Source organism: Myotis nattereri (genome assembly GCF_964212035.1).
Source record: "Myotis nattereri genome assembly, chromosome: 5".
Classification (NCBI taxonomy): domain Eukaryota; kingdom Metazoa; phylum Chordata; class Mammalia; order Chiroptera; family Vespertilionidae; genus Myotis; species Myotis nattereri.
In genome coordinates this window covers 21,271,446-21,343,534 of record NC_138080.1, presented here as the reverse complement: position 1 = coordinate 21,343,534, position 72,089 = coordinate 21,271,446, and the positions used below count along the sequence as shown (strand labels likewise).

The 72,089-nt window shown below is 41.0% G+C and overlaps 5 protein-coding genes across 6 annotated transcripts; all 5 read left to right on the top strand.

The window, feature by feature from the left end:
• Positions 1-3,815: 3,815 nt before the first annotated feature.
• LOC308519431 (olfactory receptor 7A17-like) lies at positions 3,816-4,784 on the top strand (the record flags this gene model as incomplete). Its single annotated transcript, XM_081091418.1, has 1 exon — positions 3,816-4,784. The coding sequence occupies one exon, from the start codon at positions 3,816-3,818 to the stop codon at positions 4,782-4,784; it is 969 nt and encodes a 322-aa protein (XP_080947544.1).
• Positions 4,785-14,894: 10,110 nt separating this feature from the next.
• Positions 14,895-28,209, top strand: LOC308519432 (olfactory receptor 7A17-like; the record flags this gene model as incomplete). Of its 2 annotated transcripts, XM_081091420.1 has the most annotated exons (2): positions 14,895-15,802; positions 28,164-28,209. In XM_081091420.1, 2 exons carry the CDS (start codon positions 14,895-14,897, stop codon positions 28,207-28,209), a joined length of 954 nt encoding a protein of 317 aa, XP_080947546.1. The 2 variants fall into 2 exon arrangements, with proteins under 2 accessions (XP_080947546.1, XP_080947545.1); XM_081091419.1 differs by lacking the exon at positions 14,895-15,802 and having other exon boundaries at positions 26,599-28,209.
• Positions 28,210-40,133: 11,924 nt separating this feature from the next.
• On the top strand, positions 40,134-41,081 carry LOC308519366 (olfactory receptor 7A5-like; the record flags this gene model as incomplete). Its single annotated transcript, XM_081091330.1, has 1 exon — positions 40,134-41,081. One exon carries the CDS (start codon positions 40,134-40,136, stop codon positions 41,079-41,081), a length of 948 nt encoding a protein of 315 aa, XP_080947456.1.
• An 8,341-nt stretch (positions 41,082-49,422) lies between these two features.
• On the top strand, positions 49,423-50,427 carry LOC308519441 (olfactory receptor 7A5-like; the record flags this gene model as incomplete). The annotated part of the gene is made up of 1 exon (XM_081091427.1): positions 49,423-50,427. Exon 1 carries the CDS (start codon positions 49,474-49,476, stop codon positions 50,425-50,427), a length of 954 nt encoding a protein of 317 aa, XP_080947553.1. The 5' UTR covers positions 49,423-49,473.
• Positions 50,428-64,940: 14,513 nt separating this feature from the next.
• Positions 64,941-65,888, top strand: LOC308519364 (putative olfactory receptor 7A2; the record flags this gene model as incomplete). The annotated part of the gene is made up of 1 exon (XM_081091328.1): positions 64,941-65,888. The coding sequence occupies one exon, from the start codon at positions 64,941-64,943 to the stop codon at positions 65,886-65,888; it is 948 nt and encodes a 315-aa protein (XP_080947454.1).
• Between the last annotated feature and the right edge of the window lie 6,201 nt (positions 65,889-72,089).

Here is a 72,089-nt window from a genome sequence, read left to right as displayed (position 1 = left end):
CAGTATCTCTCATAAGGAGCATTACTTTCCAATTATTTATTTCCTGGGAGGCTGAATATATATTTTAATTTATAGCCATTTACTTTCTACATTGCAAATTGTCTTTGGAAGCATATTGTTTTTTGTTTGTTTTATTGAATTTATTGGGGTGACATTGTGCAAGTACTTTGTTTTTATGTATTGGGATCTCAATGTTTTTATTGGGTTTTATTGCATTCTTTCAAAAAAGAAATCACATTTTTTCACCAAGTTTTCTCTTTTCCATTTAATTTTTGTATGTATGTAAAGATGCATTTATGGCATTATGTGAGGGTTTATAAATTTTGTATGCTCAAATCTATCCGTTGGTCACATTGTGTTCCCTCATTGCTTTTAAACATTGAAAGCTCTTCTGCATCCTTAGTAGTAATGAATCATTTTGGCATCTGATTACACAACTACTTTTTGTTATTTCTACCATTTTTTGTTTTGTGATTAGAACTATTTTCTGAAATAGCAATCATCTTCTGTGATGTTTTGAAAACAGTCTTTTATATTCAACTGAAGATCACCTATATCTTTTTCATAAGTATGATGAGTCCATTTATGTTTATATAGGATGAAATTATAACTTTAGATACTGTTTCCTCCACTGTGTTTTAAAGAATATATTTTCCTAGTCTTTTATCTCCTTTTACCCATTTCATCTTGAATTATAGGCAGATTATTATGATTTTCTTTCAGCTGTGAATGTTATAGTTTTATTCAATTTTATTTGCTTTTTATTCAATTTTCAATTGTATTCAATTAAGCTTGGATTAGAGATGAAATATTATGATTTTCTTTCAGCTGTTCATATTATATTTTTATTCAATTTTATTTGAACTCACTATACATAACATAGGTTTATTTTCCCTACCAATATTTATTTCATTAATTATCTTTTTCTTAAAATTTGTTTCTATGCAAATGACACCTTTGTGAAAACATATAAATGAACAAAGGAGGTGAAGTCCCTGCTCATTTGACCTTACATTAAGTCAGCGGTTCTCAACCTGTGGGTCGCGAACAATGAAAATACATCCTACATATCAGAGGGCATTACATTACGATTCATAACAGTAGCAAAATTACAGTTATGAAGTAGCAATGAAAATACTTTTATGGTTGGGGGTCACCACAACATGAGGAACTGTATTAAAGGGTCGCAGCATTAGGAAGGTTGAGAACCACTGCATTAAGTGGAGAAGGCCGGGTGCAGTGAAGTAAATGTGTGTATGGCACAATGTCTTCAGTTATAAACATATGAAGAAAGGGGATAGATTACCTGGCTTGTGTAGGATTTTATAAAGTATGATTTGGGGAGGACTTTGTGGACCAGAACAAGGTCTAGAATGTAACCATTGGGTATGTCACAAAAGAGATAATATCCTGAAGTTCAAGAACAACAAAGGAATGATGCCACAAAGGAAAGTAAGAGAAGGGCCAGCCTCAGCCACTATTGGGTCAGATGAAAACATGAAATAGATGCAGGAATAACAATCAGATCAGGAGGTGAGGGGGATGCAATGATGAGGCCAGCGGAGCAATAAAGGTCCAGTCAGCGTGTGGTCTCTTGAGCCCTAGGTAACTTCAGCACCCACACTGGCTGCCTCTTCTCTCTAAACGGGCTCTCTGCCAGGTTCTTCACTCATTGTTTTCCTCTCCTTTGCAGGAACTGTTATCCTTTTAAAACTATATTTTCCTTTACAGCATTATTCCAATTTTTAACATGTCTCATAGTATATGCCTTTTCCATTGTGATCAGGCATGTGGGCACATGCAAACACACAAATACACATGAATGTACACACAGAGATAAACGAGAATTATCACCAGTGACACCCATATATATACTAACAGGAAAGAACCATGGCAAACTTTTGTAGCTATTGACCAAATATGTAGATCACATTAGGGGGATGGACATTGCTGCCCTCTCTATTTGGGTGAGAATATTAACATTTAGAATGGATTGGTTGTCTCTCCAAATTCAAACAGCTAATATGTGGCAGATCCAAGATTCAAAATTCAGTTACATACCCCAGCCAGTGTGGCTCAGGCTCGATCCCCAGTAGGGGGCATGCAAGAGGCAGCCAATCAATGGTTCTTTCTCATCATTGGTATTTCTATCTCTCTCTCCCTTCCTCTCTGAAATCAATAAAAATATACTTTTTAAAAATATATTACATAGAAACAAAATTAATAAAGTGCAATGAACAACTTTAGGACAAGGGATTCCCTGTGACTTGAAATTTCACATCAGCAGAAAGGCCACCTCATTTGCCCACATTCTCTGACACCATCTCTCATGGCTCCACTCTTGCTCATCCTCCCCCCGACCTCCCCTCACCATGCTGGCTCCATTTTGAACCTTGAATATCTGAAACAAGTGTCACCCTCATGGACTTTGCACTGGTTCTTTCACCTGCAAGGCATATGCTTCATAAAAAAAAAAACAAACACAAAACAAAACTGTATGTCTCCTGCTTTCTCTTCCTTGCGCTCCCTGTTCAAATGTTATCTTGTTCTTAGGTTTCCCTGGACTCACAGTAATTACACCCACATCACTTTCATACATGCTTTTTGTTCCCTCGTAGCATTGTAACTGTAGCATTTCCACCATATTAGTTATGCCCATTTATGTGAAAATCAATATTTTTATTCCTAGTCATGACCACCAGCACTTGATATAGGCAATGATACACAAATTTCAGAATTTCTTTTTCTGGGATTTTCAGAGGACACAGAACTGCAGCCCCTCATATTTGGGCTTTTCCTCTCCATGTACCTGATGACTGTGTTCAGAAACCTGCTCGTCATCCTGGCCGTCAGCTCAGACTCCCACCTCCACACGCCCATGTACCTCTTCCTCTGCAACCTGTCCTTGGTAGACATCTCTGTCACCTCCACCACCGTCTGGATGCTGTGGAACATCCAGACACAGAGCAAAGTCATAACCCATGTCTTGAATATCTGAAACCAATGTTATCCTCAGAACCTTTGTTCTGGCTCTTTTCTCAAACAGTTTTCTAAATAACCTCATATCTCCCACTCTGACTTCCTTAAGTTCTCTTTTCAAATGCTGCCTTGTTTGCAGGTCTTCCTGAACTATCAGTAAAAAATAACACTCATCCCTTTTCTTTTAAACCTACTCTTTTTTAGGTCACCTGACACCATCTAACATTATATGATATTTATTTTCCATATATTCTTTCACCACCATTATATTCTAGTGAGTTTGCTTGTCAGCATCCTACACCTTTTTCCTAGAGATGGTCAGTACTCAACATATATTCCTCCGGGACATGAAAGCATTTCTCATGAAAACTGTGAACTACATGACCTCCTTGGGGAAAATAGTCTGAATGTACTTAAACTCCTAAATCAGAGATGTCACAGGGGATGCCTTAAAGCAGCGGTTCTCAACCTGTGGGTCCCGACCCCTTTGGGGGTCAAACGACCCTTTCACAGGGGTCGCCTAAATACATCCTGCATATCAGATATTTACATTACAATTCATAACAGTAGCAAAATTACAGTTATAAAGTAGCAGTGAAAATAATTTTATGGTTGGGGGTCACCACAACATGAGGAACTGTATTAAAGGGTCGCGGCATTAGGAAGGTGAGAACCACTGCCTTAAAGGGTATGATTTGTACTATATATATATATATATATATATACTGATTACATTACCACAAAATATATATTGTAGCATTTCAATGGTAAGTAACGCCCATTTACATAAAAATTAATTATCCTATTTTTTCATTCTTAGTCATCACCTCTACCACATGGGACCAGGCAATGACACAGGTAGTTCAGAATTTCTTCTTCTGGGATTATCAGAGGAACCAGCACTGCAGCCCCTCATATTTGGACTTTTCCTCTCCATGTACCTGATCACTGTGTTGGGAAACCTGCTCATCATCCTGGCTGTCAGCTCAGACTCCCACCTCCACACGCCCATGTACTTCTTCCTCTCCAACCTGTCCTTGGTAGACATCTGTTTCACCTCCACCACCGTCCCAAAGATGCTGGTGAACATCCAGACACAGAGAAAAGTCATCACCTATGAAGGCTGCATCACACAGATGTATTTTCTCACACTCTTTGGAGGTTGGGACAACTTCCTTCTAAGTGTGATGGCCTATGACAGGTATGTGGCCATCTGCCACCCACTGCACTACACAGTCATCATGAACCCCCGGCTCTGTGGACTGCTGGTTCTGGTGTCCTGGATCATGAGTGTTTTGAATTCCTTGTTACATAGCTTACTGATGTCGACACTGTCCTTCCCTGAGGAACTGGAAATCCCCCACTTTTTCTGTGAAATTAAGCAGATGATCAAACTTGCCTGTTCTGACACCTTTCTTAATGACACAATGATGTATTTTACAACTGGGCTGTTGGCTGGTGGTCCCCTGGCTGGGATCCTTTACTCTTACTCTAAAATAGTGTCCTCCATATGTAGAATGTCATCAGTTCAGGGGAAGTATAAAGCATTTTCTACCTGTGCGTCTCACCTCTCAGTAGTCTCCTTATTTTATTGTACAGTCCTAGCAGTGTACCTCAGCTCTGCTGCTACCCGCACCTCACAGTCAAGTGCAATCACCTCAGTGATGTACACCGTGGTCACACCTATGCTGAACCCATTCATCTACAGTCTCAGGAACAAAGACATAAAGATGGCTCTGAGTAGCTTCTTGAGGATGGCAGGTATAAAAGGGACAATTGTTTTGGGGCTGAAAAAGTGCCCTTGATTGCATGACTCAACACCTTCAAACCAGAAACCGTGATTGATTATGTGGAAGAGAACTGGATCCTTCTGTTTATTACCTGGCATGTCCATTTTTTGTATTCAACTCCTCTATATAAATAATTCACTTTATTAAGCTTTTGGTATAACATATAGACAGTTTTCTGTTTTTACCATTTTTATACAATCTCAAAGTTTTTCTCCACCTTGCATCAGAAATATTTGGAAATTTCCATATATTTCATGGGACAACTTGGATTTCTCTAAAATTATTTCATCTCATGTGACATATATTATGCTAAGCTATTTTCCTCTGGTTTTCCTGAAAAAAAAAAAAATCAGGGTTGTATTACTCATATGGATAAAACTACATGTGGCATCTAAGGACATTTATTTAATTTTATTGTACAGAAAAATATGAAACCAGTTTTCACTTTGTATCTGTCATTCATTTTTACATCACTATCTCTTCCTAATAATGTAGATTTTAAATGTTGTTCCATATAAGTCTCAGCCTATTGATAAAAAAGATGTTCATGATAAATGCCTGGGGCACTCACAGGGGCCTGGAATTTTTGTGACACTGACCTGAGCCAATGTTGTGGCTGGACCAGCCCTTGTGGTTCTTATTATGCTTGCAGCATGCACCCAAGCAGCAACCTTCAGAGAACCTGGTAAAAGCAAGGTTCATTGTTCACAAATCCTGCTCACACACCCTGCCTGAAGTCCACACAGGAGGTCATGGGAGGGGGTGGGGAGTGGAAGGAAAGAGGAGAATGAGGAGGAGGAAGAGAAAGAGGGAGGAGAAGGAAGAAGAGAGAAGGTGGCGGGGTAGGAGAGAGAGAACACAGCTGTGGTCTCTGCATCTATTACAGTCCAAGGGCAGGATGCATAGAGTCTCAAAGTTTCACTCTTTCTTGGTGAATTTAACACTGAAGAGCAGGTGTTAGCGTGTGGAAAGTGAAAAGGAGAGTTGCTCCTGAGGTCAGTTATCTATGTTATCCAGGGCTTTCCATAAGGAGAACTTCACGGGCCAGTTGGCCTGGGTGCTTATCTCATAGCTGTGTCACAGAGGTGGCCATATGTTTATTCAGCATGGCTATCTTTCAAATGAATGCCTTGGAAATTAAGAGTTCAGTGTCAGGCAATTACACTACAAACATGCTACTATGCTTTATAACTGGTCTCCTGGCTTTATGGTGCTATTCAGCTCAGTGTCCCCAATTCCTACTATAAACACTGACAAAAATTGACTATCAAATATATATCTACTAGTGAAGTCTACATAGAAAGGCCAGTTTTCATCAGTTAATCTAATATGGCTTTAATGTCAGAGATGACCTGAAATATGAGGAAGCAAAATCGTTAAGCACTAATTTTGTTACGATGCAAAGTATTGCTTTTTCATGCTGTACTCATCAAAGTATGGAAGATTGATGTTCATGTATAAGGGGCTTTTTGCATTAGGGTCAGTGATTGGTTAGTGTATTTTTTCCTTGAATTATATTTTCTTTTCTGCTTGAAAATTCCAGTGCTGTCTACAATTATGACTCCTCCATAGCTCCAAGCAAAATGCTTCTCCCTTTCTAAATTTTGTCATGTGGACGGAAAAAGCACCACACACGAAAACGGAAAGGCTCAGGGAGTGGGGGGTGGGGAGGGCTGCATAGGAGCCTTAAAAACTCAGAAACCTAATGCAACCACATAAGATGTTCTGAAATTAAAACTTCCTAACTAGAAGCAGGTTGTAGCAGGCAGTCATCTCCTAGGTTAGAATCTCCCATGACAAAAGTCAATCTTTGCCTTAATGAAGATATCTATTGTCCTTTTTTATTGTTGACAGTATTACAGGTGTCCCCCATTCTCCTCTTTGCCCCCTCTACTCAGCACCCTCCCCACCCCAGGTCTTTACCACATTATTGTCGGTGTCCATGTGTTATGCAAATGTACATAGATGTTCTTTGGTTAATTCCTTCCTGTCCCCCCCAACCCCATTTCCTCTGCCATGTGTCAGTCTGTTCCATGTATCCATGTCTCTGGACCTGTTTTGTTAATCAGTTTTTTTTTGCTCATTATATTCCACATATAAGTCGGGTTATGCAATATTTTTTTTCTGACTGGCTTATTTCACTTAGCATCATAATTTCCAGGTCCATCCATGCTGTCACAAAGGGCAAGAGATAGTTCTTTTTCACAGCTACTTAGTATTCCATTGTGTAAATGTAAACTACAGCTTTTTCTTTTTCTTTTTTTTAAATATATTTTATTGATTTTTCACAGAGAGGAAGGGAAAGGGATAGAGAGTTAGAAACATCGATGAGAGAGAAACATCAATCAGCTGCCTCCTGCACGCCTCCCACTGGGGATGTGCCTGCAACCAAGGTACATGCCCTTGACCAGAATCGAACCCAGGACTCTTTAGTCCACAGGCTGACGCTCTATCCACTGAGCCAACACAGTTAGGGCTACAGCTTTTTCATTCACTCATTTACTCATGGGCCCTTGGGTTATTTCCAGACCTTAGCTATTGTAAATAATGCTGTTATGAACATAGGGGTGCATATATTCTTCCTGATTTGGTGTTTGGGGATTCTTAGGCTATATTCCCAGAAGTGGGATCTCTGGGTCAAACAGCGGTTTGATTTTTTTTTTTTTTTTGAGGAAATTCCATACTATTTTCCACAATCGCTGCAACAGTGTGCATTCTAACAAGTAGTGTACTAGTGTTCCTTTTTTTCCACATCCGTGCCAGCACTTGTTGTTTGTTGATTTGTTGATGGTGGCCATTCTGGCAGGTGCAAAGTGATACCTCATTGTAGTTTTAATTTGCATCTCTCTGATGATTAGTGACCTTGAGCATTTTTTCATATGTCTATTGGCCATCTGTGGGTTCTCTTTGGAGAAGTGTCTACTCAGGTCTTTTGCCCAATTTTAATTGGATTATTTATTTTCCTGGTGCTGAGTTGTATAAGTTCTTTATATATTTTGGAAATTAACCCCTGACCAGATGGATCATTGGCAAATAAGTTCTCCCATACAGTCGGTTCCCATTTTATCTTGTTGATGGTTTCCTTGGCTGTGCAGAGCTTTTGGGTTTGATGCAGTCCCATTTGTTGATTTTTTCCCTTTGTTTCCCTTGCCCTAGGAGATGTGTCAGCAAAAATACTGCTACATGAGATGTCTGAGATATTACTGCCTATGTTTTCTTCTAGAATTTTTATGGTTTCGTGGCTTACAATTAAGTCTTTCATCCATTTTGAGTTTATTCCTCTGTATGATGTAAGTTGGTGGTCTAATTTCATTTTTTCTTTTACCTATCCAATTTTCCCAAACCCATTTATTGAGGAAACTGTCTTGCTGCATTACATGCTCTTGACTCCTTTGACAAATATTAATTGACCATATGGTGTGGGTTGATTTCTGGGGTCTCTGTTCTGTTCCATTAATCTATATGCCTTTTTTGTGCCAGTACCATGCTGTTTCAATTACAGTGGCTTTGTAGTATAGTTTGGTATCTGGTATTGTGACCACTCCAACTTTGTTCTTCTTTCTCAAGATTGCTGAGGATATTCAGAGTCTTTTTTTTGGTTCTATATGAATTTTTGGAGTGTTCTAGATCTGTGAAATATGCTCTTGGTATTTTAAGAGGGATTGCATTGAATCTATGGATTGCGTTGGATAGTATGGACATTTTCTTTTTTTAAAAATATATTTTATTGATTTTTTACATAGAGGAAGCAAGAGGGATAGAGAGTTAGAAACATCGATGAGAGAGAAACATCGATCAGCTGCCTCCTGCTCACCTCCTACTGGGGATGTGCCCGCAACCAAAGTACATGCCCTTGACTGGAGTTGAACCTGGGACCCTTCAGTCTGCAGGCCGCCGCTCTATCCACTGAGCCAAACTGGTTAGAGCATAGTATGGACATTTTAATGATGTAAATTCTTCTAATCCATGAACACAGTACATGCTTCCATTTGTTTGTATCTTCCTCTATTTCTCTCTGCACTGTCCTATGGTTTTCTGAGTACAGACCTTTTGCCTCCTTAGTTAAGTTTATTCCTAGGCACCTTATTTTTGTTGTTGTTGCAGTGTAAATTGGATTGTTTTTAGTTTCTCTTTCTTAAAGTTCATTATTGGAGTATAAGAATGACACTGATTTCTGGATGTTAATTTTGTATCCTGCTACTTTGCCTAATTCATTTATTGAATTTCATAGTTGTTCGGTGGAGGCTTTAAGGTTGTCTATGTACAATGTCATGTAAAATTGAAGATGTCATGGGAAAATTGGAGAGATACATGCAAAAAAATGAAACTAGACTACCAACTTACACCATACACAAGAATAAACGCAAAATGCATAAAAGACTTAATTGTAAGGTGTGAAACCATAGAAATCTGAGAAGAAAATATAGGCAGCAAAATCTTAGACCTCTCACATAGCAGAATTTTCACAAATACATCTCCTAAGGCAAGAGAAACAAAGGGAAAAAATAAACAAGTAGGATTACATCAAACTAAAAAGCTTCTGCACAGCAAAAACAAACAAACAACATCCTCAAAATGCAAAGGGAGCCCACTGCAGGAGAGAACATATTTGCCAAAAATACATTTGGTAGGTGTCAATGGTAACTCAATGACACTTCCATACAACAGGTATTGGCAGGGATGTGGGAAAAAGCTAATCCTGGTGCACTGCTGGTGGTAATGCAGACTGGTACAGCCACTATGGAAAACAGTATGGAATTTTCTCAAAAAATTAAAAAACAGTATGGAATTTTCTCAAAAAATTAAAAATCCAACTGCTATTTGACCTCATGGTCCCATGTCTAGGAATATATCCTAAGGATACTGAAACACCAATCAGAAAAATTATATGCACCCCCATGTTCATAGCAGGACACTTTAAAAGAGTTAAGATCTGGAAATAGCCCATGTGCCCATTAGTAGATAAATAGATTTTTTCAAAAGCTGTGGAATACTATGCAGCTTTTAAAAAGAAGGATATCTTACCTTTTGAGACAGCATAAAGGGACCTGGAGAATATTATGCTAAGTGAAATAAGCCAGTCAGAGAAAAACAAGTTTCACATGATCTCACTTATTTGTGGAATCTAATGAACAAAATAAACCAACCAAAAAATAGGTCCAGAGACACGGAAGCATGGCACAGACTGATGGATCTCACAGGGAAGAGGGGAGGAGGGGAGGGCAGAGAAAAACCAAAAAACTTATATGCTTATATGCATATATGCATAATCTATGGACATAGACAATAATGTGGTGAAGGCCGGGGTAGGGGGTTGATGGTGGGAAGGGGACAATGAGGAATTGGCAGACATCTGTAATACTTTCAACAATAAAGATAAAAGATAAAAAATAGAATAAAATAGTGATTTTTTTTAAAAGATGTCTGTAGGGGCGTGTTACTTCTGGAGTCTTCAGGGGAGAATCCGTTTCCTCTCCTACTCCAGTTCTCATGCCACATAGCCCTTTCTCCATCTTTAAAGCCAGCTGTGTAGCATCTTTAGTCTCCCTCTGATTCCAACAATTCTTCCTTCCTCTTCCAAATGTTAGAACCACCATGATTTCATTAGTCCCACCTACAGTATTATGGCCAAGCTTATCTTAAAGTCAGCTGATTAGCGCAACTATTCAATCCTCTACTCTAATCCTATCTAGCAATGAAAAGCAACTTATTACAACTCTCTGGGAATTATGATTTGGATATCTTTGGAAGCTTGGCTTACTGTGAAAATCTTTTCAATAATGTATTCCATGGTGTCACACAAGGGCCCTTATGTAAAAAAATCAAAAAAGGTTTTTTCAGAAGAATATCTTATGATGTCATTTATAAATCCTTATCAAAAATAATTGAACAATGAATTTATAACAGCTTCTAGAATGAGTGGATAGACTATACATTCAAAATTACATGCAAAATGACCTTTGGTTCTAAAAACCTAGAACAATCTACACCTGACTCTAACACAGCCACACCTTTCTACTCAAAGTGTGGTCCACAGACCAGCACCTACAGCATCAACACCACTTGGTACCTTGTTTGATTCAAAGAATTTCTGGGCCCACAAAGACCTGCTTTTGAACTATAATCCTGGTGACTTATGTGCACATTGAAGTTGGAGAAGTGCTGGTCTAGACTAGATTTTCTCACCTTCTCATGTTGGCAAGTAGAGCAGGATAATTATTGGTGTTGGGTATTATGGGTGTTCAGAAGCCTTCCTCAAAGACATTGCCAAATATTTCCAGGGGCAAAATCATCTCAGGTAGAGAGAGAACCACTGACCCAGAGTTTGAAAATTGGAAGCAACTTGACAGATTCCAATCAAGGCCCATCCTTTGTTTAGCTCATAACTTTGAGCAAATCACTAAACTCCTTCAAACTCAATTTCTGCAAGGGGGGATAAAATTCATAATAGAATGGGTATTTTGAAAAATTAAATCAGGCAAAGTCTATAAGGTACTAAGCTCAGAATATATGGGACACAACTTCCAAAATGTATGTCATACTTAACAAATATTTTCTAATGAGGTACTAAATGACAGCTCTTCACTTGTGAAATAAGTACAAAACTCCTTATTATTTTGACAAATGTGTCAGGAAGACAAAGAGTGTGAAGCTCAGGATTCCATATCAAAGGAACACAGTCCATTTGTTGGAGAGGAGAGTAGCAATTCTCTAGAGACATCAGGGCTGTGTCCCCACCACAGATCAGTGCTTGAGGATCACAGGGACTTGGTCCTGATGAGTTCCATAATCTCAGACATTGAAGAAAAGGTTCAATCAGTGTTGGAATAAGGTAGTAAGAGGTTAGATCTCTGGAAAGCATGTAAGATCAACTCAAGGCATCATAAAAGCTGAACTCACTTGATTTTTAACCTGGTCTCTTGGGATCAGAGAATCATTAGGAAAAATTTCCTTTCTGTTTATTCCAGAGATCCACAGGGAAATCATGTGCTTAGATGTTGGAACAACACAAGGGAAAAGTGCCTGATGAGCAGGTATAGAGAGAGCTGTAAATGTCTCCCCTGTGCATTCCTCAGCTTGTACAACGCTGGGGGACAGGACATGGTTTCTGCTTTTGATTCCTAAGCTGGCTCAGGAACTGATGATTCACTCTTTCCTGCTGTCGCATGTGGGGCAGAGCTTCAGTCTCCATCATCAACCATTCAGGGAGCCATTCAGACTTCCACATGGAGACCTTCCTCTCAGAGACCCCATACAGGTGAGTCTGGGAGCCCAGCAGGTACATCAGGAGAGGGTCACAGAGGATGGAACCTGTCAGCTTTTACCTGAGTCACTATGACCCTAATCAGCCTATCCCAGAGACCCTATATCTCCGTTTGTATTCTTGGTTAAGTAAAGTAACTAACTTATACTCAATTTACTTAATATGTTAGTGTGTATGTATCTCTTTGAATCTGCAATGTATGGCCCATAGTTGACAATTGGGTGGTGGGAAAGGGAGTCCAGTTTGATGACACAGTAGAATGAGTGAAATGCATAAAATGGCTCTGGTGAAATGAAAACATATGGAAGAGCTTTGCTGTTCAGGGAAAAGGAGCTAGAGTATTAGGTGTGGAGGACAATGCAGTGAAGTGAGAGTGTTTGTATTACATTTCTAAGACGGGTGTATTTGAAATTGCTTTGTGTTCTTTGAAAAGATTCAGGCTAATGAATGTAGATATGAGTAGCTTGAAACAGCAGTTAGTGAGACATACATTGCAGTGTCCTCTCACGCTGGTATTCACATGAAAAATATTTAATAAATCTAAAAAGGAATACTAAATAGTTCTACTTCATTACTTGTGAGGCTGCATATATTTGGGGGGTTTGTACTCTTTTACTTTCTATATTGCACAGTTAGTGGAAATTCCTGTCCCACACTCACCCTTATCCTTCAGTGGTCATTTTTCCATACTTTGAATGAGAAATTCTGCCCTGCACTTGGGGAATATAAATTGAGGACTGACCATCTTCTAGCCAAGGAGTGTAGTGTGCTGAGAGCCAATACTTTTTACAGTTCAGTGATAGAGAAATTAAGGCCACACATTGTAGCTTAAGTCTTAATGACACAAAGGCATCATAGTTCACAACAGTTTACATCTGTATAATGAGGACTTCACTGTTCCGGCTAATGGGTTGGAATATCTCTAAATAGTTTTAAAATTTCTCCTTTACTTCATGTGGGTTTTCAAAGTAAAATGCCCTTACCAAGGAACCTAATGAATAGAGAGAATTAAACTCAGTTTTGTCCAACATATTTTGCTGAGTAAATTATTCCATGAGATTTCTATTGCTGCTATAAAATATTCCTGCAGTCGTTGTTGAAAGTTTATATATACGGGCCTAGGTGCCAGAAGCCTGAAATGAGTCTCATATCAAGATGTGTGCAGGACTGGGCTCCTGCAGGGGTGGGCAAACTTTTTGACTCAAGGGCCACAATGGGTTCTTAAACTGGACCAGAGGGCCGGAACAAAATCATGGATGGAGTGTTTGTGTGAACTAATATAAATTCAAAGTAAACATCATTACATAAAAGGGTATGGTCTTTTTTTTTGTTTTGTTTTTTTTGTTGTTAGTTTTATTAATTTCAAATGGGCCGGATCTGGCCCACAGGCCGTAGTTTGCCCACGGCTGTTCTAGAGGCTCAGGGGAGAATCTGTTTTCTTCTCAATTCCAGTTTGCATTGCTGACCACCTGCATTCCGTGACTCAGGGCCCTTCCTCCTTCATCAAAACCAATAGTGTACATTTTAATCTTTCCTCCCTTTTGCATCTAGGGGGCAATTGTGTTTAGCTTAGTTCCACCTGGATGATCCGGGCTCATCTTCTATTTTAAAGTCAGTCAATCATTGTCCTAGCTGGCTAGGCTCAGTGGATAGAGGGTAGGCCTACAGGGTGAAGGGTTCCCGTTCAATTCCGGTCAAGAGTACATGCCTGGCATGTGCTGGAGAGTGGGAGTGCAGGGGAGAGGTCAATGGGGGGAAAGGAGACATATGTAATACTTTAAACAATTAAGAATTAAAGAAAAAGGAAAAAAAGAGCCCATGTCCGGGTTGCCAGTTGAATCTCAAGTGGAGGCATGCAGGAGGCAGCTGATGAGTGATTCTCTCTCATCATTGATGTTTCTAGCTCTCTCTCCCTCTCCCTTCCTCTCTGAAACCAATACAAATATATATTTTAAAAATAAAATAAATAAAGTCAGCTAATTAACAATCCTGTTCCATCTGCTACCCTAATTTTCCTTGCTATAAAAAATAACATATTTAAAACTATTGGGGATTAGGATGTGGACATCTTTTAGAGGTTCTTATTCTACCTGCTACAAATCACTTTTTAGTATTATTTTGTGTCACTCAAGGGCCCTTATACAAAGAAAACAAGTATTTAATCAGAGCCTCTAGAATGAGTAACTCTTCCTTTAAAACTCCATGCAAAGACAATACTTGGGTCATAAGACCTAGAACTACATGCAGCTAACTCTGACACAGAACCACAGCCTTTCTATTCTGAGAGTGGTCCTCAGGCCAGGACATGCAGCATCACACCACCAGGGAGCTCGTTGGAAATGCAGACTCTGAGGCCTCCAGACCTGCTGCATCAAATTCTGCATTTGAGCCAGAATCCTGGGGACTTCATGGGAACATTGAAATTGGAGAAGTGCTGATCTAAACTAGGCGTTCTCACCTTTTACCATTGACTAACATTTATATATTTCTATTATTTGCTTCTATATTCTTTCCTCCAGATTGAATTGTAGGGACTTTGTTCCTCAGCACCCTCTAGGTACAGCCCAGACAGTGCTGAAACCATGGTCAGCACTCAATTCATATTCCTGAAATGCATGAAAAATTTCCCATTAAAACTGTAGTATACCTGACATCTTAGGGAAAAAGCAGATTGGGACAAAAATAGCTATTCTGAAATGACACAGGAAAGTCCTTGATGGAACCAAATCCAGACCAAAATGTTGAAACTTATTTCTTGACTGCAGGAGACACACTGTAGCATTAGAGCCATGTGAGCAATACTAGACTGTATGAAAAGTCCTCATGCTCTTTTCTTCTTTCTTGGAAGTCACTCCCACCTCATGGAACCAGGGAATCTTACAGGAGCATCAGAATTTATTCTTCTGGGTTTTTCAGTGGAACCAGAACTGCAGCCCCTCATATTTGGGCTTTTCCTCTCCATGTACCTGATCACTGTGTTGGGAAACCTGCTCATCATCCTGGCCGTCAGCTCACACTCCCACCTCCACACTCCCATGTACTTCTTCCTCTCCAACCTGTCCTTGGTAGACATCTGTTTCACCTCCACCACCATCCCAAAGATGCTATGGAACATTCAGACACAGAGCAAAGTCATCACCTATGAAGGCTGTATCACCCAGATGTATTTTTTCATATTATTTGGGGGACTGGACAACTTCCTCCTGACTGTGATGGCCTATGACCGGTTTGTGGCCATCTGTCATCCCCTGCACTACACAGTCATCATGAACCCCCGGCTCTGTGGACTGCTGGTTCTGGTGTCCTGGATCACAAGTGCCCTACATTCCTTGTTAGAAAGCTTAATGGTGTTGCGACTAACTTTCTGTACTGACTTGGAAATCCCCCACTTTTTCTGTGAACTCAATCAGATGGTCCAACTCGCCTGTTCTGACACCTTTCTTAATACCATGGTGATATATTTTGTAGCTGTGCTCCTGGGTGGTGGTCCCCTTGCTGGGATACTTTACTCATATTCTAAGATAGTGTCCTCCATACGTGCAATCCCATCAGCTAAGGGGAAGTATAAGGCATTTTCTAACTGTGCGTCTCACCTCTCAGTTGTCTCCTTATTTTATGGAACAAGCCTAGGAGTGTATCTCAGCTCTGCGGCTGCCCACAGCTCACACTCAAGTGCAGCAGCCTCAGTGTTGTACAGTGTGGTCACACCCATGCTGAACCCCTTCATCTACAGTCTCAGGAACAAAGACATAAAAGGGGCCCTGAAACAGTTCTTTGAGATGGCAGCCATAAAAAAACAGCTGTGCTGAGTCTGAAAAAGTGCACTTAATTTCATGGCTTCAAGAGTGAAAACCAGATATTAAGATGTTTAATCAGATAGTGTTTGTACAACTTGCTTCTTTTATTTATTTCCTGGAATTTCCATTTATTTGAGTTCAACTTCTCTACACAATTTAAGTAACCATTTTCTTACACTTTCTGCTACGTCTATTATACAGACAGTTATTCCCTCTCTCCTTTGTTCTAACCTAACAGCTGTTTCCAACCTTGATCAGAATGCAAATTCTAGTTTGTTTCATGGACAACATGGATTTCTGAAGATTAATTTATTCTCAAATGACACACATCATTGTTAGTCCAATCAAAGCCTCTCCATCTCTGGATCAGTCCTTGTTCATCAGTTTATGTTGTTCATTATATTCCACAAATAAGTGAGATCTTGTGGTATTTATCCGCTCTCCAGTTCCATCAATGCTGTGGCAAATGGTAAGAGTTCCTTTTTCTTCTTCCTCTTCTTAAAGAATACCTTTCAGCATTTCATATAATGCTGGTTTGGTGGTGATGAACTCCTTTAGCTTTTCCTTATCTGTGAAGCTCTTTATCTGACCTTCAATTCTGAATGATAACTTTGCTGGATAAAGTAATCTTGGTTGTAGGTTCTTGGTATCCATCACTTTGAATATTTCTTGCCACTCTCTTCTGGCCTGCATGGTTTCTGTTGAGAAATCAGCTGACTGTCGGATGGGTACTCCCTTGTAGGTAAGTGACTGTCTTTCTCTTGCTGCTTTTAAGATTCTCTCCTTATCTTTTGCTCTTGGCATTTTAATTATGATGTGTCTTGGTGTGGTCCTCTTTGGATTCCTTTTGTTTGGGGTTCTCTGCGCTTCTTGGACTTGTAGGTCCATTTCTTTCACCAGGTGAGGGAAGTTTTCTGTCATTATTTCTTCAAAAAGGTTTTCAATATCTTGCCCTCTCTCTCCTTCTGGTACCCCTATAATTCTGATGTTGGTACGCTTGAAGTTGTCCCAGAGGTTCCTTACACTATCTTCATACTTTTTGAATCTCTTTTCTTTTTTCTTTTTCGGTTGGGTATTTTTTGTTTCTTTGTATTTCAAATCTTTGACTTGATTCTTGGGATCCTCTTGTCTGCTGTTGGATCTCTGTAAATTATTCTTTATTTCAGTCAGTGTATGCTTAATTTCTAGTTGGTCCTTTTTCATGTCTTCCATGGTCTCACCATACTCCTTGAGGGATTCATTAAATTTATCGGCGGTTTCCATAAAATTCTTGAAAAACCTTATAACCGTGGCCTTGAACTCTATATCCAGTCGTCTGTCCTCCTCCGTTTCTGACAATTGTGACCTGTTTCTCTGTCTCCGCATTTTGGCTGCTTCCCTGTGTTGATAGAGTGTCCCTGCGCGCCAGGTGTCCTGTAGGGCCCAGTAGCTCAGCCTCCCCAGTTACCTGGGGTGGACACTCTTAGTGCACTCTTGGTGCCTTGGTTGATGTAGGATCACTGGGAGAAATTGACCTCCAGGCCAATTGGCTGTGGGAAGCAGCTGTGTCTGAAGTGGGAGAATGGTCCCCCTCTGACCACTGGGTACAGTGGCTCCTGGATCTAAGGAGGTGCTAATTCAGCCCCTGCCTGAGGCCTCACAGCCGGGCCACGAAGAGGCTCAACTGTGAAGCAATGCAAGCCGCTGCGGGGCCTTAGGCCTTCTCTTGGAAGTTCTGGGTCTGGCTGGCCCGGCTGCAGTTAGGTAATTATCAGGTTGCAAAGGGCCGGGGCATTCACATGCAAAAGCCTCTGCTGCAGCCTGGGTGGGGCGGGGTCTCAGGGAGTCAAAAGGCCGGAGAAAGAAGCAATGGCTGATTCTCCGCACTCGGAGTCGCGCATCTCAGTGTCCCGGTAATGGCTGCAAGCACCTCTGAGGGAAATCCGCCCTCAAGTTCGCCCGCTGCCGCCTGAGAAAGCAGCCTCTCCCGGTATGTGTCCTGGGTCCCCAGAGACTTCCCAGAACCGGAGATCAGAGCAGTCGGTAGCTTGTGATTCAAAAAGACAGCCATGTCCTCAGGTGCCACCCTCTTTCCGCGCGCGCGAGCCGCCGCCATACCTCTGCACTCAGCCTCCGCAGCTCCTCTGGCTCTCAGCGTGCTTTTCTTTTCTTCTAGTTGTAGAAATTACACTCAGCCAGCCTTCCTGTTGTTTTGGACGATGTTTGCTCCATCCTTTGGGGTAATTTTCAATTGCTGTGGGAGGTGACTATTTCCCGGTGTTTATCTATGCCGCCATCTTAGTTTCTCCTTTTTTTTTTTTTTTTTTTTTAATATATTTTATTGATTTTTCACAGAGAGGAAGGGAGAGAGATAGAGAGTTAGAAACATCGATGAGAGAGAAACATCGATCAGCTGCCTCCTGCACATCTCCTACTGGGGATGTGCCCGCAACCCAGGTACATGCCCTTGACCGGAATCGAACCTGGGACCTTTCAGTCCGCAGGCCAACGCTCTATCCACTGAGCCAAACCGGTTTCGGCAGTTTCTCCTTTTAAATATATTTTTATTAAAATATATTTTATTAAAAAATATTTTTATTTCAGAGAGGAAGGGAGAGGGAGAGAGAGAAAGAAACATTAATGATGAGAGAGAATTGTTGATCAGCTGCCTCCTGCATGGCCCTACTGAGGATTGAGCCCACAACCCAGGCAGGTGCCCTGGACAAGAATTGAACCCAGGACTCTTCAGTCCACAGGACTATGCTATATCCACTGAGCCAAACCAGCCAGGGCTCTTTCTCATTCTTTATACATCAGTACTTTCACTGCTCTTCCTGATAATGTTGACTTTATCCTTGTTCCTCATAAGTCTCAGCCTGTTGATGGTAATGCTATAGGCTGAAAATGCCTGATCCCTAGTCTTGGGTCCTCCTACTGGTTCCTCAGACCACAGTCAATGTTGTGGCTGGACCGGCACTTGGGGTCCTTATTAAAATTGCAACAATCATGAAGCATCTGTGAAATCACAAGGTTTATTACTCAAGGTCCTGGAGGATACACAGCATCCTAAGGGCCACATCAGAAGGTCTCAGAACGGGGGAAGGGAGGAATAAGAGGGAGAAGGAGAGAGAGAGAGAGAGAGAGAGAGAGAGAGAGAGAGAGAGAGAATAGTTTGAGTTGGGAGGAGAGACCTGAGTGCTTCTCTAGTAGCCTTGTCATGAAGCTGGCAATAGGATTCTTTGAGATAGATGTCTTTGAAACAGATGCCTCATGCATCAAAAGTATAATGTCAGGTATTTACACTAGTATCTTGCTACTAGGCTTTATAACTAATCTGCTAGTTTTATTATCTTATTCAACTCAGTGTCCAGAATACCTACAATAATACCTGGGAACATTGATTGTCAAGTACATATGTCCCAGTGGCTTCTGTATGGATATGAGGCAGGAGAAAAAGAAACCAAAGCCCCACTTCTGGGCCTGATCAAACAGAAAACAGTTTATGGCAGGAAACCCCCTGCAGTGGTTAGAGGTCACAACAACAAGGACTGACCAGAACCAGATCATTCCAAGATGGGAGAAAATTGGCAAAAGACCGACCCTGAAGCTCATTATACCATCATTACAATGAAAACTGACACCACAAATAGAAAGGTGGCCAAGAGGGAAAAACTCCATGACACTTCCAGAACAACCCTGTTAGGAACAAGGCTCCCTTCCACCCAAAAGGCAGAGTCAGAATTTGGTGCCACAGTGCTTGGAGACCACCCCCCACCCTTCCACCTTGAACACACATAAAATCCCAGGAACTAACTGACCACCTGCGCAACTCACTCTCGAGTTGATCCGCTCATATGGGTACGTTTTTTCTATAGTGTCACCCATGCCTGTGCCTCTTTCTCTGTCTCTACCTGAATAAAACTTGCTTTATTCTCACTTTGATTCATCCTTGAAAACTTTCCTGGATGAGTCAAGGATCTGAAAGTCACCTGACACTCGAAAGTTCCAGATTGTGCTGGGGCAGGGCCCGCCCCCAGCACAGAAGTGGTCCAGTAGCACATACATACATGAGAGGTACAGAGACAAAGGGGAAATGAGGTATATGTGACATTCTGAGCTAACGATGAGGTATTGGAGATACTACCCTTTCCCCATTGTATACTCTTGGCTCCTTCTTCCTAAATTAATGACTATATGTGCATGGGTTTATTTCTGGGTTCTCTGTTCTGTTTCATTGATCTATGAGTCTTTTTTAATGCCTGTGCTGTACTGCTTTAATTACTATAGGTTTTTATGTATTTTGAAACCTGTGAGCATGATGCTTCTAGGTTAGTTTTGCTTTCTCAAGGTTGCTTTGGCTATTCAGGATCTTTTGTAGTTCCCTACAAGTATAAGAATTGTGTGTTCTATTTCTGTGGAAAAAATGACATTGGAATTTTTACAGAGATTGTATTGAATCTATGGATTGCTTTGAGTATTTTTTCCTTCAATCTAGTAAATTTGAATATCTAATTTGCTTTAATAACTGATTCATGAATCAGACAGCATCCCACCTAACAAGTAAGAGAAATTTCTGAAAGGTTGTACAAAAGTAGGTTTTTACAGAAAAAAAAGAATAGCATAAGGGAGCTCTTAATAACAGAAAAGAAGAAATTTGGGGGTGGGGCCTTGACATCTTTTGTTTGGGAGAGGAGAACAAGAGGCTTTTCTCATGCAGATTCCTTCTTCCTTCTACAGGGATGGAGAGGGCCCATGTGACAGATTACCTTACTGGTGCTTGACCAAAAGATTCCAGGAAAAGATTCCTGGTTGATTAGAATTGTATTTCTGGGAGATGTAGACACTTCCATTAGATCCAGTATTAAATCTGGGTTTGGCATCCTGCACTTTTAGCATGAATGATGCCAATATTAATTCTTCCAATCAGTGACCACAATATACCTTTCCATTATTGCATCTTCTTCAGTAACATTCAGCAATATGTTATAGTTTTCAGTGTACAGGTCTTTCACTTCCAAGGTTATGTTTACTTTTAGTATTGTATCCTTTTTGATGCAGTTGTAAGTGGGATTATTTTCTAAATTTCTCTCTCTGACAGTTTGTTATTAGACACCACAGATTTCTGTAAATTAATTTTGTATCCCACAATGTTAGTGAATTCATTTATTGGTTCTAATAAATTGTTTTTATTTTAAATAACTTATTGGAGTGAGTGAATGAAATGAACTGAACATATTTAAAATGCCAACTTTTCTGAATTAAAGGAGCCATACAGAAATTAAGAGTACATGTAATCACCCAGATCATCTGCTTCCTTATTTCTGGTTGTGATATGAGATGATAAACCTAATTCAGTAAATTTTGTTAATAAATAAAATATTTAGAAATACTTGGTGAGTCTAAGAATTCCTTCACAGGTAAGAAGTATATGTATGTGTACATGTGTGTACATTGTATCTGAATTTTTTCTAATAAACACACACCCATATATGTACAACACAGACTCGTTAAAATTTTCATCTTTCATGTTGAAAGAGAACTTGAAAAAAATTGGATGGAATAGAAGCTAAAAGAGTAAATGGTTAAATTAAAGTGAAATTAAAAGAAAGACATGTAGACACAAAGATTGAAAGTAGAATTGTTGAGGAAGATGGCGGCAGAGTAGGTGGAAGTTGCTCTCTTCTCCTCCCAGCCCTGAACTGGAATCACAACAAAATTATACAACAATCAACCTGAAGATCCAACAGAAAACAGTTGAACAGAATCATTACAACCAAATATTTGTAGAAGAAGCCACATCGAGACCAATGCCATCTTTCCTGGGGCAAACACTCCCCTCCAATCTGCAACACCCTAGAGGACTGCACTAGCCCCACACTCCAGGTCCCCCTGTCATCCTGTCTGAGCTCACAACCCACAAAGGACTGTGTTGTCAGAGCCTGTACTAGGAATGGGGAGGCAGTGACCTTATTTCTAGAAACTCATTTCAATGCAAAAGACAATTACTTGAATTTGCATAACACCCTTACCCTGTTTATTGTGCTTTCCCTGGTAACCTCCCATATCTGACTCCCCTCCCTCAACACCTTTTTCTGTCTTCAGTTAATGATGGTGGTTAAGGTGGTATTTTCAGGAGTTAATTCGTTTTCCTAGATCTCTCCCACATATATAGGAGGCATACATGTTATTAAACTTTTGTTTGTTTTTGTCCTGTCAATCTGTCTTTTATTACAAAGATGTGTAAGCCAAGAACCCAGAAGGACTCAGGTTAAATTATTTTCCTCCCCTAAAGAACAACAGGCTGTACCATATAGCCTAGGCCCTAGGGGAGTAGAAGGCTATACCATCTAGGTTTGCATAAGTGCACTCTCTGATTCACACTCAATGACAACATCGCCTGTGGATGCATTTCTCAGAACATATCCCTGTTTGCTAAGCAGTGCATGACTGTACATCTTTCATTCAAAATCTTAAGCAAACACAATTTTTGCTGAAGATGGCCTACAACTTCTTACCCCTTACTCTACAACAGGACCAAAACTTGCTACTCAAAGAGTGGTCTTCAGACCAGGACCTGCAAAACCAGCATTTTCCTGGGACTTATGAGAAATGCAGATGCCCTGGGCCCACCAGCACCTGCTGAATCACTATCTGTGCTTGAACTAGAATCAGGGGTGATTCATATTGATAAAGACTAACAGCAATTGAAGCAAACATAACCAGTCAGGAGAGCCTATGGGAGGGGATAGCACTAATGGAGTTTCTCACACTGTATGTAATCGTCAGAGCCCTACAGGAAGAACGCTATGTTTATAACACTCCATGGTTCTAACTTCCCCTTCCCTCTTCCTTTCCCCTCCATAAGTACCCCTCCATCTTGGCACACAGGCCAGAGTGTGCATGTGGCTTGGCATGGGTTGCAATACTTTCTTTTTCCAGAATAAATCCTTTTGCTGATGAAACACCTAGTCAATGTTATTTTTTTAAGTCAATAATATGCACTGTGAAGTTGGAGCTCATCTAGACTAGGAATTTTTACCTTCTAAATATGACATAACTATTTGTGTTGGGTATTGCAAGTATTAAGCAGCCTATCTTCAGATATTCCCTCATTGGGAACCACTGCACAGTTTGAGAACTGAAAGCATCATGACAGATTGTAATCAACACCGTACTCTGATTATAATGTTGGGTTGGTCACTAAACTTCCTCAATCACACTTCAGCAATGGAGAATGAAGGTCATAATTTTAGCACTTCAGAGAAAGGCTTTTATAAAATATAAATCAAATAATGCGTATAAGGTACTAACCTCAGATTGTATAGCATGAAATTTTATAATTATGTCTCGTAATTAACAAAGGTCTTATAATGTGGGACTAAATAGCAGCTCTTATCTTCTGATGTAAGTATGAAATTTCTCATTGATTTGAAAAATGTGTCATGAAAGCAAGGAGGGTGGTGCCCAAGCTTTACATCAAAGACACAGCAGTCCTCTCCCTTGTTGAAGAGAGAAAGCAATTTTCTGTAGTTATCGTGGCTTGTGCCTCACGACAGGTCAGTACTTTGAAAATCCAAGTTCCTAGTCAAGCCAGTTTCCTCAGTCTTGGACTTTTGAGAAAATGTAATTCAAAGTTGTATAAGGTGCTGGGAGATGAGACCTCAAGAGGATCATGGAGAAGGAGTAACAAAAACAGGATTCACTTAACTTCTAACCTGGTCCCTTGGGAACAAAGAATCGGCAGGAACATTTTCCATTCTGTTCAGACCAGTGTGTCCACAGGGAAACCGGGTGCTCAGAGGTGGGAGCAACAATGCAAACAGCATCTAATGAGCAGATAAAGGAGGAGTAATATCTCCTCTGCAGCAGACTCCCAACATGTGCAACGTTAGGCTGGAACAGAACGTATTTGTTTCTTTTGGAGTCTGACTCTGAGACTAATGCTTGACTCCTTCCTGCTCTTTTGTCTGAGAACAGAGCTTCCGTCTCCAACATTAACCATCCAGGGAGCAATTCAGACTTCTACAAGGAGTCCTTCCTTTCAGAGACCCATCCAGGTGAGTCTGAGAGTGCAGCAGATGCTGTGGGAAGATTCAAGAAGTGCATCCCAGAATGTCTCCCTGAGGTAACCTGAGAGCCTAACCAGGCCAGCTCAGAGCTGAGAGACGACCACATCTGTGTGCTAGGTGGGCGAATATATAGTTAATATATTTAGTATGCTAAATTAGTTTTCTCTTAAAAACATTGCTGTTTGGCATAAAAGTCCTTTATATATGTATAGATAGAGTTAGGGAAATGGATGAAAATGTATTAATTTTGTGTGGTCAAACTATCAGTCTGTCATATGTGTCTTCTCCCATTAATTTTAAACATAAACATTCTACATTTTTCACCTTGGCGGAAAAATTCTTTTGCATTCAATTAATGATCTTTTCTATCCATTTTCTAAGCATGATCTATTTATGTTTACATAAGTATAAATTATAACTGTAGATACTACTTTCTCCACTGCCTTTTAAAAGTATATTTTTGTCTTTTTATTTCCACATCCTTACCCATATATCTGAAATTGGAGACCTATATTGATGTGATTAAAGTTTTGTGAGGTTTATTTTGCCTTTTCTTTTGTTTTACAATTTTATTCAATTTTACTAATGCCAATATTTGAATACACAATATTCAACAATGTTTATTTTCCCTGCTATTGTTTATATTATGAATATCTCATACCTTAACATTTTTCCAAATAAGAGCACACATTTATCAAACTACATAAATGAATAGTCAGTGAGCTCCCTGCTCATTTGACCGCACATTAGACAAAGAAGGCCAAGTACAATGAAATAAGTGTGCTATGATATCATATTCTCAGGGACAAATATGTGAAGAAAGGGGATCAATAGTTGTGGCATAAGCAGGATTATCTAAAAAATGTTTGGGGATGATTTGTAGGTTGACAAAGAACAGAAACAGGACCAGTGCCCACCCATCAGTTGTATCACAAAAGACATCAAAACTTAAAGCCAAAAATAGCAAAGGAAAGATGCTATTGAGCCATATAGACACCAGAGTGATCTAAACACTGAATTCCAGATTTGTTTCACTGTGTCCCAAAATAAGACATGCCTTTTACATTGTTATCCACCATTTTTTGCGCGCGAACGCGCACACACACACACACACACACACACGCATGCATGAGTGAACAAAGGGAGCCATGAAATGATTATGTATGGACCATCACTGTGTATGACACACTCCAATACTTTCTTTTGTGCCTCCTTGATTCCATTCTGTTTCATTCTTACAACTGTAATCTGACACCCTAATGGCTCCTGATCTCAGAACATTGAGAGCACTCCTCAAGCCTGTCCTCCACACCTAACTTCATAGAATCCTGGCATAGAATACATGTTTGTTCAGCCACACTAAACTAAATCTGAAGGAGCAGAGAAGGTGTTTGTATAACATGCTATATGCCTCAGGTACTCACAGTCTAGCAAGGAACAAAGACATGGGATTAAATAAAAATCTCACCATGGGTGCCCTAACACTAAGATTAAGAGCATGAGAAAGTGACCTTTTCCTGTGCTCATGCTAGAAAAATTAAAGGTTCATGAAGGAGAGGACCCAGTCTCTCTGAAAGAGGAGTTGGACTTTGGAGGATGGAGAGGGGGTAAAAAATTCCAAAAGACCAGTGGGGAGACCCCAAGCAGAGGAAAGTGAGCCCATAAAGGCTCTGAGCCCTGCAGCTGCGGTGTCAGGTGAAGCTGGACTTAGAACAATGTGTAGGAGACCAGTGTGAGGGAGGCCAGGGCTCTGTGAGGGTGGAGCTGGCCCAAAGTTCACAGACACTTGAGCCTCATGTTTGAAGCTACGAAATTTTGGCCTCTATCTCCAGTGAGGTATCACTGGGGAGGAATTTTAATCAGAGAGTTCAAGGATCAGCATTAAAGTTCTCTCTGAGTCAATGTGTGCATTTGGCTAGAGAGGTGCCCACCTGTTAGATGGGAGAGATGACAGGGAACTGAAATATGTCTGTGGAATTGGAGACCGGGGTGTTGGGAAGGATTAGAGACATTTGAGAGGAGGAAGAAAATAATCAGCCTCATCCCATCACAGTGAAGGTAACCTTTCATTTACCAACAAGCAGGAAGTACACCAAGCTCTCTACATACAATATATTGATTATCTGTCCACCATCATAGGCCGATGGATACTTCAATCTTCACCATCAGGTGAGGGTATTAACAATTATTAGGCTCTAGTCCTAACCGGTTTGGTTCAGTGGATAGAGCATCGACCCGAGACTGAAGGGTCCTGGGTTCAATTCCGGTCTGGGACACATTCTTAGGTTGGGGGATCGATCCCCAGTAAGGGGTGTGCAGGAGGCAGCCAATCAATGATCCTCTCTCATTATTGATGTTTCTATCTCTCTCTCCTTCTCCCTTCTCTCTGAAATCAATAAAAATATATTTTTTTAGAAAAAGACAAAGAGAGAATCTTAAAAGCAGCAAGAGAAAAGCACTAAGTTACCTACAAGGGAGCACACATACAACTCTCAGATGATTTCTAAAAAGAAAGCTTACAGGCCAGAAGGGAGTGGCAAGAAATATTCAAAGTGATGAGTATCAAGGACCTAGAACCAAGAATACTCTACCCAGCCCAGCTGCCATTTAGAATTAAAGGTCAGATAAAGAGCTTCACTTGCAAGAAAAAGCTAAAGGAGTTCATCACCACCAAACCAGTATTACATGAAATGTTGAAAGGTATTCTTTAAGAAGGAGAAGGAGGAGGAGAGCGAGGAGAAGGAGGAGGAGGCGGAGGAGGAGGAGGAGGAGGAGGAGGAGGAGGAGGAGGAGGAGAAAAAGATAAAAAAATATGAACAGTAGAATGGCAATAAAAACATATCTATCAATAATTTAAAGTAAACGTCCAGGTAGAAAAAAAAACAAGGAATCTAATGAACAAAATAAACTGATGAATAAAATAGAACCAGAGGCTTGGAAACATGGAACAAACTGATGAATCTCAGAGGGACGGAGGAGAGTAGGGAAGAGATTAAGCAAAGAGCTTATATGCATATATGCATATATGCATTACCTATGGATAGAAACAGTAGCATGGTGAAGGCTGGCAGTGGGTTGGAAACTGGGTAAAGGGGTAATAGGGTTGATAAAAGGGAACATCTGTAATAATCTCAAGAATTAAAAAAAAAACACCTGTGTAATTCATGACCACCTTCGGGAAAAGGTGTGAGGAGAACAGAAATTCCTAATCAGAGATGTCATGGGTTGGGGTGTGTCTTAAAGGGGATGATATGTTAAAAAAAAAAGAAATTGATTACTGCAAAATATAACTGTAGCATTTCAACTATGCTAGTAATAGCCATTTGTTTAAAAACTGATCATGCTAATTTTTCTTTCCTATTAGACACCTACACCACATGAGGCGAGGCAATGATACCCCAATTTCAGAATTTCTTCTCCTGGGATTTTCAGAGGAACCAGAACTGCAGCCCCTCATATTTGGGCTTTTCATCTCCATGTACCTGGTCACTGTGTTGGGAAACCTGCTCATCATCCTGGCCGTCAGCTCAGACTCCCACCTCCACACACCCATGTACTTCTTCCTGTCCAACCTGTCCTTGGTAGACATCTGTTTCACCTCCACCACCGTCCCAAAGATGCTGATGAACATCCTGACACAGAGCAAAGTCATCACCTATAAAGGTTGCATCACACAGATGTATTTTTTCGTACTATTTGGAATGTTGGATAACATCCTCTTGACAGTGATGGCCTATGACCGCTTTGTGGCCATCTGCCACCCCCTGCACTACATGGTCATCATGAACCCCCGGTTCTGTGGACTGCTGCTTCTGGTGTCCTGGATCATAAGTGGCCTGAATTCCTTGTTACAAAGCTTAATGGTATCGCAGCTGTCCTTCTGTACAGACTTTGAAATCACCCACTTTTTTTGTGAAATTAAACAGGTAATCCAACTTTCCTGTTCTGACACTTTTCCTAATAACGTGGTGATGTATTTTGTATCTGCACTACTGGGTGCTGGTCCCCTCGCTGGTATCCTTTACTCTTACTCTAAGATAGTGTCCTCCATTTGTAGAATCCCATCAGCTCAGGGGAAGTATAAGGCATTTTCTACCTGTGCCTCTCACCTCTCAGTTGTCTCCTTATTTTATGGTTCAGTCCTAGGAGTGTATCTCAGCTCTGCTGCTACCCATAGCACACACTCAAGTGCAACAGCCTCGGTGATGTACACTGTGGTCACACCCATGCTGAACCCCTTTATCTACAGTCTCAGGAACAAAGACATAAAGAAGGCCTTGAAAAGATTGTATGTGATGGCAGGTACAAAGGGGACAACCATCCTGAGGTAGAAAAAGTGCTTTAAGGTTCAAAACCGGAAATTGAGATTCTTTCCTCAGATTGTAGTTTTCAGACTTGTTACTTCTATTCTGTCCTTGAATTTCCTTTGTTTGTTTCAGCTCTTCTGTAGAATTTAAGTAACCATTTCATTCAGCTTTCTGCTTTGTCTGTTATATGAACAGTTGTTCCCTTTTTTTTTTCTTTTTACCTTCACAATGTTTTTTCCAACCTTAGTCAGAAATATGTGGAAGTTTCATTTACTTCACTAGAAACATTGATGTCTTAATGCCGGAGTCCATTCATTGTCTTCACTACCTGAGTGATGGAGATGGTGAAGACGCCTTGCCATGCTAGCAGTCACCAGCTGTGCGTCGCTGCAGGGTGCCCAGGACCAGACCATAAAGGACCGGACCTGCATTGTCCACCATCCAGAACCAGCATTTCATTGCTGGCACGTACACATGAACTGTCGGACATTGAAACTTGGACTGAGAACTGTTGGACATTGAAATTGGAATTTGTTCTTATATTTCTAGTCTACAGATACTTGATTTTTTACAGAAAAAAATAAGGGGGAGATGCCGGAGTCCATTCATTGTCTTCACTACCTGAGTTTAGACAGAGCCCCCCAAAAGCTCGTAACCTTTGAAGTCCTAGCAAAGGTCAGGGCTGTGCACCACCCAGTTAATCTAGGAACCATTCAGTTAATTTAGGTAATAATAGTTGAAGCATCCCCACCTTATTTCACTAAATTCCTTAGATACTTATGTAGATCCTTGTTGATTATTGTTAATCAGATACACCCGGAAATCTATTGATGAGCTAATCAGCTACTCAGCCTACACTCAGAAATCTATTGATGAGTTAATCAGATACTTTGTCTATTCCTGGAAATTGTTTGCTGATCTGTGTGTCATTGAAACCTCCTTACCCTAAGGGCTACTCCAGATCAATAAAAGATTGGAGCAGCCTGAGCAGAGGAAGGAAGTCCTTCGGGATTTAGCCTCCTGGTCCCAGAATATTGCAAAATTATCTCCTGTCTTTTTCTCTCATTTGTTGTGCGGCTCCTCTTTCAGATATCGAACCCTACTCCATGCAGAACGTGGAGGGAGTCTTACTCGACATCTTAACAATAATTTCTTCTCAAATGACATATATCATTGTAAATAATTTGTTCTTGTGTTCACCATGTGTCCCTCACTCTTTGTACATCAGTACCTTAACTGATCTTCCTGAGAATGTAGACTTTATGATTGTTCCCTGTAAGTCTCAGTCTGTTGATAGTGATGAAATAGGATAGGAATGCCTGGGCACTGGCCTGGGTCCAACTACTTGTTCCTTAGAGCAGAGTCAATGTTTTGACCAGATGGAGCCTATGGTCTTTATTACATTTATAACAAGCATCATGGAACTATGAAAATGTAAGTTTTATTACTCACAGGTCCAGCATGCCCAAATGCCACACAGGAAAGTGAGTGAGTGTGTGTGTGTGTGTGTGTGTGTGTGTGTGTGTGTGTGTTGTGTGAAAGAGAGACACCGACAGGCAGACAGATAGATAGAAACTGGACTTCGACTGAAGGACTCTGCCTGTATTGTGGTCCAAGACAGGATGGCTAGGGTTTTATGGGTTTACTTTTTCTTTAAAACATAAGAGTTGGAATTAGAGCAGGGGATGGAAAAGTGGGTTCACCTATCAGGTCAGTTATCTAGGTTTCTACTAGGGAAATTTTGTAATATGTTAATCTGTGTAAGAATCACTAAAATTCTGTGTTTAATTCCAAATAAACTTTACAATCTAGATATATCCATTGTTTAATGTGAACTTTCTTCCTTTGTTTGTATTGAAATTGCTTGTAATCTGTATATAAACACGCCTAAGTGACCAAATGACTGAACAACCGAATGAATGGTCACTATGATATGCACTGCCCACCGGGGGCAGGTGATCAACGCAGTAGCTACCCCCTGGTGGTCAGTGCGCTCCCACAGCCAACTGTGGCTGGCAACCTCCCAAGCTCCCTTCCCCCAGCTGGCCAACCTCCTGCCGTCTATCCCCCCATAAGGCCAAAGAGATCAAAGAAGAAATTAAAAACATCCTGAAAATGAATGACAGTGGAAGCACAACAATCCAAAAATCTATAGGACACAGTGAAAGAAGTCATGATAGGGAAGTTCATAGCTTTCCAGGCCTACCTCAAAAAAAACAAAAATAGTAGTAAGTTATCTAACCCTGCATCTTAAAGAAGTAGAAAGAGCAACAAGAAAAGCCCAGAGTAAGCAGAAGAAAGGATGTCATAAAGATCAGAGCAGAAATAAATGACATAGAGAACAAAAAAAACAAAAAAAAACAAAAAAATCAATGAAACCAAGATTTGCTTATTTCGAAGGATAAACAAAATTGATGAACCTCTAGCCAGGCTCACCAAGAAACAAAGAGAGAGGACCCAAACAAACAAAATCAGAAATGAAAGAGATGAAGTAGCCCTAACTGGTTTGGCTCAGCGAACGGAGCATTGGCCTGAAGACTCAAGGGTCCCGAGTTCGATTCTGATCAAGGGCATGTACCTTGGTTGCGGGCACATCCCCAGTAGGGGGCATGCAGGAGGCAGCTGATAGATGTTTCTCTCTCATCAATGTTTCTAACTCTCTATCCCTCTCCCCTCCTCTCTGTAAAAAAATCAATACAATGTATTTTTTAAAAAAAAGAAAGAGGTGAAGTAACAACCAACCCCACAGACATACAAAGGATTGTAAAATAATACTATGAACAATTCTATTCCAAAACACTGGATAACCTTGATGAAATTGACATATTTCTAGAAAAATACAAGATTCCAAAACTCAATCAGGAAGAATAAAAAAACCTGAATAGGCCAATAACTACTAATGAAATTAAAACAGTAGAAAAAAAACAACAAACTACCAGCAAACAAAACCCTGGACCAGATGGCTTCACAGGGCAGTTTTACCAAACATTTGAAGAAGAATGAAAACCTATTCTTCTCAGACTATTCCAAAAAAAAAAAAAGAAGAGGAAGGCACACTTCCAAGCTCTTTCTATGAAGCCAGCATTACCCTAATCCCAAAACCAGATAAAGACACTACAAAGAAAGAGAATTGCAGGCCAATATCCCTCATGAACATAGATACTAAAATCCTCAGCAAAATTCTAGCAAATTGGATCCAGCATTACATTAGAAAGATCATACACCATGACCAAATGCGATTTATTCCAGGGATGCAAGGCTAGTACAATATCCATAGATCAATAAACATGATACATCACATAAACAAATTGAGAGCCAAAAATCACATAATCATATCAACTGATGCAAAAAAGGCATTTGACAAAATCCAACACACTTTCCTGATAAAAACTCTCAGGAAATAGAGGGAATAGAAGGATAATACATCAATGTAATAAAAGCCTCATACATCAATGTAATAAAAGCCTCATATGACAAACCTACAGCCAACATTAAACCCAATAGGCAAAAACTAAAACCACTTCTCCTAAGAACAGGACTTCACCTCTAAGAGACTTCACCTCTTTCTTTTTTTAAAATACATTTTATTGATTTTTTTACAGAGAGGAGGGGAGAGGGATAGAGAGTTAGAACCATTGATGCCCACTTTCAACACCCCTGTTCAAAATAGCACTGGAAGTGCTAGCCATAGTGATTAGACATGAAGAAAAAAAGGCAACCAAATTGGAAAAGAAGAAGTAAAATTGTCATTGCTCACAGGTGACATTATATTGGGCATAGACCCCTAAAGACTCCATCAAACAACTACTAAAATTATTAAATGAATTTGGTAATGTAGCAGAATAAAAAATTAACACCCAGAAATCTATGGCTTTTTTATACAACAATAATGAACTCACAGAAAGAGAAACTGGCAGAAAAAAAATCTCATTTACCATTGCAACAAAAAAATTAAGATACCTACAAATAAATTTAACCAAGGAGGTAAAGGACCTGTACTCAGAAAATTACAGACACTGAAAAAAGAGGTAGAGGAAGACATAAACAAATGGAAGAATATACTGTGTTCATGGATTGGTAGAATCAACATCATTAAAATGTCCATACTACCCAAAGCAACCTATAGATTCAATGCAATCTCCATTAAAATACCAACAGCATATTTCAAAAACCTATATTAAACCCTCCAAAAATTCATCTGGAATAAAAAAAGACCCTGAAAAGCCACAACAATCTTGAGAAAGAAAACAAAGTTGGAGTGATCACAGTACCAGATATTAAGCTGTATTACAAAGCCACGGTTCTCAAAACTGCCTGGTACTGGCACAAGCACCAACACATAGATGAATGGAATAGAACAGAGAACCCAGAAATCAACCCAAGCCATTATGCTCAATTAATATTTGACAAAGGAGGCAAGAACATACAATGGAGTCAAGACAGTCTCTTCAATAAATGGTGTTGGGAAAATGGAACTGATACATGCAAAAAAATGAAACTAGAACACCAACTTACACCATACACAAAAATAAACTCAAACTGGATAAAGGACTTAAACATAAGATGGGAAACCATAAAAATCTAAGATGAAGCTATAGGCAACAAAATAGCAGACATTTGTTGAGCAATATCTTTACCAATACAGCTCCTAGGGCCATGGAAACTAAGAAGAAAATAAACAAATGGGACTACATCAAAATAAAAAGCTTCTGCACAGCAAAAGAAACCATCAACAAAACCACAAGGAAGCCCACTTCATGGAAGAACATATTTGTCAATGTTATCTTTGATAAGGGTTTAATCTCCAAAATTTATAGGGAACTCATACAACTTAACAAAAGGAAGATAAACAATCCAATCAAAAAATGGGCAAAGGACCTAAATAGACATTTTTCAAAAGAGGACATACAGAAGTCCAAGAGACTTATGAAAACATGCTCAATATCACTAATCATCCAAGAGATGCAAATCAAAACAACCATAAGTACCATCTCACACCTGTCACACCTGGCTATCATCAGCAAATCAACAAATGACAAGTGCTGGTGAGGATGTGGAGAACAAGGAACATTCTTGCACTGCCGGTGGGAATGCATAACTGGTGCAGCCACAATGGAAAACAGTATAGCGTTTCTTCAAAAAATTAAAAATGGAATTTCCATTTGACCCAGTAATCTCAGTTCTAGGAATATATCCCAAGAAACAGAAATACCAATCAGAAAGGACACATGCACCCCTATGTACATAGTAGCACTAATTACAATAGTTAAGATCTGGAAAAAGCCCATGTACCCATTAGTATATGAGTGGATAAAAAAGCTGTGGAATACTATGCAGTTTTAAAAAAGAAGGATCTCTTACCCTTTGAGACAGCACGAAGGCACATGAAGAGTATTGTGCTAAGTGAAATAAGCCACTCAGAGAAAAACAAGTATCACATGATCTCACTTATTGGTGGAATCTAATGAACAAAATAAACTGAACAAAACAACAGGTCCAGAGGAATGGAAGCATGGAACAGAATGATGCATCCCACAGAAAACAGGGGAGAAGGGGCGGGCAGAGAATAACCAAAGAACTTATATGCTTATATGCATACTAGCGGCCCAGTGCATGAAAATTGTGCACTGGGAGTAAGGGGTTCCCTCTGCCCAGCCTTTGCCCTATCACAGTCCACAGACCCTCACTCCTTACCACCCACCTACTCACTGCTCCTTACCCCTGTGCCAGAGGCAGAAGGGGCACCTGCCACCGTCAATGCAATCCTCAGCCATGAGCCGGACTTTCTGAGTTGAGCGTCTGCCCCCTGGTGTTCAGTACGCATCATAGTGACTGGTCGTTCTGGTTGTTCTGTCTTAATGGTCCCTTAGGATTTTATTATATAGACTAGAGGCCCAGTGCATGAAATTCATGCACAAGTACAGTCCCTAGACCTGGTCTGCAATCAGGGCCATCTTCCCTGGGTGCCCGCAGCTGGCCCCGCCCCTGACTGCCACCCAGCCCCAGTTCCAGGTCCACCACCAGGCGATCGGTGCCTGATGGCTTTGGGAGGAACCAAGAGGTCAGCCGTTGCTGCCCACTCACCGGCCCTGCACCTGCCCCAGATCACCCTCTGTGTTGGGGGGGACCCACAGGGCAGGGACCTTGGCCTGGCACCGCCCCCCATTCCCTGCCACCCACCCCTGGTACCTGTTCACCATCAGGAGACGGGAGACTACTGGTTAGGAAAGGGACCAAGAGCTGGTCAGTGCAACTCATTGTGACTGGTCGAACAGTCGTTCTGGTCATTCCGCTGTTGGGGTCTTTTGCAATTACCCTTTTTTATATAGGATATGCATAATCCAGGACACAGACATTAGTGTGGTGAAGGCCAAGGTAGGAGGGACGGACATGCAGGGGAAGAGGCAATGGAAAAATTGGCAGATATCTGTAATACTCTCAAAAATAAATAAAAAATAAAAAATAGAATAAAATAGTAATTTTTAAAAAGATGTATGTAGGAGTGTGTTACTTCTGGAGTCTCCAGGGGAGAAACCGTTTCCTCTCCTACTCCAGTTTCTCATGCCACATGGCCCTTTCGCCATCTTTAAAGCCTGCTGTGTAGCATCTTTAGTCTCCCTCTGATTCCAACAATTCTTCCTTCCTCTTCCAAATGCTAGAACCACCATGATTTCATTAGTCCCACCTACAGTATCAAGGCCAATCTTACCTTAAAGTCAGCTGATTAGCCAACTATTCAATCTGCTACTCTAATCCTATCTTGCAATAAAAAGTAACATATTACAAGTTTCTGGGGATTATGATGTGGATTTCTTTGGAAGCTCGGCCTACTGTGAAAATCTTTTCAATAATGTATTCCATGGTGTCACACAAGGGCCCTTATATAAAAAAATTTAAAAAGGTATTTTTCAGAAAAATATCATATGATGTCATTTATAAATACTTATCGTAATATATAAAAAGGTAATATGCAAATTAGGCCAGGACACCATAACGGGATGACTGGACAGGAGGAGGTTGCACAGGTGAGGCCCTAGCAGAGATGGAGACAGAGACAGGGGAACCTGCCTGAGCGGGCTTGGCAGCTCAGGCGGCCCAGAGCGCACACAGGTAGGGGGGCCGGGAGGGGGGGTTTGGGGTTGGCCAAACCACCGGCCAGGCTCGGGCACCCCCAGAGTGGACACAGGCAGGGGAACATAGGGGGGCCTGGGGTGGAAGTCAGGCGCGGGTCTTGGCCGCCAACAGTGGCGGTCCGGCCTGACTCCCAAGCAGCCCATGGGGTGCCTCCTCACACGGCGGGAGGAGGGGCCTCCTCACATGTTTTCAATCACACGCTGGGCCTCTAGTAAAAGACAATTGAACAATGAATTTATAACAGTGTCTAGAATGAGTGAATACACTATACATTCAAAATTATGTGCAAAATGATTTCTGGTTCTAAAGACCTAGAACTACCTACACCTGACTCTAAAACAGCCACACCCTTCTACTCAAAGTGTGGTCCACAGACCAGCACCTACAGTATCAACACCACCTGGGAACTTGTTTCATTCAAAGATACTCAAAAACAATAAGGAATCTCTGGCCCACCAAGACCTGCATTTGAACTATAATCCTGGTGACTTATATGCACATTGAAGTTGGAGAAGTGCTGGTCTAGACTAGATTTTCTCAGCTTCTCATGTTGTCAAGTAGGGCAGGATAATGATTGGTGCTGGGTATTATGGGTTTTTAGTAACCTTCTTCCAGACATTGCCAAATATTTCCAGGTACAAAATCATCTCGGGTAGAGAAACACTGGCCCAGAGTTTGAAAATTAAAATCAACCTGACAGATTCCAATCAAGGCCCATCCCTTGTTTAGCTCATAACTTTGAGCAAATCAATAACAGTTTTTGTAAAGGGAATGAAATTCATAATAGAACGGACATTTTGAAAAATTAAATCAGGCAAAGTCAATAAGGTACTAAGCTCAGAATATATGGCATACAACTTCCAAAATGTTTCTCATACTTAACAAATATTTTATAATGAGATACTCAATGACAGCTCTTCACTTGTGAAATAAGTACAAAATTCCTTATTATTTTGACAAATGTGTCAGGAAGACAAAGAGTGTGCAGCCCAGGGTTCCATATCAAAGGAACACAGTCCATTTGTTGGAGAGGATGGTAGAAATTCTCTAGAGACATCAGGGCTGTGTCCCCACCACAGATCAGTGCTTGAGGATCATAGGAACCCGGCCTGATGGGCTCCATAATCTCAGACATTGAAGAAAAGGTTCAATCAGTGTTGGAATAAGGTAGTAAGAGGTTAGATCTCTGGAAATCAAGTAAGATCAAGACAAGGCATCATAAACACTAAACTCACTTGGCTTTTAACCTGGTCCCTTGGCATCAGAGAATCATTAGGAAAAATTTCCTTTCTGTTTATTCCAGAAATCCACAGGGAAATCACATGCTTAGTAGTTGGAATAACCCAAGGGAAATGTGTCTGATGAGCAGGTATAGAGAGAGCTGCAAGTATCTCCCTGTGCCATCCTCGGCTTGTACAACGTTGGAAGACAGGACATGGTTACTGCTTTTGTTTCCTAAGCTGGCACAGGAACTGATGCTTCACTCCTTCCTGCTGTCTCCTGTGGGGCAGAGCTTCAGTCTCATCATCAACCATTCAGGGAGCCATTCAGACTTCCACACGGAGACCTTCCTCTCAGAGACCCATCCAGGTGAGCCTGGGAGGCCAGCAGGTACATCAGGAGAGGGTCAGAGGGGATGGAACATGTCAGCTTTTACCTGAGTCACTGTGACTCTAAGCAGCCAAGCCCAGAGACCCGATATCTCTGTTTGTATTCTTGGTTAAGTAAAGTACTAACTTATACTCGATTTACTTAATATGCTAATATGTATATATCTCTTTGTCTCTGCAATGTAAGGCCCATAGTTGACAGTTGGGTGGTGGGAATGGGAGTCCAGTTTGATGACACAGTAGAATGAGTGAGATGCATAAAATGGCTCTGGTGAAATGAAAACATAGGGAGGAACTTCGCTGGTTAGGAAGAAGGAGCTGGAGTATTAGGTGTGGAAGACAACGCAGTGAAGTGAGAGTGTTTGTATTAAATTTCTAAGACGGGTGTATTTGAAATTTTTTTTTCTTTGAAAAATTCAGGCTAATGAATGTAGATGTGAGTATCTTGAAACAGCAGTTAGTGAGACATACATTGCAGTCTCTTCTCTCAAGCTGGTATTGACACGGAAAATATTGCATAAGCCTAAAGAGGAATACTAAATAGCTCTACTTTATTACTCATGAGGCTGCATATATTTGGGGTTTTTACTCTTTTACTTTCTATATTGCATAGTTCGTGGAAATTCCTGTCCCACACTCAGCCTTATCCTGCAGTGGTCATTTTTCCATACTTTGAATGAGAAATTCTGCCATGCACTTGGGGAATATAAATTGAGGACTGACCATCTTCTAGCCAAAGAGTATAGTGTGCTGAGAGCCAATACTTTTTACAGTTCAGTGATAGAGAAATTAAGGCCACACATTGTACCTTAAGTCTTAATGACACAAAAGCATCATAGTTCACAACACTTTACACCTGTATAATGAGGACTTCACTGTCCCAGCTAAGGGGGTGGAATATCTCCAAATAGTTATAACTTTTCTTCTTTACTTCATGTGGGTTTTCAAAGTAAATTGCCCTTACCCAGGGAACCTAATGAATAGAGAGGCTTAAACTCAGTTTCATCAAACGTATTTTGCTGATTAAATTACTCCATGAGATTTCCATTGCTGCTGGAAAATATTCCTGCAGTCGTTGTTGAAAGTGAACATATACAGGTCTAGGTGCCAGAAGCCTGAAATGAGTCTCATATCAAGATGTGCGCAGGACTGGCCTCCTTCTAGGGGAGAATCTGTTTTCTTCCCAATTCCAGTTTGCATTGCTGACCACCAGCATTCCTTGACTCAAGGCCCTTCCTCCTTCATCAAAACCAATACTGTAGCCCTGGCCAGTTTGACTCAGTGGTTTGATCGTCAGCCTGTGGACTGAAGGTTTGACTCCAGTCAAGGGCACAGGCTGGGGCTGTTGGCTCAATTCCTAGTAAGGGGCATGCAGGAGGCAGCCAATCAGTGATTCTCTCTCATCAATGATGTTTCTATATCTCTCTCCCTTTCCCTGCCTCTCTGAAACCAATAAAAATATATTTAAAACAAAAAGTAAGCCAATAGTGTACATTTTCATCTTGCCTCCCCTTCTGCATCTAGGGGACCATTGTGTTTATCTTAGTTCCACCTGGATGATCCGGGCTCATCTTCTATTTTAAAGTCAATTAGCGCCCTCGCTGGTTTGGCTCAGAGGATAGACCGTTGGCTGGTGGACGAAGGGTCCCAGATCGGTTTCTGTCAAGAGCACATGCCCAGCATGTGCTGAGGAGTGGGAGCGCCAGGGAGAGGTCAGTGTGGGGAAAAGGAGACATAAGTAATACTTTAAACAATAACGAATTAAAGGAAAAAGAAAGAGCAAATGCCTGGGTTGTGAGTTCAATTCCAAGTGGGGGCGTGCAGGAGGCAGCTGATCAGTGATTGTCTCTCATCATTGATCTTCTGGCTCCCTCTCCATCTCCCTTCCTCTCAGAAACCAATAAAAAAAATATATTTTAAAAATAAAATAAAGTCAGCCATTTAACAACCCTGTTCCATCTGCTACCCTAATTTTTCTTGCTATAAAAAAAAATAACATATTTAAAACTACTGGGGATTGGGATGTGGACGTCTTTTAGAGGTTCTTATTCTACCTGCTACAAATCATTTTTCAGTATTATTTTGTGTCACTCAGTTGCCCTTATACAAAAGAAACAAATATTTAATAATAGCCTCTAGAATGAGTAAAAAGCTATTCCTTTAAAACTCTATGCAAAGACAATAACTATTCCCTTAAAACTCTATGCAAAGTTTCATAAGACCTAAAACTTACCTGAAGCTAACTCTAACACAGAACCACAGCGTTTCTACTCAGAGAGTGGTCCTCAGGCCAGGACCTGCAGCATCACACCACCAGGGAGCTCGTTGGAAATGCAGAGTCTCTGAGGCCTCCAGACCTGCTGCATCGAATTCTGCATTTGAGCCAGAATCCTGGGGACTTCATGGGAACATTGAAATTGGAGAAGTGCTGATCTAAACTAGGTTTTCTCACCTTTTACCATTCACATTTGGGGAGGGATAATAATTGAGGGGGGTGCTTTTTTGTGAATTGTACCTATTTAGTGGTATCCCCTCAGACATTGCCAGACACCCTTAGGGCAAAATCATTTCTGGTTGAGATCCATTGACTAAAATTATACTCAAGGCCCATCACATACTCTGATATTAACTTTGAGCAGATCACTAAACGCCATCAGCTCATCCCTAGGGCTTTGACCTTCCTGTCTCTCTTGAGTTCTGTGCTCAAATGTCATTTTGTTTGCAGATTTTGCCTAAATACACATAAAAAACAGAATGCCCTTGTCACTTGCTCCTCTAGACCTGCTCTCATTTTCTTCATATGCTCTCTCACCATTTGTAATGTTATATTTATATATTTCTATTATTTGCTTATATACTCTTGCCCCAGATTGAGTTGTAGGCACTTTTGTTCTTCAGCGTCCTCTACTCGCACCCCAGACAGTGCTGAAAGCAGGGTCAGCACTCAATTCATATTCCTGAAATGCATGAAAAAGTTCTCATTAAAACTGTATTATACCTGACATCTTAGGAAAAAAGCAGATTGGGACAAAAATTTCTACTCAGAAATGAAACAAGAAGGCCCACCAAATCCAGACCAAAATACTGAAACTAATTTCCTAACTGCAGGAGACACACTGTAGCATTAGAGCCATGTGAGTAATACTAGATTGTGTGAAAAGTCCTCATGCTCTTTTCTTCTTTCTTGGAAGTCACCCCCACCTCATGGAACCAGGGAATCTTACACGAGCGTCAGAATTCATTCTCCCGGGTTTTTCAGAGGAACCAGCACTGCAGCCCCTCATATTTGGGCTTTTCCTCTCCATGTACCTGGTCACAGTGTTGGGAAACCTGCTCATCATCCTGGCTGTCAGCTCAGACTCCCACCTCCACACGCCCATGTACTTCTTTCTCTCCAACCTGTCCTTGGTAGATATCTGTGTCACCTCCACCACCGTCCCAAAGATGCTGCGGAACATCCACACACAGAGCAAAGCCATCACCTATGAGGGCTGCATCAGCCAGATTTATTTTTTCTCACTCTTTGTAGTGTTGGATGACTTGCTCTTGACAGTGATGGCTTATGATCGCTTCGTGGCCATCTGCCACCCCCTGCACTACACAGTCATCATGAACCCCCGGTTCTGTGGACTGCTGGTTCTGGTGTCCTGGATCACAAGTGCCCTGCATTCCTTGTTAGAAAATTTACTGTTGTTGCGACTAACCTTCTGTACAGACTTGGAAATCCCCCACTTTTTCTGTGAACTCAATCTGATGGCCCAACTTGCCTGTTCTGACAACTTTCTTAATAACATGGTGTTGTATTTTATAACTGTGCTACTGGGTGGTGGTCCCCTCACTGGTATCATTTACTCTTACTCTAAGATAGTGTCCTCCATACGTGCAATCCCATCAGCTCAGGGGAAGTATAAGGCATTTTCTACCTGTGCGTCTCACCTCTCAGTTGTCTCCTTATTTTATGGAACAAGCCTCGGAGTGTACCTAAGCTCTGCTGCTGACCAAAGCTCACATTCAAGTGCAGCAGCCTCAGTGTTGTACACGGTGGTCACACCCATGCTGAACCCCTTCATCTACACTCTCAGAAACAAAGACATAAAAGGGGCCCTGAAACGATTCTTTGGGATGGCAGCCATAATAAAACAGCTGTGCTGAGTCTGAAAAACTGCACTTGATCTCATGGCTTCAAGACTAAAATCCAGAAATAAGATTCTTTGATCATATTGTGTTTGTACAACTTGCTGCTTTTATTTGTTTCCTCGAATATCCACCTGTTTTAGTTCAACTTCTCTATACAATTTAAGTAAGCATTTCATTGCACTTTCTCTATTATACAGAGAGTCTTTCCCTTTCACCTTTGTTCTAACCTAACAGCTATTCCCAACCTTGACCAGAATGCAAGTTCCAGTTTATTTCATGGACAACATGGATTTCTGAAGATTAATTTATTCTCCAATAATATACATCATTGTAAGGAAATTGTTCTTATTTTATACATAGAATAGTCATAAGTTGTATTATTCATGTGGGACAAACTTTGCTTGGTTACTCACACTATTTATATAATTTCATTCCAGGAAAATCTGACACCTCAATTTTATCTCTTATGTTTCTCATTCTTTATACATCAAAACTTTCACTGCTCTTCCTGATAATGTTGACTTTATCATTGTTCCTTATAAGTCTCGGCCTATTGATGATAATGCTATAGGCTGAAAACGCCTGGGCACTGGCCTTGGGCTCTGCTACTGGTTCCTCAGACCACATCAATGTGATGGCTTGATGGGCTCTTGTGGTCCTATAAAGTTGCAACAATCATGAGGGGTCTATGAAATCCCAAGGTTTATTATTCATAGGTCCTGTAGAGTACACAGCATCCTAAGGGCCACATCAGAAGATCTCTAAATGGGAAAAGGGAGGAAGAAGGGAGAGATATAGAGAGAGAATAGATTGAGTCAGGAGGGGAGACCTCAATGCTTCTTTAGTAGCCTTGTCATAAAGCTGGCAATAGGATTATTTGAGACTAGCAGCCCCTTGCAGGAATTCGTGCACCAGTCGGGTCTCTCGGCCTGGCCTGCAGGATTGGGGCAACACCAGCTCTCTGACATCTTCCAAGGGATCCTGAATTTTGAGAGGTGGGAGGTCAGGCCAAGAGACCCCACCAATGCATGACCAGGGTCAGGGAGGGATGCGGAAGGTTGGTCAGCTGGAGAGGGATGGTGGGAGAGCTCCAGGGCATGTCCGGTTCATCTTGCTCAGTCCCAATTGGCCGGACCCCAGCAGCAAGCTAACCTACCACTTGAAGCATCTGCCCCCTGGTGGTCAGTGCATGTCATAGTGAGCAGTTGCTTGGCCCTAGCATATCATTATTTTATTTCACTTTCATTGGTGAATGGATGACTGGACACTTAGCATATTAGGCTTTTATTATATAGGAAAGACATCTTTGAAACAGATGCCTCATACATTAAAAGTTTCATGTCAGGTATTTACACTAATATCATGCTACTAGGATTTATAACTAATCTCCTAGTTTTATTATCTTATTCAACTCAGTGTCCAGAATACCTAGAAACCTTTCCATTTTTTGTGTCTTTTTTTCATATTTTTTAAGCATATTTTTATTGATTTTAGAGAGGAAGGGAAAGGGAGAGAGAGAAACATCAATGAATGATGAGAGAGAATCATCCATCGGCTGCCTCCTGCTCTCCCCTATCCTCCTGGGGATTGAGCCCGCAACCCAGGCATATGCCCTTGACCTGAATTGAACTCAGGACCCTTTAGTCTGCAGTCCAACCCTCTATCCACTGAGCCAAACTGGCTAGGGCATTTTTTTGTGTCTTCTTCAATAACATTCAGCAATATGTTATAGTTTCAATGTACAGGTCCTTCACCTCCTAAGTTATGTTTACTCCTAGTACTTTATTCTTTCTGATGCAGTTGTAAGTGGGATTAATTTTTTAATTTCTCTCTCTGGCAGTTTGTTATTAGACAACACATATTTCTGTAAATTGATTTTGTATCCCACAATGTTGCTGAATTCATTTCTTGGTTCTAACAAATGGTTTTAATTTTAAACTAGAGGCCCAGTGCACAAAATTCATGAACTTGGTGGGGAGCGGTGGTTCCTTCAGCCCGGCCTGCACCCTCTTGCAGTCCGGGACCCCTTGGGGAATGTCCGACTGCCAGGAAGCCCAGCTTCTGGCTGAGCAGCACTCTCCCTGTGGGAGAGCAATGACCACCAGGGGAAGCTCCTGCATTAAGCATCTGCCCCCTGGTGGTCAGTGTGCATCATAGCAACCAGTCGTTCCGCCTTTCGTTCAGCCAGTCGGTCAATTTGCATATTAGGCTTTTATTATATAGGATAACTTATTGGAGTGAATGAATTAAATAAACTGAATGTATTTAAAATGCAAACTTTTCTGAATTAAAGCAGCCATACAGAAATTAAGAGTACATGTAATTACCTTGATCCTCTGCTTCCTTATTTTTGGTGGTGATATGAGATGATAAACTTAATTCAGTCAATTTTGTTAATAAATAAAATATTTGGAAATATTTTGTGAGTCTAAGAATTCTTTCACAGGAATGGACTATATGTATGTGACATGTGCTACATTTTACATGATTTTCTTTCTAATAAACACACACATGTACATGTCCAACACAGACTCATTGAAATTTTCATCTTTCATTTTAAAGAGAACTTGAAAAAAAATTGAAGAAAATAGGAGCTAAAAGAACAAAAGATTGAATCAAAATGAAATTAAAAGAAAGTAGAAATGTAGACACAAAGATTTAAAGTAGAATTGTTGAAGACGATGGCAGCAGAGCTGGTGGAAGTTGCTCTCTCCTCCTCCTGGCCTGAACTTGGAATCACAACTAAATTATACAACAATCAACCTGAAGATCCCACTGAAAACAGCTGAACAGAAGTCTTACAACCAAATATTTGCAGAAGAAGCCACATCGAGACCAATGCCATCTTTCCTGGGGCAAACACTTCCCACAAATCTGCATCAGCCAAGGGCAGTGGTCGGCAAACTGTGGCTCTCGAGCCACATGGGGCTCTTTGGCACCCTTGAGTGTGGCCTTTCCACAAAATACCGACTTCTGCGCATGGGCCATGAAGTTTCAATCGCACTGTACGTGCACACCTGCCCTTGGTATTTTGTGTAAAAGCCACACTCAAGGGGCCAAAGAGCCACATGTGGCTCGTGAGCCACAGTTTGCACACCACTGGAGGGGAATAGAAGGATATACCATCTAGGTTTGCATAAGTGCATTTTCTGATGTGCACTCAATGACAAAATCACCTGTGGATGCATTTCTCAGAACATGTCCCTGTTTGCTAAGCAGTGCATGACTGTACATCTTTCTTTCAAATTCTTAAGCAAACACAATTTTTGGTGAAGATGGCCTACAACTACCTACCCCTTACTCAACAACAGGACCAAAACTTGCTACTCAAAGAGTGGTCCTCAGACCAGCACCTGCAAAATCAGCATTTTCCTGGGACTTATGAGAAATGCAGATGCCCTGGGCCCACCAGCACCTGCTGAATCACTATCTGTGCTTGAACTAGAATCGTGGGTGGTTCATATTGATAAAGACGAACAGCAATTTAAGCAAACATAACCACAGGAGGAGGGCCTATGGGAGGGGATAGCACTAATGAAATTTCTCACACTATATGTAATCGTGAGAGCCCTACAGGAAGAACGCTATGTTTATAAAACATGGCTTGGCATGTCTGCATGCATGGGTTGCAATACTTTCTTTTTCCTGAATAAATCCTTTTGGTGATGAGACACCTAGTCAATGTTATTTTTTTAAGTCAACAATATGTACTGTGAAGTTGAAGAAGAGCTCGTCTAGACTAGAAATTTTTACCTTCTAAATATGACATAACTATTTGTGTTGGGTATTGCAAGTATTTAGCAGTCTACGTTCAGATATTCCCTCATTGGGAACCACTGCACAGTTTGAGAACTGAAAGCATCATGACAGATTCTAATCAACACCGTACTCTGATTTTAATGTTGGATTGGTAACTAAACTTCTTCAAGCCCACTTCTGCAATGGAGAATGAAGGTCATAATTTTAGCACTTCAGAGAAAGCACTTTAATAAAATTTAAATCAAACAATGCATATAATGTACTAAACGCAGATTGTATAGCATAAAATTATATAACTGCCTCATAATTAAAAAAGATCTTATAATGTGGGACTCTTATCTGCTGATATAAGTATGAAATTTCTCATTGATCTGGCAAATGTGTCATGAAGTCAAGGAAGGTGGTGCCCAAGCTTTACATCAAAGTCACACAGTCCCCTCCCTGTTAAAGAGAGAAATAGCAATTTTCTGGAGGTATCATGGCTTGTGCCCCACAACAAGTCAGTACTTTGAAAACCCAAAGTTCCTAGACAGCCAGTTTCCTCAGTCTTGGACTTTTGAGAAAATGTAACTCAGAGTTGGTTAAGATGCTGGGAGATGAGACCTCAAGAGGGTCATGGAGAAGGAGTAACAAAAACAAAATTCACTTAACTTCTAACCTGGTCCCTTGGGAACAAAGAATCGGCAGGAACATTTTCCATTCCGTTCAGACCAGTGTGTCCACAGGGAAACCGGGTGCTCAGAGGGGAGAGCAACAATGCCAACAGGTATCTAATGAGCAGATAAAGGAGGAGTAATACCTTCTCTGCAGCAGACTCCCAACATGCACAACGTTAGGCTGGAACAGAACATATTTGTTTCTATTGGAGTCTTAAGTCTGACTCTGAGAGTAATGCTTGACTCCTTCCTGCTCTTTTGTCTGAGAACAGAGCTTCAGTCTCCAACATTAACCATCCAGGGAGCAATTCAGACTTCTACAAGGAGCCCATCCTTTCAGAGGCCCATCCAGGTGAGTCTGTGAGTGCAGCAGATGCTGTGGGTAGATTTAAGGAGTGCATCCCAGAATTTCTCCCTGAGGTAACCTGAGAGCCTAACCAGGCCAACTCAGAGCTGAGAGAGGACCACATCCGTGTGCTAGGTGGGCGAATATATAGTTAATACATTTAGTGTGCTAAATTAGTATTCTCTTAAAAACATTACTGTTTGGCATAGAATTTATATATATTAGGAGAATGGATGAAAATGTATTAATTTTGTGTGGTCAACTCTATCAGTCTGTCATATTGTGTCTTATCCCATTACTTTAAAACATAAACAGTTCTATATTTTTCACCTTGGCAAAAACATTCTTTGCATTCAATTAATGATCTTTTCTATCCATTTTCTAAGCATAATCCATTTATGTTTACATAGTTAGAAATTATAACTGTAGATACTGCTTTCTCCACTGCCTTTTAAAAGTAGATTTTTGTATTTTTATTTCCACACCCTTGCCCCTATATCTGAGATTGGAGACCTATATTGATGTGATTAAAGTTTTGTGGGTTTTTCTTTTCTTTTCTTTTACAATTTTATTCATGCCAATATTTGAATACACAATATTTAACCATGTTCATTTTCCCTGCCATTTTTATATTATGACTAAGCCATACCTTAACATTTTTCTATATAAAAGCAAACACCTATAAAACCAAATAAATGAACAAAGTCAGTGGGCTCCCTGCTCATTTGACCTCACACTATACAAATAAGGCCCAGTACAATGAAATAGGTGTGCTATGATATCATATTCTCATGGATAAATATGTGAAGAAAGGGGATCAATTGTTGTGGCATAAGCAGGATTTTATATAAAAAAAAATGTTCGGGGATGATTTTTATGTTGACAAGAAACAGAACCAGGACTAGTGCCCACCCATCAGTTGTGTCACAAAAGAGATCAAAACTCAAACCCAAAAATAGCAAAGGAAAGATGCCATTGAGCCATATAAACACCAGAGTGATCAATAAACATGGAAGAGGTGCAGGAATCACAATTAGATCAGAGGCTGGGAAGACGCTGTGATGAGGCCAGTGAAGCAGTGACGTTTCAGTGGGTGTGTGGTCCCTTGAGTCAGAGGTAACTTCAGCATCCACACTGGCTCCCTCTTCTCTCTGCACCTGGCCCTCTGCTGGGCTTTTCACTATTTTTCCTTCATAGTCAGGAAATGGCCTTTTAAGCTGTACTTGCATTTATTGTGTTGAATTCCAGATTTGTTTCACTGTTTCCCAAAATAAGACATGCCTTTTACATTGTGATCCAGCATTTTTTCACACAGACATAGAAATACACACACACACACACACACACACACACACACACGCATGCATGAGTGAACAAAGGGAACCATAAAATGGTTATGTATGTACCCTCACTGTGTATGACACACTCTAATACTTTCTTTTGTGCCTCCTTGATTCCATTCTGTTTCATTTTTACAACTGTAATCTGACACCCTAATGGCTCCTGATCTCAGAATATGGAGAACACTCCTCAAGCATGTCCTCCACACCTAACTTCATAGAATACATGTTTATTCAGTCACACTAAACTAAATCTGAAGGGGGAGAATGAATTTCTATAACATGCTATATGCCTCAGGTACTCACAGTCTAGCAAGGAACAAAGACATTGGATTAAATAAAAGTCTCAACATGGGTGTCCTAACACTTAAATTAAGAGCATGAGGAAGTGACCTTTTCCTGTGCTAATATTAGAAAATAAAAGGTTCATGAAGGAGAGGATCCAGTCTCTCTGAAAGAGGAGACTTTGGAGGATGGAGAGGGGGTAAAAAATTCCAAAAGACCAGTGGGGCGACCCCAAGCAGAGGAAAGCAAGCCCATAAAGGCTCTGAGGCCTGAAGCTGTGGCATCAGGTGAAGCTGGAGTCAAATTCAATGTTTAGGAGACCAGTGTGAGGGAGGCCAGGGCTCTGTGAGCATGGAGCTGGCTGAAAGTTCACAGACACTTGAGCCTCGTGTTTGAAGCTACGGAATTTTGGCTTCTATCTCCAGTGAGGTATCACTGGGGAGGAATTTTAATCAGAGAGTTCAAGGATCAACATTAAAGTTCTCTCTGAGTCAATGTGTGCATTTGCCTATAAGAGTGCCCACCTGTTAGTTGGGAGAGATGACGGGGAACAGAAATATGTCTATGGAATTGGAGACCGAGGTGTTGGGAAGCAATAAAGACATTTGAAAGGTAGAAGAAAATAATCAGCCTTATTACATCACAGTGCTAACCATTCATTTAGAAGCAAGAAGTACACCAAGCTCTCTACATGAAGTATATTGATTATCTGTCCATCATCACAGGCCAATGGATACTGTAATCTTCATCATCAGATGAGGATATTAACAATTATTGGGCTGTAGCCCTAACTGGTTTGGGTCAATTTATAGAGCATTGATCTGAGACTGAAGGGTCCTTGGTTCAATTCTGGTCAAGGACACATTCTACTCAAGGACACATTGCGGGCTCACTCCCCAATAGGAGGTGTGCAGGAGGCCGACGATCAATGATTCTCTCTCATCATTGATATTTCTATCTCTCTCTCCTTCTCCTTTCCTCTCTAAAATCAATAAAAATACATTTTTTTGAAAAAGACAAAGAATCTTAAAAGCAGCAAGAGAAAAGCAGTTAGTTACCTACAAGAGAGCACCCATGCAACTCTCAGCTGATTTCTCAACAGAAATGTTGCAGGCCAGAAAAAAAGTGGTAAGAAATATTCAGTGATGAATATCAAGGACCTATAACCAAGATTACTCTACCCAGCCAAGTTACCATTCAGAATTAAAGGTCAGATAAAGAGTTTCACATACCGGAAAAAACTAAAGGAGTTCATCACCACCAAAACAGTATTACATGAAATGTTGAAGGGTATTCTTTAAGAAGAAGAAAAAGAGGAGGAGGAGGAGGAATAAAGGAGGAGGAGGAGGAGGAGGAGGAGGAGGAGAAGGAGGAGAAGAAGAAGAAGAAGAAGAAGAAGAAGAAGAAGAAGAAGAAGAAGAAGAAAGAGGAAGTGAAGAAAAAGATAAAAAAATTGAAGAATAGAATGGCAATAAAAACATACCCATCAATAATTGAAACTAAAAATCGAGATAAATGAACAAAGAATCTTATGAACAAAATACACTGATGAATAAAATACAACCAGAGGCATGGAAACATGAAACAGACTGATGAATCTCAGAGAGAAGGGGGAGAGTAGGAAAGAGATTAAGCAAAGAACTTATATGCATATATGCATTACCTATGGACACAGACAATAGGATGGCCTGCAGTGGTGTGGGAACTGCGAAAAGGGGGTAATGGAGTTGAAAAGGGGTAACATCTGTAATACTCTGAATAGTAACTATTTTAAAACAAACAAACAAACAAAAAACATATGTAGTCCATGGCTACCTTGGAGAAAAGGTTTGAGGAGAACAGAAATTCCTAAACAGAGATGTCATGGGTTGGGGTGTGGATGTTAAAGGGGATGATATTTTGAAAAAACAGATATTGATTACTGCAAAATATAATTGTAGCATTTCAACTATGCTAGTAATACACATTTGTTTAAAAACTGATCATGCTAATTTTTCTTTCCTTCTAGTCACCTACACCACATGAGACAAGGCAATGATACCCCAATTTCAGAATTTCTTCTTCTGGGATTTTCAGAGGAGCCAGCACTGCAGCCCCTCATATTTGGGCTTTTCCTCTCCATGTACCTGGTCACTGTGTTGGGAAACCTGCTCATCATCCTGGCCGTCAGCTCAGACTCCCACCTCCACACACCCATGTACTTCTTCCTCTCCAACCTGTCCTTGGTAGACATCTGTTTCACCTCCACCACCATCCCAAAGATGCTGGTGAACATCCTGACACAGAGCAAAGTCATCACCTATGTAGGTTGCATCACACAGATGCATTTTTTCATACTATTTGCAGTGTTGGATGACATCCTCTTGACAGTGATGGCCTATGACCGCTTTGTAGCCATTTGCCACCCCCTGCACTACATGGTCATCATGAACCCCCGGCTCTGTGGACTGCTGGTTCTGATGTCCTGGATCATAAGTGGCCTGAATTCCTTGTTACAAAGCGTAATGGTATCGCAGCTGTCCTTCTGTACAGACTTTGAAATCACCCACTTTTTTTGTGAAATCAAACAGGTTGTCCAACTTGCCTGTTCTGACACCTTTCTTAATAACATGGAGATGTATTTTGTAACTGCACTACTGGGTGGGGGTCCAGTCGCTGGTATCATTTACTCTTACTCTAAGATAGTGTCCTCCATTTGTGGAATCTCATCATCTCAGGGGAAGTATAAAGCTTTTTCTACCTGTGCGTCTCACCTCTCAGCTGTCTCCTTATTTTATGGTTCAGTCTTAGGAGTATATTTCAGCTCTGCTGCTACCCACAGCCCACACTCAAGTGCAGCAGCCTCGGTGTTGTATGCTGTGGTCACACCCATGTTGAACCCCTTCATCTACAGTCTGAGAAACAAGGACATAAAGAGGGCCCTGAAAAGATTGTATGGGATGGCAGGTACAAAAGGGACAATCATCCTGAGGTAGAAAAGTGCTTTAAGATTCAAAACCAGAAATTGAGATTCTTTCATCAGATTGTAGTTTTCAGACTTGTTACTTGTATTCTGTCCTTGAATTTCCTTTGTTTGTTTCAACTCTTCTATAGAATTTAAGTAACCATTTCATTCAGCTTTCTGCTTTGTCTGTTATATGAACAGTTTTTTTTTCTTTTTACCTTCACAATGTTTTTTCCAACCTTGATCAGAAATATTTGGAAGTTTTCATTTACTTCACTAGAAACATTGACGTCTTAACAATAATTTCTTCTCAAATGACATATATCATTGTAAGTAATTTGTTCTTGTGTTCACCATGTGTCCCTCACTCTTTGTACATCAGTACCTTAACTGATCTTCCTGATACTGTAGACTTTATGATTGTTCCCTATAAGTCTAAGTCTGTTGATAGTGATGCAATAGGATAGGAATGCCTGGGCACTGGCCTGGGTCCTACTACTTGTTCCTTAGAGCAGAGTCAATGTTTTGACCAGATGGAGCCTTATGGTCTTTATTACATTTATAACAAGCATCATGGAACTATGAAAATGTAAGTTTTATTACTCACAGGTCCAGCATGCCCAAATGCCACACAGGAAAGTGAGTGAGTGTGCGTGTGTGTGTGAGTTGTGTGAAAGAGAGACACCGACAGGCAGACAGAGAGATAGAAACTGGACTTCGACTGAAGGACTCTGCCTGTATTGTGGTCCAAGACAGGATGGCTAGGGTTTTATGGGTTTACTTTTTCTTTAAAACATAAGAGTTGGAATTAGAGCAGGGGATGGAAAAGTGGGTTCACCTATAAGGTCAGTTATCTAGGTTTTTACAAGGAAAATTTTGTAATATTAATCTGTGTAAGAATCAATAAAATTCTGGCTTAATTCCAAATAAACTTTGCTACCTAGATATATCCATTGTTTATGTGAACTTTCTTCCTTTGTTTGTATTGAAATTGCTTGTAATCTATTATATATACACGCCTAAGTGACCAAATGACTGAACAACCAAATGACTGGTCACTATGATATGCCCTGCCCACCAGGGGCAAATGATCAATGCAGTAGCTGCCCCCTGGTGGTCAGTGCCCTCCCATAGCCAACCTCCTGTGGCTGGCCAACCTCCCAAGGTCCCTTCCCCAGGCAGGCCAACCTCCTGCAGTCTAACCCCCTATAAGGCCAACCTCCATGGTCCCTCCCCCTGCCTGACCAACCTCCCTTGGTCCCACTACCCAGACAGTTGGCCATCCCCAATTAGCCCTGATTGCCAACCAGGCCGAGGGATTCCACCTGTGCACAAATTCATGCAGCGGGCGTCTAGTTAAAAATAAAATTGCATATATTTCAAGTTCCAAATCAAATTAAAATTAAAGGGGAACTTCATGGGTGGTGGCAACATGAGTGCTTATGTAGTAGCAGTGTCATATATTTGTCAAAATGATTATCTGAGATGGATGTCTTTGAAAAAAAGCTTAGTCAGGTACTTGTGATACAAACATGCTACTGTATTTCATACATAATATTCAGGTTTCATTGTCTTATTTAGATTAGGGTCTAATTGTGGCACAGAGGCCACCCCATCTTGAAGGGGAGAGCTGCTGTGACTGGGAGCCTCCACCAGGGTGCCCTCAGACACCACCCGGTATCCTACAGCCACTCCAGCCAGGGACCTGCTGCCTTGGTTGTGGACCCACAAACACTAAGACTACAACCTCCTTGACCACAAGCTCCTGTGAGATCAGGAATACGCTCCTCTCATGCCAGCATATGCTTTCGTCCTGGTCAGCACAACCATGCGTGCAAACAGCCAAGCCTTAAACAGCAACCCTGGGACACACAACTGCATAAATGCCCACCAAGCCCAAAGCATCGACCCCAGGCCTGGTGACCATGTGACCTACCATGAATGCCGCTGCTGCAGTCACAGGCACAGTGTGACTTGACACCTAGATCTTTCAGTGAGAGCGAAAATGGGGAGACAAAAAAACAACCCCCAAAGGAAAGAAAAGGAAAAATCACCAGAAAAGGAGCTAGATGAAATGGAGGTATGCAATTTATCAGAAAAAGAAGTGAGAATAAGGGTCATACAGTTCATAAACCAGATGGATAAGAAAATCAACAACTTATGTGTAAATCAAGAATAAATAAAGTGTGATGTACCTACAATAAAGAGGACTGTGGAAGGTTTCAACAGTAGACTAGAAGAAGTGGAGGACTGAATAAACGAATTAGAAGACAGGGAGAAAAACTCATCCAATCTGAACTGCAATTGAAGAAAAAAATTAAAAGGCAGGAGAAGAGCTGAAGGGAGCTTTGGGACAACATGAAATGAAGCAACATATGTATAATAAGGGTGAGAGAATGACAAGAACAGCAAGGGTTAGAAAACTTAATTGAAGAAATAATGTCAGAAAACTTCCTTGATTTGGGGAAGAATTCACACAAGCACAGAGAATCCCATCAAGATGAACCCAAAAACACACGAAGACACATCATAATTACAATGGCAAACTTTAATGACAAAGAGAGAAACTTAAAGTCTGCAAGAGAGAAACAGAAACTTACCTACAAGGGATCTCCCATTAGATTATCAAATGAGTTCTCAACAGAAACACATCAGGCTAGAGAAGAATGGAAAACATATATAAAGTGATACAGGGCAGGGGACTGAGTTCAAGAATACTCTATCCAGCAAGGCTAACATTCAAAGTTGAAGGGGAAATCAGGAGCTTCACAGACAAAAAAAAGCCTAAGGGAGTTTATCACTACCAAGCCAGCAATGCAAGAAATGCTAAAGGGACTGTTGTAAAAATAAGAAATAAAAAAAAAAAAAGGAACACAGGCACAAAAATAAAAATGGTTACAAACAAATACCTATCAACAATAACCTTGAACATAAATGGACTGAATGCTCCAATCAAAAGACATCAAGTGGCTGAATGGATAAGAAAACATGACCCATATATATGCCATCTGCAGGAGACCCACCTCAGAACAAGGGGAGCACACAGACTGGGAGTGAAGGGATGGAAAAATATCTTTCAGGCAAAGGGAAATGAAAAAAAGCTGGGGTAGCAATACTTATATCAGACAAAATAGACCTCAAAGTGAAGCCATAAAAAGAGATAAGGAAGGCCACTTCATAATACCAAAGGGATAAATACAACAAGAAGATATAACTCTGGTAAACATATATGCACCCAATACAGGGGAACCAAAATACATTACAAAAAAAAACTACTGGGGGAAATCAAGGATGAGATAGTCAACACTACAATCATAGTAGGGGACTTTAATACCCTGCTGACATCACTGGACAAATCCTCTGGATAAAAAATCAGCCAGAAAACAGCAATCCTAAATGACTCACTAGATCAGCGGTTCTCAACCTGTGGGTCTCCACCGTCGGAAAACACATATAGCAGTGGTTCTCAAACTTCCTAATGCCGCTACCCTTTAATACAGTTCCTCATGTTGTGGTGACCCCCAACCATAAAATTATTTTCATTGCTACTTCATAACTGTAATTTTGCTACTGTTCTGAATTGTAATGTAAATATCTGATATGCTATATGTGTTTTCTGATGGTCGCGACCCACAGGTTGAGAACCACTGACATATAGCATATCAGATCTTTACATTACGATTCATAACAGTAACAAAATTATAGTTATGAAATAGCAACGAAAATAACTTTATGATTGGGGTCACCACAACATGAGGAACTGTATTAAAGAGTCGAGGCATTAGGAAGGTTGAGAACCACTGGACTAGATCAAATGGACTTCATTGACATCTTCAGAACATTTCACCCCAAAGCTATGGAATATACATTCTTCTCAAGCACACATGAGACATTTTCAAAGATAGACCACATATAGGGTCACAAGCAAAGTCTCTCCAAATTCAAGAAGATTGAAATCATATCAAGCATCTTCTCAGACCACAATGCCATAATATTAGAAATCAACTACAATAAAAACAATCACAAAAATTCAAACACTTGGAGGCTGAATAGCATGATATTAAACAATGATTGGGTTACCAAAGAGATCAAAGAAGAAATTAAAAACATCCTGAAAATTAATGACAATGGAAACACAACAATCCAAAATCTATGGGACACAGTGAAAGCAGTCCTGAGAGGGAAGTTCATAGCTCTCCAGGACTACCTCAAAAAAAAAAAAATAGTAGTAAGTTATCTAACCCTGCATCTTAAAGAAGTAGAAAGAGCAACAAGAAAAGCCCAGAGTAAGCAGAAGAAAGGATGTCATAAAGATCAGAGCAGAAATAAATGACATAAAGACCAAAAAAACAATTCAAAAAAAATCAATGAAACCAAGATTTGCTTATTTCGAAGGATAAACAAGATTGATGAACCTCTAGCCAGGATCACCAAGAAACAAAGAGAGAGGACCCAAATAAACAAAATCAGAAATGAAAGAGGTGAAGTAACAGCCAACCCAATAGACATACAAAGGATTATAAAATAATACTATGAATAATTCTACTCCAAAACAATGGACAACCTTGATGAAATCAACATATTTCTAGAAAAATACAAGATTCCAAAACTCAATCAGGAGAATAAAAAAAAACAAAAAAACAAAAAAACACACACCTAAATAGGCCAATAACTACTAATGAAATTAAAACAGCAGTAAAAAAAAAAAAAAAAAAAAAAAACTTCCAGCAAACAAAATCCTGGACCAGATGGCTTCACAGGGCAGTTTTACCAAACATTCGAAGAAGAACGAAAACCTATCCTTCTCAGACTATTCCAAAAAGAATGAAGAGGAAGGCAAACTTCCAAGCTTTTTCTATGAAGCCAGCATTACCCTAATCCCAAAACCAGATAAAGACACTACAAAGAAAGAGATTTACAGGCCAATATCCCTCATGAACATAGATACTAAAATCCTCAACAAAATTCTAGCAAATTGGATCCAGCATTACATTAGAAAGATCATACACCATGACCAAATGCAATTTATTCCAGGGATGCAAGGCTAGTACAATATCCGCAGATCAATAAACATGATACATCACATAAACAAATTGAGAGACAAAAATCACATAATCATATCAACTGATGCAGAAAATGCATTTGACAAAATCCAACACACTTTCCTAATAAAAACTCTCAGAAAATAGAGGGAATAGAGGGATCATACCTCAATGTAATAAAAGCCTCATATGACAAATCTACAGCCAACATCAAACCCAATAGACAAAATCTAAAACCACTTCTCCTAAGAACAGGAACAAGGCAGGGATGCCCACTTTCACCACCCTGTTCAACATAGCACTGGAAGTGCTAGCCATAGTGATTAGACATGAAGAAAAAAAGGCATCCAAATTGGAAAAGAAGAAGTAAAATTGTCATTGCTCACAGGTGACATTATGTTGTACTAGAAAACCCTAAAGATCCCATCAAAAAACTACTAAAATTATTAAATGAATTCAGCAATGTAGCAGGATAAAAAATTAACACCCAGAAATCTATGGCTTTTTTATACAGCAATAATGAACTCACAGAAAGAGAAGCTGGGAGAAAAAAATCCCATTTACCATTGCAACAAAAAAATTAAGATACCTACAAATAAATTTAACCAAGGCGGTAGAGGACCTGTACTCAGAAAATTACCGACACTGAAAAAAGAGGTAGAGGAAGACATAAACAAATGGAAGAATATACTGTGTTCATGGATTGGTAGAATCAACATCATTAAAATGTCCATACTACCCAAAGCAACCCAGAGATTCAATACAATCTCCATTAAAATACCAACAGCATATTTCAAAAACCTAGAATAAACCCTTGTGGGAAACTGTTTATTGTCTTCACTATCTGATAAGCGTAGACAGAATACCCCCCGAAGGCAGGGTGACTTTGAAGCCGCAGCAAAGGTTGGAGCTAGGCACCACCTCTGTTTGTCCAGACAGTGGTAGCTGAAACTACTCCCTATTTATTATGTAAATCCTTGCTGATGGGCTAGTCTGCTTGTGGCTGGGGGTCACCTGCCTAAGGGCTCTGTTGTGGGTGCATCCCAGATCAATAAAAGCTTGGTGAGGCCTGAGCATGGGGAAAGTCCTTCCCCTTGAGTTGGACTTGCCCGCCTGGTCCCCCGATATTCCCAAATTATCTCTTGTCTTTTCATATTCATTTGTGTGCGGCTCTGCTTCCAGTTCCTGAACCCTGACCCACATGGGACGTGGGAAGGAAACACTCAACAAACCCTCCAAAAATTCATATGGAATAAAGAAAGACCCCAAATAGCCACAGCAATCTTCAGAAAGCAAACAAAGTTGGAGGGATCAAAATACCAGATATCAAGCTGTATTACAAAGTCACGGTTCTCAAAACTGCCTGGTACAGGCACAAGCACCAACACATAGATGAATGGAATAGAACAGAGAACCCAAAAATCAAGCCAAGCCATTATGCTCAATTAATATTTGAAAAAGGAGGCAAGAACATACAATGGAGTCAAGACAGTCTCTTCAATAAATGGTGTTTGGAAAATTGAACTGATACATGCAAAAAAATGAAACTAGACCACCAACTTACACCATACACAAAAATAAACTCAAACTGGATAAAGGACTTAAACATAAGATGGGAAACCATAAAAATCTATGAAGAAGCTATAGGCAACAAAATAGCAGACATTTGTTGAACAATATCTTTACCAATACAGCTCCTAGGGCCATGGAAACTAAGAAGAAAATAAACAAATGGGACTACATCAAAATAAAAAGCTTCTACGCAGCAAAAGAAACCATCAACAAAACCACAAGGAAGCCCACTGCATGGAAGAACATATTTGCCAATGTTATCTTTGATAAGGGTTTATTCTTCAAAATTTATAGGGAACTCATACAACTTTTAAAAAGGAAGATAAACAATCCAATCAAAAAATGGGCAAAGGACCTAAATAGACATTTTTCAAAAGAGGACATACAGAAGTCCAAGAGACTTATGAAAACATGCGCAATATCACTAATCATCCAAGAGATGCAAATCAAAACAAAAAAAAAGTACCATCTCACAGCTGTCACACCTGGCTATCATCAGCAAATCAACAAATGGCAAGTGCTGGTGAGGATGCTGAGAACAAGGAACACTCTTGCACTGCTGGTGGGAATGCAGAACTCGTGCAGCCACTATGGAAAACAGTATGGAGTTTCTTCAAAAAATTAAAAATGGAATTTCCATTTGACCCAGTAATCTCAGTTCTAGGAATATATCCCAAGAAACAGAAATACCAATCAGAAAAGACACATGCACCCCTATGTTCATAGTAGCACTAATTACAATAGTTAAGATCTGGAAAAAGCCCATGTACCCATTAGTATATGAGTGGATAAAAAAGCTGTGGAATACTATGCAGTTTTAAAAAAGAAGGATCTCTTACCCTTTGAGACAGCACGAAGGCACATGAAGAGTATTGTGCTAAGTGAAATAAGCCACTCAGAGAAAAACAAGTATCACATGATCTCACTTATTGGTGGAATCTAATAAACAAAATAAACTGAACAAAACAATAGGTCCAGAGGAATGGAAGCATGGAACAGACTGATGCATCCCACAGAAAAGGGGGGAGAAGGGGTGGGCAGAGAATAACCAAAGAACTTATATGCTTATATGCATACAAGTGGCCCAGTGCATGAAAACTGTGCACTGGAGGTGCGGGGGTCCCTCAGCCTGGCCTGTGCCCTATCACAGTCCACGACCCCTCACTCCTTACCACCCACCTACTCACTGCTCCTTAGCCCTGTGCCAGAGGCAGAAGAGTCTCCTGCCACTGTCAATGCGATCTCAGTCATGAGCTGGACTTTCTGAGTTGAGCGTCTGCCCCCCGGTGTTCAGTGCGCATCATAGCGACTGGTCGTTCTGGTTGTTCTGCCTTAATGATCACTTAGGATTTTATTATATAGACTAGAGGCCCAGTGCATGAAATTCATGCACAGGTACAGTCCCTAGACCTGGCCTGCAATCAGGGCCATCTTCCCTGGCTGCCCGCAGCTGGCCCCACCCCCCAACTGCCACCCACCCCCAGTTCCAGTTCCGCCACCAGGCAATCAGAGCCTGACGGCTTGGGGGAGGAACCAAGAGGTCAGCCGTTGCTGCCCACTCACCGGCCCCACACCTGCCGCAGCTCACCCTCTGTGTTGGGGGCAACCCACAGGGCAGGGACCTTGGCCAGGCACCACCCCCATCCCCTGCCATCAACCCCTGGTACCTGTTCACCATCGGGCGATAGGAGACTACTGGTCGAGGAAAGGGACCAAGAGTTGGTCAGTGCAACTCAAGGTGACTGGTCGAACGGTCGTTCTGGTCATTCCGCTGTTGGGGTCATTTGCAATTACCCTTTTATGATATAGGATATGCATAATCCATGGACACAGACATTAGTGTGGTGGAGGTCGGGGTGGGGGGAGGGAGATGGAGGGGAAGAGGCAATGGAAAAATTGGCAGATATCTGTAATGTTCTCAACAATAAAGATAAAGATAAAAAATAAAAAATAGAATAAAATAGTAATTTTTTTAAAAGATGTCTGTAAGGGTCTGTTACTTCTGGAGTCTCCAGGGGAGAATCCATTTCCTCTCCTACTCCAGTTTCTCATGCCACATGGCCCTTTCGCCATCTTTAAAACCAGCTGTGTAGCATCTTTAGTCTCCCTCTGATTCCAACAATTCTTCCTTCCTCTTCCAAATGCTAGAACCACCATGATTTCATTAGTCCCACCTACATTATTATGGCCAATCTTACCTTAAAGTCAGCTGATTAGCCAACTATTCAATCTGCTACTCTAATCTTATCTTGCAATGAAAAGTAACATATTATAAGTCTCTGGGGATTATTATGTGGAGATCTTTGGAAGCTCTGCCTACTGTGAAAATCTTTTCAATAATGTATTCCAAGAGATCAACCTTGTATGCATGCATATAAGCATAACCAATGGACATAAGACACTGGGGGGTAGGGGAGGCCAGGGGATTGTCAAGAGCGGGGGGGGGGGGGGGGGAAAGGGGGCACATATGTAATACCCTTTGTAATACATTAAGCAATAAAAAAAAATATATATCTACTTCTGATAAAAATAAATAAATAAATAAATAAATAAATAAATAAATAAATAAAAATAATGTATACCATGGTGTCACACAAGGGCCCTTATATAAAAAAATTTAAAAAGGTATTTTTCAGAAGAATATCATATGATGTCATTTATAAATACTTATCATAATATATAAAAAGGTAATACGCAAATTAGGCCAGGACACCATAACGGGATGACTGGACAGGAGGAGGTTGCACAGGTGAGGCCCTAGCAGAGATGGAGACAGAGACAGGGGAACCTGCCTGAGTGGACGTGGCAGCTCAGACAGCCCAGAGCGCACACAGGTAGGGGGGCCGGGAGGTGGGGTTTGAGGTTGGCCAAACCACAGGCCTGGCTCGGGCACCCCCAGAGTGGACACAGGCAGGGAGACATAGGGGGGCCTGGGGTGGAAGTCAGGCGCGGGTCTTGGCCGCCAACAGCGGGGGTCCAGCTTGACTCCCGAAGCAGCCCATGGGGTGCCTCCTCACACGGCGGGAGGAGGGGCCTCCTCACATGATTTCAATCACACGCTGGGCCTCTAGTAAAAGACAATTGAACAATGAATTTATAACAGCTTCTAGAATGAGTGAATACACTATGCATTCAAAATTACGTGCTAAATGAGTTCTGGTTCTAAAGACCTAGAACTACCTACACCTGACTCTAACACAGCCACACCCTTCTACTCAAAGTGTGGTCCACAGACCAGCACCTACAGTATCAACACCACCTGGGAACGTGTTTCATTCAAAGAATCTCAAAAACAAAAACAAAAACAAAAAAAGGAATCTCTGGCCCATCAAGACCTGCATTTGAACTATAATCCTGGTGACTTACATGCACATTGAAGTTGGAGAAGTGCTGGTCTAGACTAGATTTTCTCACCTTCTCATGTTGGCAAGTAGGGCAGGATAATGATTGGTGTTGGGTATTATAGGTGTTTATTAACCTTCCTCCAGACATTGCCAAATATTTCCGGGGGCAAAATCAACTTGGGTAGAGAGACACTGGCCCAGAGTTTGAAAATTAAAACCAACCTGACAGATTCCAATCAAGGCCCATCCCTTGTTTAGCTCATAACTTTGAGCAAATCAATAAACTCCTTCAAACTCAGTTTTTGTAAAGGGAATGAAATTCATAATAGAATGGACATTTTGAAAATTTAAATCAGGCAAAGTCAATAAGGAACTAAGCTCAAAATATATGGCATACAACTTCCAAAATGTATCTCATACTTAACAAATATTTTATAATGAGATACTCAATGACAGCTCTTCACTTGTGAAATAAGTACAAAATTCCTTATTATTTTGACAAATGTGTCAGGAAGACAAAGAGTGAAGCCCAGGGTTCCATATCAAAGGAACACAGTCCATTTGTTGAGGAGGGGAGCAATTCTCTAGAGACATCAGGGCTGTGTTCCCACCACAGATCAGTGCTTGAGGATCATAGGAACCCGAACTGATGGGTTCCATAATCTAAGACATTGAAGATAATGTTCAATCAGTGTTGGAATAAGGTAGTAAGAGGTTAGGTCTCTGGAAAGCAAGTAAGATCAAGAAAAGGCATCCTAAACACTGAACTCACTTGGCCTTTAACCTGGTCTCTTGGGATCAGAGAATCATTAGGAAAAATTTCCTTTCTGTTTATTCCAGAGATCCACAGGGAAATCACATGCTTAGACGTTGGAATAACCCAAAAAATATGTGTCTGATGAGCAGGTATAGAGAGAGCTGTAAATATCTCCCCTGTGCCATCCTCGGCTTGTACATCGTTGGAAGACAGGACGTGGTTCCTGCTTTTGATTCCTGAGTTGGCTGAGGGACTGATGCTTCACTCCTTCCTGCTGTCTCCTGTGGGGCAGAGCTTCAGTCTCCTCATCAACCATCCAGGGAGCCATTCAGACTTCCACACGGAGACCTTCCTCTCAGAGACCCATCCAGGTGAGCCTGGGAGGCCAGCAGGTACATCAGGAGAGAGTCAGAGGGGATGGAACATGTCAGCTTTTACCTGAGTCACTGTGACTCTAAGCAGCCAAGCCCAGAGACCCTATATCCCTGTTTGTATTCTTGGTTAAGTAAAGTACTAACTTATACTCGATTTACTTAATATGCTAATATGTATGTATCTCTTTGACTCTGCAATGTAAGGCCCATAGTTGACAGTTGGGTGGTGGGAATGGGAGACCAGTTTGATGACACAGTAGAATGAGTGATAATGCAAAAAATGGCTCCAGTGAAATGAAAACATAGAGAAGAGCTTTGCTGTTCAGAGAGAAGGAGCTAGAGTATTAGGTGTGGAGGACAATGCAGTGAAGTGAGAGTGTTTGTATTACATTTCTAAGATGGGGTGTATTTGAAATTGCTTTGTGTTCTTTGAAAAGATTGAGGCTAATGAATGTAGATGTGAGTAGCTTGAAACAGCAGTTAGTGAGACATACATTGCAGTCTCTTCTCTCAAGCTGGTATTGACACGGAAAATATGCATAAGCCTAAAGAGGAATACTAAATAGTTCTACTTCATTACTCGTGAGGCGGCATATATTTGGGGTTTTGTACTCTTTTACTTTCTATATTGCACAGTTCGTGGAAATTCCTGTCCCACACTCACCCTAATTCTGCAGTGGTCATTTTTCCATACTTTGAATGAGAAATTCTGCCATGCACTTGGGGAATATAAATTGAGGACTGACCATCTTCTAGCCAAGGAGTGTAGTGTGCTGAGAGCCAATACTTTTTACAGTTCAGTGATAGAGAAATTAAGGCCACACATTGTACCTTAAGTCTTAATGACACAAAGGCATCATAGTTCACAACAGTTTACATCTGTATAATGAGGACTTCACTGTCCCAGCTAAGGGGGTGGAATATCTCCAAATAGTTTTAAATTTTCTTCTTTACTTCATGTGGGTTTTCAAAGTAAATTGCCCTTACCCAGGGAACCTAATGAATAGAGAGGCTTAAACTCAGTTTCATCAAACGTATTTTGCTGATTAAATTTCTCCATGAGATTTCCATTGCTACTAGAAAATATTCCTGCAGTCGTTGTTGAAAGTGAACATATACAGGTCTAGGTGCCAGAAGCCTGAAATGAGTCTCATATCAAGATGTGGGCAGGACTGGGCTCCTTCTAGAGGCTCAGGGGAGAATCTGTTTTCTTCCCAATTCCAGTTTGCATTGCTGACCACCTGCATTCCGTGGCTCAAGGCCCTTCCTCCTTCATCAAAACCAATAGTGTAGCCCTGGCCGGTTTGGCCCAGTGGATGGATCATCGGCCTGCGGACTCAGGGGTCCCAGGTTCGATTCTGGTCACGGGCATGTACCTTGGTTGCCGGCACATCCCCAGTGGGGAGTGTGCATGAGGCAGCTGATCGATGTTTCTCTCTCATCGATATTTCTGACTCTCTATCCCTCTCCTTTCCTCTCTGTAGAATAATCAATAAAATATATTTAAAAAAAAAAAAAACAATAGTGTAGCCCTAGCTGGTTTGGCTCAGTGGATTGAGCATCAGCCTGTGGACTGAAGGTTTGATTCCAGTCAAGGGCACATGCTGGGGTTTTTGGCTCAATTCCTAGTAAGGGGCATGCAGGAGGCAACCAATCAATGATTCTGTCTCATCACTGATGTTTCTATATCTCTCTCCCTTTCCCTGCCTCTCTAAAACCAATAAAAATATATTTAAAACAAAAAAATAAGCCAATAGTGTACATTTTCATCTTGCCTCCCCTTTTGCATCTAGGGGACCATTGTGTTTACCTTAGTTCCACCTGGATGATCCAGGCTCATCTTCTATTTTAAAGTCAATTAGCGCCCTCGCTGGTTTGGCTCAGTGGACAGACCATCGGCCGGTGGCCTGAAGGATCCCGGATCAGTTTCAGTCAAGAGCACATGCCCTGCATGTGCTGAGGAGTGGGAGCGCCAGGGAGAGGTCAATGTGGGGAAAAGGAGACATAAGTAATACTTTAAACAATAAAGAATTAAAGAAAAAGGAAAGAGCAAATGCCTGGGTTGTGAGTTCAATTCCAAGTGGGGGCGAGCAGGAGGCAGCTGATCAGTGATTGTCTCTCATCATTGATCATCTAGCTCTCTCTCCCTTTCAATTCCTCTCTGAAACCAATAAAAAAATATATTTTAAAAATAAAATAAAGTCAGTCAATTAACAACCCTGTTCCATCTGCTACCCTAATTTTCCTTGCTATAAAAAAATAACATATTTAAAACTACTGGGGATTGGGATGTGGACGACTTTTGGAGGTTCTTATTCTACTTGCTACAAATCATTTTTCAGTATTATTTTGTGTCACTCAAGGGCCCTAATACAAAGGAAACAAATATTTAATCATAGCCTCTAGAATGAGTGAATAACTATTCCTTTAACACTCCATGCAAAGACAATACTTGGGTCATAAGACCTAAAACTACCTGCAGCTAACTCTGACACAGAATCACAGCCTTTCTACACAGAGAGTGGTCCTCAGGTCAGGACCTGCAGCATCACACCACCAGGGAGCTCATTGGACATGCAGAGTCTCTGAGGCCTCAAGACCTGCTGCATCGAATTCTGCATTTGAGCCAGAATCCTGGGGACTTCATGGGAACATTGAAATTGGAGAAGTGCTGATCTAAACTAGGTTTTCTCACCTTTTACCATTGACATTTGGGGAGGGATAATAATTGAAGGTGGTGCTTTTTTGTGAATTGTACCTATTTAGTGATATCCCTTCAGACGTGCCAGACACCCTCAGGGCAAAATCATTTCTTGTTGAGACCGATTGACTAAAATTATACTCAAGGCCCATCACATACTCTGATATTAACTTTGAGCAGATCACTAAATGCCGTCAGCTCCTCCCTAGGGCTTTGATCTCGCTCCCTCTCTTGAGTTCTCTACTCAAATGTCATTTTGTTTGAAGACCTTGCCTAAATACCCATAAAAAATAGAATGCCCTTGTCACTTTCCCCTCTAGACCTGTTCTTGTTTTCTTCATATGCTCTCTCACCATTTGTAATGGTATATTTATATATTTCTATTATTTGCTTATATATTCTTGCCCCAGATTGAGTTGTAGGCACTTTTGTTCTTCAGCGTCCTCTACTCGCACCCCAGACAGTGCTGAAACCATGGTCAGCACTCAGTCCATATTCCTGAAATGCATGAAAAAGTTCTCATTAAAACTGTAGTATACCTGACATCTTAGGGGAAAAAAGCAGATTGGGACAAAAATTCCTACTCTGAAATGACACAGGAAGGTCCTAGATGGAACCAAATCCAGACCAAAATACTGAAACTATTTCCTAACCGCAGGAGACACACTGTAACATTAGAGCCAAGTGAGTAATGCTAGGTTGTGTGAAAAGTCCTCATGCTCTTTTCTTCTTTCTTGGAAGTCACCCCCACCTCATGGAACCAGGGAATCTTACAAGAGCGTCAGAATTTCTTCTCCTGGGTTTTTCAGAGGAACCAGAACTGCAGCCCCTCATATTTGGGCTTTTCCTCTCCATGTACCTGGTCACAGTGTTTGGAAACCTGCTCATCATCCTGGCCTTCACCTCAGACTCCCACCTCCACACACCCATGTACTTCTTTCTCTCCAACCTGTCCTTGGTGGACATCTCTGTCACCTCCACAACCATCCCAAAGATGTTGGTGAACATCCAGACACAGAGCAAACGTATAACCTACAAAGGCTGCATCACCCAGACTTATTTTTTCTCACTCTTTGTAGTGTTGGATGACTTGCTCTTGACTGTGATGGCCTATGATCGCTTTGTGGCCATCTGCCACCCCCTGCACTACACAGTCATCATGAACCCCCGGCTCTGTGGACTGCTGGTTCTGGTGTCCTGGATCACAAGTGCCCTGCATTCCTTGTTGGAAAATTTACTGTTGTTGCGACTAACCTTTTGTACAGACTTGGAAATCCCCCACTTTTTCTGTGAACTCAATCTGATGGCCCAACTTGCCTGTTCTGACAACTTTCTTAATAACATGGTGATGTATTTTGCAGCTGTGTTCCTGGGTGGTGGTCCCTTTGTTTGTATCCTATACTCTTACTCTAAGATAGTGTCCTCCATACGTGCAATCCCATCAGCTCAGGGGAAGTATAAGGCATTTTCTACCTGTGCGTCTCACCTCTCAGTTGTCTCCTTATTTTATGGAACAAGCCTTGGAGTGTACTTTAGCTCTGCTGCTGCCCAAAGTTCACACTCAAGTGCAACAGCCTCAGTGTTGTACACGGTGGTCACACCCATGCTGAACCCCTTCATCTACACTCTCAGAAACAAAGACATAAAAGGGGCCCTGAAACGATTCTTTGGGATGGCAGCCATAATAAAACAGCTGTGCTGAGTCTGAAAAACTGCACTTGATCTCATGGCTTCAAGACTAAAATCCAGAAATAAGATCCTTTGATCAGATTGTGTTTGTAAAACTTGCTTCTTTTATTTGTTTCCTCGAATTTCCTCTTGTTTTAGTTCAACTTCTCTATACAATTTAAGTAACCATTTCATTGCACTTTCTGCTACGTCTGTTATACAGAGAGTCGTTCCCTTTCTCATTTGTTCTAACCTAACAGCTGTTTCCAACCTTGATCAGAATTCAAATTCCAGTTTATTGCATGGACAACATGGATTTCTTAAGATTAATTTATTCTCAAATAATATACATCATTGTAAGGAAATTGTTTTTATTTTATACATAGAATAGTCATAATTATTCTAGTGTATTATTCACGTGGGAAAAAATTTGCTTGGTTACTCACACTATTTATATAATTTCATTCCAGGAAAATCTGACACCTCAATTTTATCTTTTAGGTTTCTCATTCTTTATACATCAGTACTTTCACTGCTCTTCCTGATAATGTTGACTTTATCTTTGTTCCTCATGAGTCTCTGCCTATTGATGGTAAACTATAGGCTGAAAATGCCTGGGCACTGGCCTTGGGCCCTGCTACTGGTTCCTCAGACCACAGTCAATGTTGTGGCTGGACGGGCTCTTGTGTTATTAAAATTGCAACAATCATGAGGCATCTATGAAATCACAAGGTTTATTACTCACAGGTCCTGGAGGATATACAGCATCCTAAGGGCCACATCAGAAGATCTCTAAATGGGGGAAGGGAGGAAGAAGGGAGAGAGGTAGAGAGAGAATAGGTTGAGTTGGGAGAGGAGACCTCAGTGCTTCTCTAGTAGCCTTGTCATAAAGCTGGCAGTAGGATTATTTGAGACTAGCGGCCCCGTGCAGGAATTCGTGCACCAGTCGGGTCCCTTGGTCTGGCCTGCAGGATTGGGACAACACCAACTCTCTGACATCCTCTGACGGGTCCTGGATTGTGAGAGAGTGCAGGTCAGGCTGAGAGACCCCACCAATGCATGACCAGGGTCAGGGAGGGATGCAGAAGTTTGGTCAGCTGGTGGGGGCTAGTGGGAGGACTCCAGGGCATGTCCAGTTCATTGTGCTCAGTCCCAATTGGCCGGACCCCAGCAGCAAGCTAACCTACCAGTTGAAGCATCTGCCCCCTGGTGGTAAGTGCATGTCATAGTGAGCAGTTGCTTGGCCCTAGCATATCATTAGCTTATTTCACTTTCATTGGTGAATGGATGACTGGACACTCAGCATATTAGGCTTTTATTATATAGGATAGAAGTCTTTGAAACAGATGCCTCACACATCAAAAGTTTCATGTCAGGTATTTACACTAATATCATGCTACTAAGATTTATAACTAATCTCCACATTTTATTTTCTTATTCAACTCAGTGTCCAGAATACCTACAATAATACCTGGGAACATTGATTATCAAGTATATATGTCCCAGTGGCTTCTATATGGATATGAGGCAGGAAAGAAAGAAACCAAAGCCCCACTTCTGGGCATGATCAAAGAGAAAACAGTTTATGGCAGGAAACCCCCTGCAGTGGTTAGAGGCCACAACAACAAGGACTGACCAGAATTAGATCATTCCAAGATGGAAGAAAATTGACCAAAGACCGACCCCAAAGCTCATTATACCATCATTACAATGAAAACTGATACCACAAATAGAAAGGTGGCCAAGAGAGACAAACTCCATGACACTTCCAGAACAGCCCTGTTAGGAACAAGGCTCCCTCCCACCCAAAAGGCAGAGTCAAAATTTGGTGCCACAGCGCTTGGAGACCACCCCCCACCCTTCCACCTTGAACACACATAAAATCCCAGGAACTAACTGACCACCTACACAACTCACTCTCGAGTTGGTCCGCTCATACGGGTACGTTTTTTCTACAGTGGCACCCACGCTTGTGCCTCTTTCTTTGTCTCTACCTGAATAAAACTTGCTTTATTCTCACTTTGATTCATCCTTGAAAACTTTCCTGGATGAGTCAAGGATCTGAAGATCACCCGACACTCGAAAGTTCCAGATTGTGCTGGGGCAGGGCCAGCCCCCAGCAGAGAAGTGGTCCAGTGACACATACATACATGAGAGTTACATAGACAAAGGGGAAATGAGGTATATGTGACATTCTGAGCTAAAGATGAGGTATTGGAGATACTACCCTTTCCCCATTGTATACTCTTGGCTTCTTCTTCCTAACTTAATGACTATATGTGCATGGGTTTATTTCTGGGCTCTCTATTCTGTTTCTTTGATCTATGACTCTGTTTTAATGCCAGTGCTGTACTGCTTTAATTACTATAGCTTTGTATGTATTTTGAAACCTGTGAGCATGATGCTTCTAGGTTAGTTTTGCTTTCTCAAGATTGCTTTGGCTATTCAGAATTTTTTGTAGTGCCCTACAAGTTTAAGAATTGTGTGTTCTATTTCTATGGAAAAAATGACATTGGAATTTTGATAGAGATTGCATTTAATGTATAGATTGCTTTGGTATTTTTAAATTCAATCTAGTAAATTTGAAGATCTAATTGGCTTTATTAAGTGATTCATGAATCAGACAGCATCCCACCTAACAAGTAAGACAAATTTCTGAAGGGTTGTACAAAAGTAGAAAGTTTTTACAGAAAAAAAAGAATGGCATGAGCTATTAAAAATGGAAAAGAAAGGATTTGGAAGGCACTTAAATTCTTTTTTGGGGTGTGGGGGAGGGGAGATGAGAACAAGAGGGTTTTCTCATGCAGATTCCTTCTTCTTTCTACAGGGATGGAGAGGGCCCATGTGACAGATTACCTTACTGGTGCTTGACCAAAAGATTCCAAACTGGTTGATTAAAACTATATTTCTGGGAGATGTAGACACTTCCATTAGATCCAGTATTAAATCTGGGTTTGTCATCCTGGACTTTTAGCATGAGTGATGCCAATATTAATTCTTCCTATCAGTGACCAGAGTATACCTTTCCATTTTTTGTGTCTTTTTTTCATATTTTTTTAAACATGTTTTTATTGATGTTAGAGAGGAAGGGAAAGGGAGAGAGAAACATCAACGAATGATGAGAGAGAATCATCTATCGGCTGCCTCCTGCACACACACACACACCCCCCCCCCCCCCCCGCTTGGAGATTGAGCCCGCAACCCAGGCACGTGCCCTTGACCTAAATTGAACTCAGGACCCTTCAGTCTGCAGTCCAACCCTCTATCCACTGAGCCAAACTGGCTAGGGCATTTTTTTGTCTCTTGTTCAATAACATTCAGCAATATGTTATAGTTTTCAATGTACAGGTCTTTCGCTTCCTAGGTTATGTTTACTCCTAGTATTTTATTCTTTTTGATGCAGTTGTAAGTGGGATTATTTTTTTTAATTTCTCTCTCTGACACTTTGTTATTAGACACTACAGATTTCTGTAAATTGATTTTGTATCCCACAATGTTGCTGAATTCATTTCTTGGTTCTAACAAATTGTTTTTATTTTAAACTAGAGGCCCAGTGCACAAAATTCGTGAACTTGGTGGGGAGCGGTGGTTCCTTCAGCCCAGCCTGCACCCTCTTGCAGTCCAGGACCCCTTGGGGAATGTCCGTCTGCCACTGAGGCGGGAGATGCTCACACCACCATCACTGCACACGCCAGCCATGAGCCCAGCTTCTGGCTGAGCAGCACTCCCCCTGTGGAAGTGCAATGACCACCAGTGGGAAGCTCCTGCATTAAACGTCTGCCCCCTGATGGTCAGTGTGCATCATAGCAACCAGTCGTTCCACCTTTCGTTCAGCCATTTGGTCAATTTGCATATTAGGCTTTTATTATATAGGATAACTTATTGGAGTGAATGAATGAAATAAACTGAATGTATTTAAAATGCAAACTTTTCTGAATTAAAGGAGCCATACAGAAATTAAGAGTACATGTAATTACTCTGATCCTCTGCTTCCTTATTTTTGGTGGTGATGTGAGATGATACACTTAATTCAGTCAATCTTATTAATAAATAAAATATTTAAAAATATTTCATGATTCGAAGAATTCTTTCATAGGAATGGACTATATGTATGCGACATGTGTTACATTTTATATGATTTTCTTTCTAATAAACACACACATGTACATGTCCAACACAGACTCATTGAAATTTTCATCTTTCATTTTAAAGAGAACTTGAAAAAAAATTGCAGAGAATAGGAGCAAAAAGAACAAATGGTTAAATTAAAGTGAAATTAAAAGAAAGTAGAAATGTAGACACAAAGATTTAAAGTAGAATTGTTGAGGACGATGGCCACAGAGCTGGTGGAAGTTGCTCTCTTCTCCTCCTGGCCTGGATTTGGAATCACAACTAAATTATACAACAATCAACCTGAAGATCCCACTGAAAACAGCTGAACAGAAGTCTTACAACCAAATATTTGTCGAAGAAGCCACATCAAGACCAATGCAATCTTTCCTGGGCAAACACTCCCCTCCAATCTGCATCAGCCTAGAGGACTACACAAGCCCCATGCTCCAGGTCCCCCTGCCATCCTGTCTGAGCTCACAGCCTGTTGGGGGCCAGATGTAAGCTGGCAAGGTCCTTGCACCTGCAGGGGCTAGCAAGGCTGGGACCCTTACCCACACAGTTTTCCCAGACTTGTGTGGATGGCGATTATCAGTAGAATGAGAGCAACATTTGTAGAATGAGAACAGCCTTTCATAGCTTGCCAAGAAGTCTATAACTATTTACTGAGATATGCTGTACTGAGAACTTGTCCTTCTGCTGTATCTCTCCCTCAGAGATTAAGAGGAACAAAGAATACATTCCTCTTGACAGACCTCCGATTCAGTGTGTTGTGTATAAATAGGATTGTATAGCTAATAAACTCGCTTCAGTTCTTCGAGAACTGGGGTCCTCCCGACCCCGCTTTCCTGTCTTTCTTTCTTTTCTCAATTCCCACCTCCCTGCCTCAGCCCGGCTCAACCCTGTCAGGCTGGCCCTGGCAACAGCCCACAAAGGACTGTGTTGTCTGAGCCTGTACTAGGAATGGGGAAGCGGTGACCTTATTTCTAGAAACTCATATCACTGCAAAAGACAATTACTTAAACCTGAATAACAACCTTACCCTGTTTACTCTGCTTTTCCCAGTAACCACCTATATCTGACTCCCCTCCCTCACCACCTTTTTCTGTCTTCAGTTAATGATGGTGGTTAGGGTGGTATTTTCAGGAGTTACTTAATTTTCCTAGATCTCTCCCATATATATAGGAGGTATACATGTTCTTAAACTTTTGTTTTTTTTGTCCTGTCAATCTTTCTTTTATTACAAAGATGTGTAAGACAAGAACCAGATGGGTACAGGTTAAATTATTTTTCCTCCCCTACTGTAGGGATCAGCTCTAGGGTTAAGCCTCTGACTGACCTGTGGCAGGGCCACAGACAAGTCCCAGCTTGGAGGGCAGAGCCCTCTTAGCTTAATTAAGCTTAACCTTATAGCCTTCCCTAGTTCCTTCCTAGGTAGCTAATGGGCTGTGGGAGGTGCAGCAAGTGCTGCCAAAACAAGGTGAAACTCACAAGAACATTGTAAACATGTTGACCACTACCCTTGTTTTGATCTGCCTATAGAATAAAGCCTCAGCTTTAAGACTGGGTATTTCAGTGTCCTCATCCAGGCACTGGAGATCCACTGAGCCTCAGCTGTATTCTATTGTCTGTCTTTTCTTTAATCCTCCGCTGCCCCTCCTCAGGTTCACCGAAGCTTTTGCTGTGCTGGTGTGGCACACCCTACAGAACAACAGGTTATGCCATATAGCCTAGGCCCTAGGAGTAGAAGGCTATACCATCTAGGTTTGCATAAGGGCACTTTCTGATGTGCACTAAATGACAACATCGCCTGTGGATGCATTTCTCAGAACATGTCTCTGTTTGCTAAGCAGTGCATGACTTTATATCTTTCATTCAAAATCTTAAGCAAACACAATTTTTGGTGAAGATGGCCTACAACTACCTATCCCTTACTCCACAATAGGACCAAAGCTTTCTACTCAAAGAGTGGTCCTCAGACCAGCACCTGCAAAATCAGCATTTTTCCCGGAGATTTTGAGAAATGCAGATGCCCTGGGCCCACCAACACCTCCTGAACCAGTATCTGTGCTTGAACTAGAATTGTTGGCGATGCATATTGATAAAGACTAACAGCAATTTGAGC